General features: G+C 39.8%; 4 protein-coding genes across 5 annotated transcripts; all 4 read left to right on the top strand.

The window, feature by feature from the left end:
- The first annotated feature begins 11,798 nt into the window (after positions 1-11,798).
- Positions 11,799-13,180, top strand: LOC131002759 (uncharacterized). The gene is made up of 2 exons (XM_057929226.1): positions 11,799-11,815; positions 12,485-13,180. The coding sequence occupies exons 1-2, from the start codon at positions 11,799-11,801 to the stop codon at positions 12,672-12,674; spliced, it is 207 nt and encodes a 68-aa protein (XP_057785209.1). The 3' UTR covers positions 12,675-13,180.
- A 3,292-nt stretch (positions 13,181-16,472) lies between these two features.
- LOC131002784 (pentatricopeptide repeat-containing protein At1g74750-like) lies at positions 16,473-20,592 on the top strand. Of its 2 annotated transcripts, none has more exons than XM_057929255.1 (2): positions 16,473-16,708; positions 17,840-20,592. In XM_057929255.1, exon 2 carries the CDS (start codon positions 17,843-17,845, stop codon positions 20,417-20,419), a length of 2,577 nt encoding a protein of 858 aa, XP_057785238.1. In that variant the 5' UTR covers positions 16,473-16,708; positions 17,840-17,842; the 3' UTR covers positions 20,420-20,592. The 2 variants fall into 2 exon arrangements, with proteins under 2 accessions (XP_057785238.1, XP_057785237.1); XM_057929254.1 differs by lacking the exon at positions 16,473-16,708 and adding an exon at positions 16,791-16,843.
- A 27,557-nt stretch (positions 20,593-48,149) lies between these two features.
- On the top strand, positions 48,150-49,943 carry LOC131002758 (uncharacterized). The gene is made up of 3 exons (XM_057929225.1): positions 48,150-48,683; positions 48,966-49,349; positions 49,848-49,943. Exons 1-3 carry the CDS (start codon positions 48,150-48,152, stop codon positions 49,941-49,943), a joined length of 1,014 nt encoding a protein of 337 aa, XP_057785208.1.
- A 6,649-nt stretch (positions 49,944-56,592) lies between these two features.
- LOC131002782 (uncharacterized) lies at positions 56,593-68,613 on the top strand. The gene is made up of 15 exons (XM_057929253.1): positions 56,593-59,697; positions 59,783-59,911; positions 60,010-60,198; positions 60,294-60,337; positions 60,469-60,784; positions 60,950-61,034; positions 61,127-61,279; positions 63,441-63,536; positions 65,138-65,223; positions 65,346-65,561; positions 65,699-65,953; positions 66,081-66,228; positions 66,356-66,489; positions 67,744-67,830; positions 67,910-68,613. Exons 1-15 carry the CDS (start codon positions 56,989-56,991, stop codon positions 67,994-67,996), a joined length of 4,734 nt encoding a protein of 1,577 aa, XP_057785236.1. The 5' UTR covers positions 56,593-56,988; the 3' UTR covers positions 67,997-68,613.
- Positions 68,614-72,089: the final 3,476 nt, after the last annotated feature.

Genomic DNA, 72,089 nt, shown 5'->3' with positions numbered 1-72,089 from the left:
AAGCCTGCCAGAGGCATGCTGGGAGAATCAACACACCAGGGGAGCCCATGGGTGTCATGTACGCTGCCTGTCCGTTTGACAAATGGGGCATTGATATAGTCGGAAAGTTGCCTACAGCACCTGGAGGGAAATGCTTTCTCATCGTGGCAGTAGACTATTTTTCTAAGTGGGTCGAGGCCGAGGCTGTGGGCAAGATTGATGAAGTTACAGTGGAACGCTTTATTTGGAGGAACATTTGTTGCAGATTCGGGGTACCGAGAATCATTGTATCTGATAACGGGACTCAGTTCACAGGGCAAAGAATCGCGGATTTTTGCGACCGAATGGACATCACCCAACGTTTTGTCTCAGTGGCTCACCCACAGGCGAATGGCCAAGTGGAATTAGCTAACAGAACAATCTGTGAAGGGCTCAAGAAGAGGTTGAACCAGAGTCGAGGGAAATGGGTGGAAGAATTGGATACCGTCCTCTGGGCTTATCGCACTAGTCCAAAGACGGCAACAGGGGAGGCTCCTTTCACGCTGGTATATGGATCCAATGCGGTGATACCAGCAGAGGCTAGATTGGAATCATACCGCATCATCACTTATGATACGGAGCACAATGCCGACCTTCGAAGAACTGAGCTAGACCTTGTGGAAGCACAGCGGGAAGAAGCGCAAATCAGAGCAGCAAAATATAAAAGTGTCATCAAGGCAGGGTATGACAAAAGGGTCAGAGCGCGGAAGCTGGTCAAGGGTGATCTAGTCTTGAAAAGAGCCGATGCATTAAAGGCAGTGGGCAAGTTTGAAGCAAACTGGGAAGGACCGTTCATAATCACAGAGGTCTTGGGTGGGGGAGCGTACATATTATCGGATTCAGACGGCAGAGCTCTCCCCAGGCCATGGAATATAAACACACTCAAAAAGTTCTATGTATAACTGCTTCTTAGCAGGAGTAATCACTTGTAGACCGGATACTCTTTTTCCCCACAGGGGTTTTAACGAGGTCCGGGGCCATAATATCAATAAAACAGATATGTGGTTCTAGGGAATTCCCTTGTGCTGTTTCATTTATTTCAATTCTTGCTTTCTTACATTACATATGCTACTTAACATGTTCGTGCAGAGCACTGCACATGTCACCAGAGGGGGGAGTAGGGTGTATACCCGTAATCCCTAATTTTTAAATTCAAAATGCAAACTGCTTCTTAGCAGGACAAGGGAGAAACAAATACAAAAACTGCTTCTTAGCAGGTCAAAGGGAAAGCAAGCATCAGGAATTGACGTCTCTTCTTCCACGATCCAACACTTCGAGTTCTCTTTTGCTGCCGGGACATGCTCATTTCTCAGATCTACTTCAGCTCCACCACACGCCTGCAGAATATCCAGAAAAATAACAAGTCAAAATGCTACAGAGAAGGAATACAGAAAAGGAGTAAATCAACGTCCAGATCTGAGAAACACGGCAATAATGCTCTCAAGTACGGGAAGTCCGCTCATTACAACCACAAAGTTAGAGTTCTGCACCAGAAATACAGAGGAAAAGGCGGAGCCTTTAGGGATGTGAGTGTTCAGAGGGGAACTTCCCTTACCTGAGTGCTTTACAACCAAGATGGGGAAAGATACATAACAAGAGAGGCAAAAGGTTGGCAGATCTAGGGTTGGAAAGGAGAGCAGTTCGAGACGGAGGAAAAGAAATGAGGAATTATAACCTAGATCGCGAAGGGGGAAGGGTATATATAGAGGTGATACTGGGCTTAAGAAATGGGCTAAGAGATAATGGGCCCACGCGAGTTTATGGGCTGAAAACGGAGTAAGGAATAATTGGGCCAACATGTTCATAACAGAGTATTGCACATGTCACCAGAGGGGGGAGTAGGGTGTATACCCGTAGTCCCCAATTTTCAAATTCAAAAATGGCTTCTCAACAAGTCAAAGGAAAAACAGAGGGATCACGCTCCAGCAGAGCAGAGGGAGCACGCTCCACCAGAACAGAGGGAAGCGCTCGTAAGCCGCGAAAGTTGGTTGTGCCATCCGGGCCTTCCATGCTCCGCGCAGAGGGAGGGAAGCGCTCGTAAGCTGCGAAAGTTGGTTGTGCCATCCGGGCCTTCCATGCTCCGCGCAGAGGGAGGGAAGCGCTCGTAAGCCGCGAAAGTTGGTTGTGCCATCCGGGCCTTCCATGCTCCGCGCAGAGGGAGGGAAGCGCTCGTAAGCCGCGAAAGTTGGTCGTGCCATCCGGGCCTTCCATGCTCCGCGCAGAGGTGGCACTTAATCGTAAGCCGCGAAAGTTGGTTACACCCCCCGGGTCCTCCATGCTCCGCGCAGAGGTTGTCCTTAACCGTAAGCCACGAAAGTTGGTCGCACCCCCCGGGTTTTCCATGCTCCGTGCAGGGTGTTCTTTTAATCGTAAGCCGCGAAAGTTGGTCGTGCCATCCGGGCCTTCCATGCTCCGCACAGAGGTGGCACTTAATCGTAAGCCGCAAAAGTTGGTTACACCCCCCGGGTCCTCCATGCTCCGCGCAGAGGTTGTCCTTAACCGTAAGCCACGGAAGTTGGTCGCACCCCCCGGGTTTTCCATGTTCCGTGCAGGGGGTTACTATTCAATCGTAAGCCGCGAAAGTTGGTCGTGCCATCCGGGCCTTCCATGCTCCGCGCAGAGGTGGCACTTAATCGTAAGCCGCGAAAGTTGGTTACACCCCCCGGGTCCTCCATGCTCCGCGCAGAGGTTGTCCTTAACCGTAAGCCACGGAAGTTGGTCGCACCCCCCGGGTTTTCCATGTTCCGTGCAGGGGGTTACTATTCAATCGTAAGCCGCAAAAGTTGGTCGTGCCATCCGGGCCTTCCATGCTCCGCGCAGAGGTGGCACTTAATCGTAAGCCGCGAAAGTTGATTACACCCCCCGGGTCCTCCATGCTCCGCGCAGAGGTTGTCCTTAACCGTAAGCCACGGAAGTTGGTCGCACCCCCCGGGTTTTCCATGCTCCGTGCAGGGGATTACTATTTAATCGTAAGCCGTGAAAGTTGGTCGTGCCACCCGGGCCTTCCATGCTCCACGCAGAGGGTTACTATTTAATCGTAAGCCGTGAAAGTTGGTCGTGCCACCCGGGCCTTCCATGCTCCACGCAGAGGGTTACTATTTAATCGTAAGCCGCGAAAGTTGGTTGCACCCCCCGGGTCCTCCATGCTCCGCGCAGAGGGTTACTATTTAATCGTAAGCCGTGAAAGTTGGTCGTGCCACCCGGGCCTTCCATGCTCCACGCAGAGGGTTACTATTTAATCGTAAGCCGCGAAAGTTGGTTGCACCCCCCGGGTCCTCCATGTTCCGCGCAGAGGGTTACTATTTAATCGTAAGCCGCGAAAGTTGGTTGCACCCCCTGGGTCCTCCATGCTCCGCGCAGAGTGCTCAAGTCTGGATGGGAAGCAGCTTGGATGGGAAGCAGCTCGGGTGGGAAGCAACTTGGATGGGAATCGCGAAATCATTGACAGAGAAAGTAACCAAATACTCGTTAGAGGAGGCGGTGAAATCCCTATCATAAAGGTCAACCAAATCCTCGCAAGAGGAGGCGGTGAAGCTTTTATCCGAAGAAGTCAGCAAAATCCTCGCCAGAGGATTCACCAAGATCCTCGCTAGAGGAGTCATCAAAATCCTCGCCAGAGGAGTCAGCAAAATCCTCGCCAGAGGATTCAACAAAGTCCTCGCCAGAGGAGTCTGCCAAATCTTGGCCAGAGGAGTCATCAGAATCCTCGCCAGAGGAGTCCGCCAAACTCTTGACAGAAGAGTCAATCAAAATCCTCGCCAGAGGAGCCTTCCAAACTCTTGCCAGAGGAGTCAACCAAAATCCTCGCCAGAGGAGCCTTCCAAACTCCTGCCAGAAGAGTCAACCAAAATCCTCGCCAGAGGAGCCTTCCAAACTCTTGCCAGAAGAGTCAACCAAAATCCTCGCCAGAGGAGCCTTCCAAACTCTTGCCAGAAGAGTCAACCAAAATCCTCGCCAGAGGAACCTGCCAAACCGTTGCCAGAAGAGTCAACCAAAATCCTCGTCAGGAGAATCAACGAAATCCTCAAAGCAGAAATTAAAGAAATCTCGAAGGAGAAAATCAAAGAAACACCGACAACAAGCACGATGAGCTAAACCAAGCCAAGCACAAATTCAACATGAACGTGAAAGCAACAAAAAACACAAGTAATGAAAGGGAAAAAGCAGTGCAAGCAGGGAAGAAATTTCATATAAACACGCCGAGAAGGCAGAGTTGTACATCAAAAACGGGAAGTAAGTATTAAGTTTGTACAGACCAAAAAATTACAAAAATTTTATTAACTCAGGCAGGAGGAGCGGAAGCATCTTGAGCAATAGCAGAAGGGGCAGGAGCAGAGGCAGATGAAACCGGGGGATGAACACCACTCGCAGAGACTTGGCCAGAAACGGCTCCCTCTGTGAATACCGGCAGCATGCCTATTTCCTTCACCTCAGGGAGACGGACTCCCAAGTCCAACAACTTCACAGCTTCTTGTACAAACGTTTTCTCATCTCGATACAGGGTAAAAAGCTGATCCATTGCAGAGGAGGAGGAAGCGGAATCTTCAAAAACGGAGGCCGTCAAATCAGAGGGCAGAGGAGGGACCATACCATACTGAGAAAATCTTCGGGTGCTTTTGTTGGTGGGATCCCGCAGCCGATTCACAAAGCCCGTCAGGGAAGCAGAGAAAGCAGGCGCATACAATGGAGCGGAGGGCACTGAAGCAGACCCAATCCCAAAGGCGAAATAGGGAATGGCCCTCTCCAGCACTGGATACCACCATTCTGGCTTCCCCGGAGAATTCGCAGGGATCCCCATCAGCTTGTTTATTTCCTCATCTTTGAGGTTATCCATTAAGGCATGCAGGTCCAGGGTAGCAAGCTGTTCCGGGGTCGCCCCAGCCATCTCTAACGCCTTGGAAGCAGACTGCTGTATCACATAAGCGAAGAGGGGCCCAAAATCCTCCAGGTACTCGGGAGTCTTTTTGAAGGCCCCCAGAGTGCCCTCCAGCATCAACCCTAGAAAGTGTTGACCCTGCGGAGACAAGAAATACTCCAGGCGTTGATCTCGCGCCCCCAAGACATAAGCACGATTCTGCGCTTCCACAAGCGTTTTCTTCCAGCCCCGCCGGGTCTCCTTGTAGGCTTCTTCATATCCCGCTTTGAACCGGGCCAAGTTCTCATGGCTTTCCTTGGTCGTCCTGGTCAGTTCAGAAACCAGGGAGGACTTCTCCACCTCTACTTGGGACAACTGAGCCTTCAATTCAGCAATCTCCGCTTCAGCCTTACTAAGGCGCTCTACCACCCCGGCAACGTCATCATCACGCTTGGCGATGTCCGCCTGCTCCTTATCTCTTTCTTTTTCTGACATGTCATAGTCATGAATACACTTAACAGCTCTCCACATCCGAGCCTCTACCTGCAGGGAAGCAAAACGGGTTCCAACAAGGTGATCAAGAGTTTAATAATTTCATTCTTCCTCTAATAAAAGTATAAGATGCAGGGTACCTGAAGAGCCAGTTGGCACAGCTGAGTAGCCAAAGTCCCCCGTGGCAGCTGCTCCACTTTCTCTTGGTCCTTTGAGTGGACACGAGCTATCAAGGCATCAATCAACTCCTGCCCCGACAAACTCGAGATCGGCCCAGGAACGAGATCCTCTGATTCATCAGCAGGAGGTACAACAGCTTTGCCTTTGCCCTTTTCCCCGGCAGAAGGGAGGACTTTGGAACCACCATCAGACTTCTTCGCTGGCCCCTTCCCCTTTTCCACTGCAGAGGAAAGGACCTTCGAGCCACCAGCAGACTTCTTCGCTGGCTCGGAAGACTTGCCGGCCTTCTTCAGGCTCTCCTGTCTCTCTTTCTCACCGACGGAAATCAGAGAACCTCTCCTCCTCTTCTTTGAAAGCTCGGAGAGAGTGACACCAGGGACCGAATCAGGCGAGGGAACTTCATCGGTAATGTCCACAATCTGGACACCTTCTTCACCCCGGCACCAGATGTATCACCAGTACTGGGGTGGCCACGCTTGCGAACAAGGCTACCCGCATCAACCTCCTCAGCATCAAACGAGCGGGAGACTTCCACATTTCCCTCTGGGATCTCTACCATAAGGGGAATATTGGCCAGCTCGGTCCCGGTTGGTTGCTCTGAGGGGCCCATCCTGGAAGCAGAGCCCCCCGAGCCATGCTCTCCACTGGGAACAGGAGAAACAATAGTGGGCAAATTGTCCCCGCACTTCTTTCTCCAAGACATGTCTGCAAATCAAAATTCTACATCTTTAAAATCAGGGTAACAAAAGTTAATGTATTTTTTAATTCATATTCTTTACCTATTGATTTCTCTGGATATAGGGGAAATAGACCATTGTGTGCCAGAGCCGAATTGTTCTCAACAAGATATTTACAGTCTAAGGGCCGGGCCTTGTTCATAGCATTAAGATGGGCTATAATACTCAGATCACGGGTTGAGGGGGCATCGGGAGAGGCTGGTTTATAAGTAGTGCGAGGGTTATGCCACTCCAGCTCCAAAACGTGATAATCGCGCCAAGTGCCGAAGAGGGTGCGCACATAACAGTAATAGCTCAGAAAGCCCTTATCAAGGGAATTTAGAGAGGAAAGAAAGGTAGTAGGATATTTGGGAAGACCAGCAAAACTATACAGGGGACTGCCCTGCATGCGAAGAGATTGGGTCTGACAGAACAGTTTGGCAGTATCTCCAACACCGTGAGCCCGACATAGAATATGGAAGGCATATAACCTTCGGATAGCAGATGGGGTAACTTGAAAGAAAGGGATGCGAAAATGGTTACAAACATCAACCAGAAGGGTAGGAGGAGGGAGCCTTAGGCCAGCATCTATTTGGGCTTTCCAGATGACTATTACCCTAGGGTGGCGAAGGCTCTCGGGAGGTGTTGAATCTTTAGAGAAGGCCTCGAATTTCAAACCTTCGGGGCGACGGCATTTACGTTCCAATTTCTCAACTGCCGCGACGCTAAGGAGGGATTCAGGAACACGCTTTGGGGGTTGGGGGGTCTTCTTACCCCTTTTCTTAGGCCGAGAAGAGCTGGGGATAGTTTGGGAGTCATAAGAGGCAGAGGGGGAAGGTAGGTTATCAAGATCCTGAAGTTGGGGAGAGGAAGATGAAGAAGTTCGGGAAGAAGGGGAGGGCGAACGCGAGGGTTGAGGAACGGGAGTGGAAGCCATTATCAGAAATATCAATCCTAGGGTTTCTAACACGCTCAATCAGAGCACCAACAAACTTCAAAACTACTTACACTGATCACAAATAATGGGGAAGAAAAAGGATACGCAAATTACCTAGTGCAGAGAAAAACGGACGGTAAAAACCGGAGCGGAGGGATCGCGGGAAATACGCCGGAATAGGGAGAGAATCGCCGGAAAACACAGATAAAGGAGTGGGGAAAACTTGGAGAAGAAGAATAGTGAAAAACGAGAGTTCGAATCGACTAAGTAAAAATGTACGCGGGCAACTACCAATGCGCGGGATGAGCGACGCGTGGCATACGGAAATAAATCGACGGCTGAAAACCCTTACGGAGAGGCGAAAGGACGCAAAGGTTAAAAGATAACCTCGGGGTACGGGAAAAGCACTGTAGCTCGGACAGGCATTTAATGCGGGTGACGTCACCCACGCGGGCGAATCCTCTGACTAGTTGCACTAATCCAGAGTGAACTAGCCAGACCAGGGGGTGGGAGTAATAAAAACACTGGAGAATAATTTATAGGGTTTTATCCTTGCTTTCTTATAGTATTAAAATTCTCGTGTTTTCAAGACTTGCAGGGATCAGGGAACACGTCATAACACCAGTTTTAACAACACTTCAATGGTTGAACACGAAGAATACCCGGTTCAACCAGACTAGAGGGGGGAGTGGTTGATGAGGAGTGATATGTGCAGAGTAGAGAAATGATACAAATCAGAGGGATCATCTTCATCAGAAGAATCATACTGGTCAGAAGAATCATTCTTACCAGAGGGATTTCATACATCAGAGACAACTCATCCACCAGAGGAATGGCTCTTGCCAGAGGAATCGTATTCGTCAGAGAAATCACCCTCACCAGAGGAGCCACCTTCGCCAGAGCAGAGAAGTCACCCTCGCCAGAGGAGTCACCTTCGCCAGAGCAGAGAAGTCACCCTCGCCAGAGGAGTCACCTTCGCCAGAGGAGTCATCCTCGCCAGAGGAGTCACCTTCGCCAGAGGAGTCACCTTCGCCAGAGAAGCCACCTGCGCCAGAGAAGTCATCATCATCAGAGGAACCACCTCCGCCAGAGAAATGCTAGAAGGCGTGAAAAGATCTCCCGCGTAAAGGCGAAGTTACTGTTCTACCCTCCGACCACGCAAGGAGCATGCATAGACAATGATTTTACCTTTTTACCCTCAATTGTAATCTATAAATAGACCTCAGCTCGTGTATTACAATTACGCTATCATATACTTTCAAATACAACAGCTAATTTCCCTTTGAGCTCCTGTTTTCCGATCGCTTCATTTCACTCTTTCCGATCAACTTTACTAGGTATAGTCCACGCTTTACATCATATAGTTTAGGTGTTGGTTTCGTTAAACACCAGAATGAAAACCTCAGAGTAGAGTATATGTCTTCATACATATACTCGAATTACCGAACACTGATTATGCTTAAGGATATTATGTTATTATGTCAAACCAATATGTATTATTAACAATATACTCAAACTCATTGAGTACCCTTTGGATAATATTGCAAGGCCCCTCGTGGTCTTCTTTGACATTAGTCAAGTTAAATTATATTCCTTTATATAAAGTCGAGTCATCAAGAAGTTAAACACGCCCCCTTTCTAATCCCGCTCCTAATCCCCTCCCCTAGTCACGATTTCCTGGATTTGCTATCCTTAGCAAAATGCGGTCGTGACACACACACACTACATATGTATGACTTTTTTTTAAAGTTGTTTAATATTTGTAAACAAAGTATTGTTCGATTTAATTGTTTAAAAGATAAAAAATATTCCCTCCATCTCTTAAAAGCATGCGACAATGGCAGGTGGCATGAGTTTTAAGAAATACTACTCCATTCGTCCCACTAAAAGTGGTATGTATTCCATTCTGGGCCGTCCCACCATAAGTGACTTGCTTTCATAAATGACAAATTTTAACCCTTAAAAAGTGTAGCCCCTACCACTTTTAACCAATTTACACCTTCTTAATTTCTGTGCTGAAAAGTTTTGATCCATTTATAGTGGGACGGAGGGAGTATTAGATAAGAGTGTATTGTGAGTGGAAAATAAATCTCACTTTATAAAAAGTAAGGATAAAAAATAAAGAGATTATGGTGGAGTAATGTCCAAAAATAGAAAGCGCATGTTTTTGTTAGACTGCTCAAAATGGTAAAAAGTTCATGTTTTTAAGAGACAAAGTGAGTATATAATTTATTAAAATAGGCTTAAATAGCAAATACAACCTCAAGGTTGAACCGAATTTTGCAATAACATCCCCAACGAATCGTAAGTGGCATGGAACACCTTAATGTTACATTTTAAAAAAAAATTCGACCAATTTTGTGACGTCCGTCCAATTTTTTTTAAAAATAAAAATGGGCCCCACTTTCTATGTTGTTGACTAGGTCAGGGTTGAGACCTGTGTTCTGTATCGTGTGTGAGTAATGAGGTCAAGATGGCGGCAGCCACAATGGCTCGTCGCTGGCGACGGAGCGGCGACAGTGAACTTGCCGTTGTCTCCGATCTACCAGAGAATCAAAGAAAGAGGGAGGAGAGAGTTATGATTGTATATATATATATATGTGTGTGTGTGTGTATATATAATTTACGGAATTAAAAAGAGAAAAAAGAACTAGGGTTACCTGGAGCAGACAGACGGCAGTCAGCAGTGGAGCCGTGGTGGCTCATCCTCGTCGTAGTCAATTGGCGTGGCGGCGACGAAGCCACCATTCTCTCCGTTCAGCCAATTCAATAAAGGAAAAACGAAGATTTTCAGATTTTAAAATAAGAAAAAGAAAGAGGGTGAATAAAGAAAAGAGAAAGAAGGTGGTTAGGGCGTACCTGGCGAGGCGGCGGTGGCGGTGCCTCCAACAGTTCCACCAGGGAAAGAGTGGCAGACGGCGCGGTGGTGGCTGTGCCGCCCTGTTTTCCGAGCAAGATAGAAAAATAGGTCAAAAGGGAGAGAGATATCAGGACAGATGAGAGAGAGATCAGAGAAGAGAACTGAGGGAGAGGAGAGAGAGAGTCGGTGCCCCATCGACGACGGCGACAGAGTGCTAAGAGAGAGAGGCAGTGCGTTTGCGTGTTAGTGTGTGTGGCTGAGTGTGTGTGAGTGAGTGTGTTTTAATATGTGTGCTATTAGGTTAATGAGGAGGTGGGGCCCATTTTAATTTAAAATTAAAAAAAAAAGGTTAACGGAACGATTAACGGACGTTACAAAACTTGTTTATTTTAAATTTATTTTTCCATATGAAGGAGCTTGTAGTAATTCTATCATCTCACCTTCGTTATCTCCATCATGCAGCCTTGTAAACTTAAAAAAGTATTATTTAGGGTAGTTGGTGAGAGTTCATTAAATGAATTCTGAATTGCAGTATCTAAAATATCCACATTTATACTAGCTGATAGAATTTGTAAACTTTGAATGACTCTAAACTAACCCAAGTCATTGATGTTGGTGTCTAGGCTGTTTGGTGGTTGATACATCAGCTTGATGTTAAATCCATCTCATGTTGCAGCAGCCCTAAAGTATGGGTCATTGTTCTTTATATGAGGCTTTGCATTATCTTGGTGAATCAATATAATTTTACTAGCAAATGGAGGCCATTTAGCCTTAATTGCCGGTATAATATGTGTTGAATTAACACAAAGAAATGCATTAAGTGAAGTACACATTAAATTTAGAATGCCTAAAACTCTTCAATAACATTCAACATATGAAAGTCTATCATCTTAGCTTTACATTGCATACATAATTGACTATCCATAATCCATCCATACTTTGGTGTTGAGGCGGTCTTTAATCACTTCTTTAATGATAGACATTGATTTTTACTCAAGTGTTTCTGGTTGTCTGATTTTAATTGACCTCTTGGCTGGAACCAGTTCAGTGAAAGGGAATATTCCTATTTTTCCATCAAAACACACACTCCCATCTGAGGAAAATAAATTAATGCATACACACTGCACACATAAACATAATTTTGGTTATGAATTTTTTACTCTTACAAGTCTTGTGCGGCTCTGCTTCTTGTGAAGTCAAGTAGAATCTGTGGTTGGTCTTTGTGATGCCATACCATTTTCCGTCTATATGAACCGTGGTGTGCATACTTTTGAACATTAGTTCCAATCATAGCCTTAACAACTTATTTGTGGTTGTAAATCAGGTTTAATAGCATTTGTATGAGCTTTGATCATGCCTTAAGTGATCAATTCATAATTTCCAAGCCTATATATATATATATATATATATATATATGTGTGTGTGTGTGTGTGTGTGTGTGTGTGTGTTTTACTCATGTGATACTGATACATACAACAAGAATACACATACATTTTAATTTCTTTATTTAATATTATAAATTTTCAAAAAAATAAAAAATAAACATACATTTTACCACAATTTTGCGTGAGACATCTCCATGAAAGAGAAATCGGATAATGGGCGAACTTGTGGCCTAAGGGGACAAGTTTAAATTTGGATTTGTAGCATAGACTCGTATGATACAATTTATCTAGTTTAAATAATTTTTCGTTTATTGCACACGTTATACATCTTGGGAAAGCAAATAGTTGTTGGCAAATGGCAACAGAAAAATGGCAAATGACAACAACAAAATTAATTATTGAATTGAAACACAAATTTAGACGACATTTTGTAATTAGGGTGATGAACGGATTAAGTATAGGATAATCGAACTCGAAATACCAGTATTCATATCGAATATAGCCAATTTCTAGTACTTGAACTCGAGCAGTTACACAAATAGTCAAAATACTGCAAAAAATATAAAATAAAAATAAAGAATCGAGAACCCATTATTTTTTGGGTTGAAATTTTAGACTATGATCCACTAGGCTATGACCACTTATACTTATAATATATCAACATAACAATATATGCTATATAATTAAACTCATAATTTTTTAAAATAGATAATTAAATATATGGGTAATTGCCCCTAAATATATAAATTTTCACCAAATTCTGGAATTGCACAACACCTTTAAAATCAGCTTGACAATACATAATCTTTGTATATTTTTTGATTTTTTCCATGACACCTAAAATCCCCAAATTTGAAAATGATGTGAACGCCGGAATTACATGTAGACTCGCGTGAGTTCGGTTCAAAACGACGTCATCCTTAATTAAAGGACAACGTCGTTGTTTTCTTTAATTTCTCAAATTTAATTTTCCAAAATTTCCCCCTTTTCAGCTGTAATCCCTAACTTTTCCCTTTTCGTCTAAAATCCCGACTAACAAAGGCCTCCACCATCTTCTTCCTTGAATCAATCAGTAAAGCAGTTGAGTACAATACCACTACCGCCTGGCGATGAAGTGGCACCCAAGCTCGTTCGACTTCTCTACTTTGTCGGCGCCGGAATTGTTTGCACTGTCGCGATTAACAAATGGAAAGAATATGAAAAGAAATCCATGATTCAGAAGGAGCAATAAATGAATGAATCCTCTCCGGAAAATTCGTCGACTGTAGTACACAGGGCTGTTGAATGAACTTCAATTTTCTCTCCTTCTTTTCAATAACTGGAAATTATACCATAGCCCCATATTAATCTGAAGTTGAGGGAAGAGACATGAGAGAGCGGTACGCATCTTCTACTTTCTAATTAGCTCAACCAAGTGAACCCCTAAAATGGTAGCTCCCTCCTTCCAATTTAAGCAGAACAAATACTCGTTGTTTCAATGATGAAGAAGAAGGCAAAATCAAACAAATAAATGAAGAAGAGGGCAAAATTCGACGATAAAGAGAAAAACCAGAAAAATAAGGTGAAATTTTAGAAAAAACGACGTTTTCCGTAAGTACGGACATCGTCGTTTTGAATGGTCGTCCAGCGAGTCCACGTGGGCGTTCCAGCGTCCACGTCATTTTCAAATTGGATTTTAGGTGTCATGGAAAAAATCAGAAAATATACAAAGGTTATGTATTGTCAGGCTGATTTTAAAGGTGGTGTGCAATTCCAGAATTTGGTGAAAGTTTATGTATTTAGGGGCAATTGCCCCTTAATATATAAAAACTTAATACATTATTATATAATTAATCGAATATTATGAGTATACTTTTCGATTAACAGTACTCGATAATTCAATATTAAACCTCCTTCCACTAAATGATAAATACAACTAATAAATACTCCCTCCGCCCCAATAATGAAGACACACTTCATTTGGGCACGGAGATTAAGGAGAGATAGTTTAGGTGCTAAAGTATTGTGGCCCACATCTAATTAAACTTGTTTAATTCTTCTTTTTCTCTCTTAGTTCCACCATTGTTGTAACCTCATTTTACTATCTTTTCTCCTCCGGCGGAATCGCCGACGACCACGACCGCCGACCACCGTCGAAACAGCAAGAGTAAAATTGAAATCTGCCATTCCCATTCCTCACATTCCTATTCCCAAATTTGAACCATGAAAACCGAATCGAATCTAGAAATTTGAAGGAGGGTGGTGGCCTCACTGCTGCGGCGGCCGAAGAAGAAGAAGAGAAGAGGATGTGCGGCGGTTTCAGACCCGCACGTATCTCGAGCGACGCCTCCGCCTCCACCTCCCCAGAACCATATCCACCACTATCTTCCTCTCTCAAATCGAACCTAGAAATTGAGGGTGGTGGTTTGGCGGATCTGGGTTTTTGGGGGAAGGAGACCGGAGACCGGAGCCGCTGCTGTTCGGCGGGGCTAGGGCTCGGCCCTCTGCCCCCGTCAGTGTGTGCGCGAGCGATCAGAGTCTCACCGGAGGGGCGAGGGGTGTTCGGTGGTCGGAGGGGCGAGGGGTGCTCGACGGTGGCCGTGGGTCGCCGGCGGCGACTCCGCCGAGAAGGGGGAGGAGATGGGCGGCGGGTTGGCAGGGCCGGCCCTTATTAACATTTGGTGGGGCAATGGCCTAGGGCCCCCAATTTTTGGGGCCCCAAAATTTAGGCCCACTTATATTATATACCCTACAAAAAAAAAAAAAAAAAAAAAATTTACTTACCTACTTTCTAATGGTATAGCCGACAGCAGCAGCAATCAATTCATAAAAAAAAATTTAGGCCCACTTAAGCTCTCCCACGCTCTCTCTCAACGGCTCTCTCTCTCTCTCACGCTTTCTGATTCTCTCTATCTCAGAACTCTCATCTCTCTGCTCTCTGACTCTCACGGCTCTCCCTCTCTTTCCATCTCTCAACTCTCTCCTCCATCTCTCACTCTCAACTTGACAAATTGAACATCTCATCTGCTGTGTTCTGCGGCTGCCAGCGCCTGGAAGCGGGGAAGGGTCCGACGCCGAAGGGAGTTCTGTTCTTCTCCTCAAGTGGTCGCCGGACGTCGGTGCTCCGACCTGCTGCTGCGTCGTCGGCTCCCGGTCGCCGGTCGGGTTCAGTTCTACAGCAGAAATAAGCCGGTGTGTTGTTCCAATTTTAAATTTAATTGCTTTGAGGTTTATGGTATTTTTGGTGGATTTGTGTTTGATTGTGAAATTGTGATTAGAATTTATTTGTTACAGTGGATATTGCTAATTGTTATTGTCTTATTGAGGTTGAAATTTATTGTGGTTATTATGTTGCCTAGAATATTGTTGACTATACCAGTTACTGTAGCTTCAGCAGAAAGAAGTTTTTCAAAATTAAAATTGATAAAATCATATTTACGTTCTACTATATCTCAAGAAAGGTTGAATGGATTAGCGGTTTTATGCATTGAACATGAGGTATTAGAAAAGCTTGATCTTGAAGAAATTATTGATGATTTTGCTTCTCAAAATGCTAGAAGATCTAAGTTATTTTTGTAATTATCTCATCATTGTTTTCTAGTTTATTGCCTAGGGGCCCCTTTTTTTCCTTTTCGCCTAGGGCCCCCGGAATGTCAGGGCCGGCCCTGCGGGTTGGGAGTGGAGAGAAATGAGGGAGGCGGCTGAAATGTGTAGATTTAGGGTTTTGTACTAATTTATACCATAATTAAGGTTCAATTAATTAGTTATAATTAAGTCCTAAATATTTCCTTATTTGGAAGTGTATCTTTATTATTGGGACGTCCCAATAAGGAAAGTGTGTCTTCAATAATGGGACGGAGGGAGTACTTGAACACCAAACAATATCCGATCAATTTACAAGTTAATCGAATATCAAAGTAGTACTATTTTATGACCCTTATTTGCAACCACATCAATGAAATAGAGTATAACAAGTAATTATGTAAGATGTGATGTCAAGATGGTGGCTAGCATGAACACTTGCATCTATTATTTTGATTTGATAATAGTTAGCAAATTTCTCAAAAAAACTCGAATTTTCGATACCTCACGTATGTATATTTATTTACTTTTATTCTCGTAGTGGTCAATTAATTATAAGAATCAAAACTATCCGTGAATCTTTTATTTCTCGGATTTCAAGAGGTGGATTGCCCTGCAAGAAATCTATTTTCCTAAAAAATACAACAAATCACGTACTCCATCCGTCCCACTATTTTAGTCCCTTATTCCATTTTAAGATGTCCCAAAAAGATAGTCCACTTTTTTAATTAATACTATATAAAAATATTGTTTTTACTAAATTAATCTTATTTAATGCTTCACTTAAATGTGAAAATGATGTGTGAAAATAATAAATAAGGGTACAAAAAATAAAAATATAAAAATTAAATGCATTTTCTTAATAGGTGTGAAAAGTGGGAGGGGACTAAAATGGTGGGACGGAGGGAGTATTTACTATTTAATTGTAGCATCTTTACTAATGTAACTAGAATTGTGTATATGCATCAAAATTTTGAATTATCTTTTTGGATTACCAAATGTTAATCTATTTTTGTAAAATATTTGTTTCTTCTAATTAATTTATTTTTGTTAGGATTAGTGATAAAAAAATCTAGAATCTCCGTAAAATATGTATTCGAGCATATACACAGTCAACCGCATCTCACGCGCACAGCATAGTCAAACGACCGCACATTATAAAATCCCCATAGATTACAAAAGTCAAAATCCTAAAATTAAGCCAAAATAAAATAAAATAAATAAAATAGAAACCGAATTACTAAAGGGAAAAAAATTTGATAGCCTAGAACGCTCCTGCTGCGAACAAAACGTGAAGGCGATGACGTGGCACCATAGAAAATCATAGAACTCTTTCCAAACTCATTAAAAATATCTGCCAAATCAAATAGACAAATAAATGAAGAGTATCCTTTCAATTCTCTTTTTTTTATATACTTATTTTTTTTACTTCGTAAAAAGGGGTGAATAAATAAATGAAAACAAAATAAAAAGGTGACAGTCACAGAGGCTCCCAAGTTGCTTGGAAACTCAATAGGTCACAAAAGCCATGAGAAAAAACTCAAGCAGCCGCCTTATTTAACCCTTCTTCTGTTTCATACTTTCTTTTCTTTAATTCTTTTTCTTGATTAAAATGTTTGATTCTTGATTTATTCCCCTCCTCCTCCTCTATTAGTGTTGAGTGGTGGGTTGATTCTTCTGGGCTCTAAAGAACACTGTTGTTAGGTGAGTTTTTATTTTTATTTTTTCTCATTCATTGACTTTCTTGCTTTATTTGTATTTTGTAATGTTAAAGTTTGCATCTCTGAGTTTGTAAGTGGGTGTTTCTTGGTTTTAATGGTGGGTTGCTCATGGTGTGAGGTATTCCTTGGTTCTTTTGGATGTCGTGTAATGCTGGTTTATGTTGGTTTGGATTCTCCTGTGTTATTCAGTGATTATGTTTTTCTCATTGTGATTTTGGAAGTTTCCATTTTTGTTAGATTTTAGTGATTTAGGATGAGGCGTACTCTTTATTTGATTAGATTTGGTAGAGATTGTAACTTGTGTGATTACTAATGCGTCTTTTTTTTGAGGTTTTGGAATTGGTTTGTGTGAAAGATGGTTTGTTCAAACATTTTTTTTCTGGTTACTGTAGCTAAATCGTCTTCAAATTTAGCTCTTTTGCATTATTTGTATTTTGTGAAGTGCCAGTTTCCAAAGCTTTCACTTTGGCCTATTTGGTTGTTGTTTCTTGGGTGGGAATGATTCAATTTATTTTCAGTGAGTTTTTTACACCAGTTTAAATCAAACTGGAAATTTCATAATTAACTTCAAATTTTAGCATGGAATATTTACTGTCTCAGTTGTCCATACTGCTCTTATCTTCTTTGGCTGTCTAATTGTGGTTTTGAGATTGGATTAAGATGAAAGGCAAGAGATTACTAGAATAAGTGTGTTGTTTTCCCAACTTGCTCTCTCTATAGTTGCTTGATTTGTAAACTTTTTAATATCAAAGTAATCTGATTATGGGATGCATATTAGTACAGTGAATCATCTTACAGCATGTAAAAGCTTCCAATCCTTTTCCTTGGCTTCTTGTCTACGAAGGCAACGCAAGTTTAACAACTTCTGAATTAGTTTAATGTTTGACCAAAGAGTTGGTTAACGTGATTTCAGTTCCTTTCAAGATTTAACTTTCTGCCTAACCCTCCTCTTGGTAGTAGAGGTTCTGTTGTGTCATCTACAGGGCTTCTCTTCTCATTTTAGTGCTTTTGATAAACATTTTCTGGAGGATTTTGATGCATTTTCACTTATATTTGTTTCTTCCTATGAGTATTTGATTTGAGATTAATGGTGTATTTTGCCCTTATTCCGCAGAAAATGATCCGAGCAAAGCATCTCGGTAACTTTTCCCAGACTGCCAGATCCCTTTTCCTAGGTGGACAAAGATGTAGTGCGGCAGATGGGAGTTCATGCACTTGCTCGGATGATGAGACTTGTATTTCTAGAAGGCCTCTGAGAGCAAATGTGCAACACTTGCAAGCACCATCCTCGTTGTTGTCAAAAGCTTCAGTAGCAGTAGGTTCACTGACTTCAGTCGATTCAGTAAAAGAAGTGAATGCTAAAAAAAAGGACAATGGCTCTCTGTCGAAAGGAGTTGCTGCGTCCCACGCATCTGAAAGAGAAATCTCTGTTAGTTATGCAGACGACATTGATGCAAATGACATGCTCCATTCATCACCTCCTATAGCTGAACAGTTTGTTAAGGCAGGTATGGCAGCCGTAGGTCTTCTATCCGACATAGTAAACTATAGAATCCCGATGACAGATGGGAGTGCAACAGTCACCCCACCTTCTAACTCTGTGTTTGAACGCACCAAGCAAGTTTCTAGTATCAGACCTCCTAATATCAAAACTTCCAGAAAAGAGAGAGTAACCGTAAAGCCCTCTGCTGCACCAGTGTATGGTTCGAAATTTACAAGCGTCCCTGATGGTGCTAAAGGCCGAGCTGATAAAGCAGGAGTAGAGGAGGGGGTAGCCAACGAGTCAAATAATGCATCCAGAAATTTTGTAGAGAGTCATGGACTCTCCTCAGACCCCCGTGATAGGAAAAGGCCAATTCCTCAAAAATCAAGATCTTATTCAAGCCAATTCACGCCAAACACTCAACAGTCAGAGGGGAAGTTTGGTGATAACAACTTGGACGGGTTCACTAGGGCGATGAGACAGACAAAAGTTATGATGGGAGCAGCACCAGGCGCTAGGCAGTTTTCTGTTGTTGAAAGTGTGTGCCGCATTTTGCACCAGTCGAAATGGAGCCCTGCTACAGAAGACGCTCTCGAAAAGCTCAACTGTACAGTGGATCCTTACCAGGCGAATCAAATACTTAAGCAGCTTCAAGATTATAGAGTGGCTCTTGGGTTTTTCTACTGGCTAAAACAGAGACCTGGATTCAAGCACGACGGGCACACATATACCACTATGGTCGGTATCCTTGGCCGTGCCAGAGAGTTTGGTGCCATCAACAAATTGCTTGGCCAGATGATCAGCGACGGATGCAAGCCAAATATTGTTACATATAATCGTCTCATTCACAGTTATGGCAGAGCTAATTACTTGAATGAAGCCATGGGTGTTTTCAATCAGATGCAGAAGGTGGGCTGTGAACCTGATCGTGTAACTTATTGTACGCTCATCGACATCCATGCAAAATCCGGTTATCTCGATGTTGCAATTAATTTGTACCAGCGGATGCAAGAAGCTGGACTCTCTCCCGATACATTTACTTACAGCGTAATCATTAATTGCCTAGGGAAAGCTGGCCATTTGACTGCCGCCCACAAACTATTCTGTGAGATGGTTAATCAGGGCTGTGTGCCTAACCTGGTGACCTATAATATCATGATTGCTTTACACGCGAAAGCTAGGAATTACCAGAGTTCGTTACAGCTTTATCGCGACATGCAGAGTGCTGGCTTTGAGCCCGACAAAGTGACTTACAGTATCATTATGGAGGTTCTTGGCCATTGTGGCCATCTGGATGAAGCTGAGGCAGTTTTTGCAGAGATGAAAAGAAAGAACTGGATCCCTGATGAGCCCGTCTACGGCCTTCTTGTCGACTTGTGGGGAAAATCTGGCAACGTCGAGAAGGCTTGGGAGTGGTACAGAGCCATGCTTACTGCAGGCTTATGCCCTAATGTTCCAACTTGCAATTCTCTTCTCAGTGCTTTCCTCAGGGTACACCGCCTCCGCGATGCATACGACTTGCTCCAGAGCATGGTGAGTTTGGGTCTGAATCCTTCTCTGCAGACCTACACTCTGCTCCTCAGTTGTTGCACGGATGCCCAAACTCCATACGACATGGCGTTCTGCTGTGACCTCATGACCGCGTCCGGCCACCCGGCACACACATTCTTGCTTTCCTTGCCTGCTCCGGGGCCGGATGGGCAGAATGTCCGCGACCATGTCAGCAACTTCCTCGACATGATGCATAGCGAAGACAGGGAGAGTAAACGGGGCCTTGTGGATGCTGTGATAGATTTCTTTCACAAGACGGGGCTAAAGGAGGAAGCTGGCTCCGTGTGGGAGGTTGCAGCGCAGAAGAATGTCTATCCAGATGCGCTAAGGCAGAAGAGTTCTTGTTATTGGCTCATAAACCTCCATGTGATGTCTGATGGAACTGCTGTGACTGCACTATCGAGAACCCTAGCTTGGTTTCGCAAGGAGATGCTCGCCTCTGGGGTCTGCCCTAGCCGGATTGATATTGTGACCGGTTGGGGGAGACGGAGCAGGGTCACCGGGACCTCGATGGTGAGGCAGGCGGTTCAAGAACTGCTCAACATGTTCAGGTTTCCATTCTTTACTGAAAATGGGAACTCCGGGTGCTTTGTTGGGTGTGGAGAGCCTCTCAACCGGTGGCTGCTGCAGTCTTATGTCGAACGAATGCATCTGTTGTAGCGCAGCAGGGCTCGCGGCATTTTTTGGTGTTCGGAGAGAGACGAGGTTGTCCTCGGGCATTAGCGTGTAGTGATCGTTGCTATGTGTAGGTGAAATGAATGGTTTTTATTTGGCCTAGTTACACCTGAATCTTTGCCAACTTTGTGTTGATATTGTATTTACGTTGTAGTTCATCCTTGTTTCTGTGTTGCTTTTTGGTTAGCTTTCTTTCAGGTCTTTGATTGATTGCTGCAACTTCTTGTAACTTTTCTTCCTCAGCTTCAAATCTTATCTAGATTGATCCTCAGTTGCCATCTTTCTGGCTGTTCACATAGCTGTTTTCCCTCTCTCTCACACACAGAAACAAAGATCATGCTAATGAGAGAGACAGAGGAGCAGCAAACATAATTGACAAATATTGCTTTTTATTTTTTCAAAATTGTCTCAATTTATAGATAATTACAAAAATACCAAAAATTTGTTTTTGTTCCCAAAGATTTCTTGCACCTATAGTTTGATGTGATCGTGAGAGCTTCAATGTATCATGCTGACGTGGATACATGAAATTACGTGGGTTCCCGAACAAAATTAGAAAAAATGAAATGCCAGAATGCAACTCTGATGATACGCATCAAACTTCTAGCGATATTTGCCAAACGTAATCTATATATATATATATATATAGGGTTGGGTTCCGGTGGATCCCTATGCTTATAATAGATCCGTAAATCCAAATCTAGACCACACATTTATGACATGTGGCGCATCAAGATGGTGACACGTGGCAAGGCATTTCAAGGCCAAATCTGGAGAGGGGTAAAATTGGAATGTAATTTTCGAAATTCAAAAAAAAAAAAAAATTATATTTTCTCAAAATAGGTATATTTTAGATGCATAAAGTTTCATACGAGAATGCATGAACTTTCATATAGAAATGCATAAAGTTTCATATAAATATGCATAAGATTTCACCCCACCCCAACCCCACCCCCCACACCCCAGAACCCCACCCCACCCCAGAACCCCACCCCCACCCACCCCCTACCCCCCCACCCCCCCACCCACCCCCCCCACCCCCCAAAAAAATTTTTTTTTTTTATTTTTTTAAAAACTGATTTTCTGACCACTGACCCACCCCTACCCCCACCCCCACCCCCACCCCCCCACCCACCCACCCACCCACCCCCCAATTTTTTTCTCAAAAACTGATTTTCGGACCACTGACCCCCCCCACCCACCCACCCCCCCACCCCCCCCCCCCCCAATTTTTTTTTTTTTTTAAAATCAGTTTTTAAAAAAATAAAAAAATAAAAAAAAAATTTGGGGGGGGGGGTGGGGGGTGGGTCGGTGGGGGGTGGGGGTGGGGGTGGGCCAGCAATTAGAAAATCAGTTTTTGAAAAAAAAAAAAAAATTTTTTTGGAGGGGGGGGTGGGGGTGGGGGTGGGGGGGGTGGGTGGGGTGGGGGGGCAGGGGGCAGGGGCAGGGGTGGGGTGGCGAAACTACCAGATTTATTAAAATGAAATGCATTTTTTGTATAATTTAATGCATTTTTATGTGAAAACTTTATGCATTTTTGTTTGATTTTATATGCATGTGAAACATGCATATTTTTGGGGGGTGGTAATGGGGAGGGTTGGGGGGTGGTGTGGGCTGGATTGGGGGGTGGTATGGGGTGGGGTGGTGAAAATACCAAAACTGGAAAAATTAAATGCATTTTTCTGTTCAAAGTTATGCATTTCATGTGAAAACTTTATGCATCTTTGTGTGAAACTATATGCATCTAAAATTTTTTTGGGGGGGGGATGGGGGGTGGGGGGTGGGTCGGTGGGGGGTGGGGGTGGGGGTGGGCCAGCAATTAGAAAATCAGTTTTTGAAAAAAAAAAAAAAAATTTTTTGGGGGGGGGGTGGGGGTGGGGGGTGGGTGGGGTGGGGGGGGCAGGGGGCAGGGGGCAGGGGTGGGGTGGCGAAACTACCAGATTTATTAAAATGAAATGCATTTTTTGTATAATTTAATGCATTTTTATGTGAAAACTTTATGCATTTTTGTTTGATTTTATATGCATGTGAAACATGCATATTTTTGGGGGGTGGTAATGGGGAGGGTTGGGGGGTGGTGTGGGCTGGATTGGGGGGGGGGTATGGGGTGGGGTGGTGAAAATACCAAAACTGGAAAAATTAAATGCATTTTTCTGTTCAAAGTTATGCATTTCATGTGAAAACTTTATGCATCTTTGTGTGAAACTATATGCATCTAAAATATATCTATTTTGAGAAAATCTAAAAATATATATATATTTTTTTAATTATTAAATCCGAAAATTACATTCCAATTTTACCCCTCCAGATTTTGCCTTGGAATCCTTGCCACGTGTCACCATCTTGATGCGCCACATGTCATAAATGTGTGGTCAAGATTTGGATCTAGGGATCTATTATAAGCATTGGGATCTATATGATCCCATTCCTATATATATATATATATATATATATATATATATATATATATATATATATATATAAACAAAATAAATTTTATCCTAGATGGCGTCGTATAATCATTTTATTAATTCTCATTCATTCTTACTTTTTCTTCTTAACTTTTAATTAATTTCCATATCTAATTTATTTTTAATCATATATTTAATGCACGATGACTATGCTAGAACTCCACTTGATCTTAAACTCTTAAGTACAAATTATGTTTTAAACTCTAAATAAGTTAGGATATTTATGATTTATTTTGTTTTGTTTTTTCGTTAATTTTTAGTACTAATCTAGAACTCCACTTGATCTTAAACTCTAAACAAATTATGATTTTAAACTCTAAATAAATTAGGATATTTATGATTTATTTTGTTTTGTTTTTTCGTTAATTTTTAGTACTAATCCATCTATTGAGTAATATATACACGCTTTCCTTTTGCAGCTAATTTTTTTGGGACAGTTTCGTATAATATCACCAACTATGACGAAATCCCAATTTTCCCACGAATTCCAAATTTTCCAAAATTTACCACGAAATGAATTTTTGGTCCAAATTTCCCACGATCTCAAATTACTGAAATTCAAAATTGACCCCTTCAAAAAATTTTATTGCGCAAAGCCCCAACTATTTTACAAAAGGTACCAAAAACCCCAGATTGAAAATCAAAATTTTCTTATAATTATGCTTAAATGGTATATGTTCGCTATTATTTTCACCACGCCGCAAGTATACGGTGTAGTTGCAATATAAGGGAAGCAAGGTCGTATCCCACAAGGATTGGTGAATTCAAACTTCTAAATACTATTAATAAGTTGTTTTCAATCTATTTAGACAACCAAAGTTGAAGAGATATTGAGAACTAAAACAAAGCTAAATAAAGCAAGTAAATAAAATAACAACAAGATAAACTTAGTTAATAAATTGGGGAATGACTCGAAGGAAAGTTATCCTAGGGACTAGATTTCGATGGATCGTAATGAACTTCAATCTAAAGCAATATTAATCTTGATATGGCCTACTTATCTAGGGCGATCTCCCCACTAGTTTTAGCCCCCTCCCGGACGACTAAAACAGTAGATTACGGGTCATAATTGCCGTCCCCGGTCAATTTCTAACCTATAACTCCCAAGAGCACAAAAGATCAACAAGCCCTCACCCACCTCTCAACCTCCCGGTTTATTGAGATGATATGTATCAAACTCCTAATCTATTGTAATTATCCTCTCCCGATTCAAATCACAAATTAGAAATGCACAAAAGGTGGCCAACCAATCATACAAGAGATAAATCTAGGACTTGAAAAGACAACAATAAGCACAATCAAGATATATATTGAACAAAGAAATCAATCCATTACAAATCCATCTAATCTAATCCCTAAGATAAGAGATTTTAGCCAAGCATATTCATAATAAAAGCAAATCTCAAGTCATAAGAAAACATAAATAAAGATATAGAGAGATAGAGATTCATAGACAAATCCTAAATTCTTGATCTTCAATCATGTAGTCTTGATGAGCTCCTTTCCAAGTCTTCCCCTTCTTTATTTGATTTTGGTGTTGTTTTTGTGTGTGGAAGAGAGAAAAAATGGTAGAGAATGGAGGCTAGGGTTTGGAATTGGAGAGAATTGGGGAAGATGGAGTGGGTGTGTGATGTTGGGGATGATGAATAATGTGAGGAAAAGGGGGAGAAATGGGTTAAAAACGCGTTTGGGGGAGCCCCCGCCCTTTTCCCGCGGTCACGGCCCGCGTCCGCGGCCTTCAAACGTGGGGGAGAGTCAGGGGACCCGCGGTCCCACCCCGCGGCCGCGGGTGGTGACCGCGGGCTACTGGGCGTATTGCGCAGGCCGCTCGTTTTGCTCCGTTCTCCCTCGTCCGGACTCGGATTTGGTCGCCGTTTGCGCTCACGGATTCCTCTCGAGACGTACTTCAATCTCATATCTTCAAAATCCTCCAATTAATCCTTGATTTTTCCTGAAATTACTCCAAAACTACACAAAGACATCAAATCTTCATAAAACTCAACATTCGGGCACAAACAAGCATTCACAAGCAAAACATGAAGGGAAATGACAACAAAACATGTGGAATTGAGGTACGAAAACCATGTTTGTCAACCCCCCCAAACTTAAAGTGTTGTTTGTCCCCAAACGACGAAGAGAAGAGAAATAAAAGATAACAAACATGTGAGAATGAATTGGTGTCATTTCAAGGGCTTCAATTTTTTCAAAATATTTCACTAGTGTATCACAAGTAGATATGCATTTCAAGAAGTCACAAGTGATAGTAAGTTCAACATTATAGCCTCCAAGCTTGAATCCTCACAAGGTGAATGTTTCAATGATGCACTCGACTCTCAAGTGTTTAGAATGGACGTGTTTACACTCAATTCGAAACAATGCATGCAATCTACCATAGGCTTGCCGTTTGTCCTAACTCTCTATGCTTCAATGTGTTATAAATAGAGATCAAAAAGGGCTTTCATTGGGTTGTAATGAGGGCTCTTTGGTAAGGTGAGTAGTTTTTTTAGGCAAAGTGACTCATCCCACAATCCATCAATCACAATGAACAAATCAACTTCACCATTTCTCTTATCAATCAAAAACCAAAATCCCTACATTTCATCTTTTCATCCTTAGTGATATCTATCATGGCTATGATTCAAAAGGCAAATCACTCCCCTTTATGCTCTTTTATTCACATTCATTTTCATTTCTTTTTCTTTTTGAGCTCATAGGGGATTAGTGATTTTCACACAATCAAAGCTTGATAAGCAATTTCAATCATTTCCCAAACTTTTTTTCTTCATCAAAGCAACCACTAACACTCTAAGTTCTACCCCTTTATCATTGGTTCATTCAAAGAAAGGCTACAAGGCACAAAAGGGGTAAACTAGGATCATATGAGAATTTGGCACAATTGGGGTCAAGTGGCTAACAAAGATGGCCTTAAATCACTTCAATATTAACAACACATCTACTTTTATTTTCAAGAGAGGACTCATGGCAAGTTCTAGAGACCAACATACATGCTCAATCGATTTACACTCAAGAACAAAATGAGATTGTGATAATATGACAATCAATGGCTCAAATCTTACAAGCTCATTATCAAGTTCTTGGAGGCAAAACATTTAACTCACTTGTCACAAGTTCAAACTTTTCATGCATAATCCACAAGTGATACACACAATTTCTTTTCAAAAGCAACATTCATATCATAAGCCCAACACACATTTCATCCAACTCATGTTTTTCAACAATCAAGCTCAAAAACAAAAGACAAGGAAAAGCTCAAAAACAGAGACAAAATCTCATTATTCGAAAACTAAACTAACTAAATAAATAAACAACGGATAAACGAGATAAGTAACCCATCTTCACCCTCCCCCCAAACTTATTTCACACAAAGGAGAAATAAGTTTGGATGAAGGAGAAAATGGTTACTTGTCTCGTACTCACAAACGAGGTGGAGGCTTAGGTGGTGGCCATTTCTCATCAAATTTGCATGCTCCATCCACCGCGACCCAAAAATATGGTGGCTTTGCAATTCTTGAGACATCCCGGGCGTCATGATAATCTCGTTCACCATCTAGAGTACCACCACACTCAAACAATTCCTTATTAGACAAATCAAAGTGAAAATCAAAAGATGAAGATAAATAAAAGTGAAAGAAGCAAGCCTTCATAGAATCGCCTGTGGCGAGGTAAGGATCGACAAAATTTTTGACTTTGCTTTCTTTAAAGCTTGTGAAATCTTCATCTTTTTGAAATTGTAGAGGTTGTGTCGGAAAAGTTGGGCTCTCGACTTCAAGGGGTTTGGAGAATTGATCCTCATCTTCTTCATACTCTTCTTCAACTTCTTGAGGCTCTTCACTTAGCATTGGCATTGGTTCCTCATACAAGGTTCCATTTTGAAGGCTAATGGCCATGCAAAAATCATCAATTCGCTTTTGATTTTCCATAGTGGTAGCCAAAGACCTTCTTTGCTCTTCTAGCATAACCTCCGATTTTGCTAGACTTTTTTCTATCCAAGCTTGTGTAGCTATGAAGCATTGAAGGAGATCGTCTTTTGAATTTGATTTCTCCTCTTGATAGTATCGATTTCCCCCTTGGAAGCCTTCTTGAGTGGAATAAGAAATTTCATAATTCCAACTATTGAAATGGTCCTCATACTCCAATGGTGATTGCCACTCCATGGCATTGCACCCCATGTCATAAAAGTCACCATAGGAAGGTGTTGGTTGGAAGGCTTTTTGGATCATTGGTTGCCTACAATTTCTTTTGGCTTCCAAAACACGCAACTTAAGTTGCATCAACGCCAATTGTAGTTGGAGTTGCTCAACCAACTCATTCCTTCCATCATCCATTTTTGGTGCCGCTTTTACGGTTGTGGAGCAATTTTCTCTAACAAAAATAAATAAACATATAAATAAACAAACATAAAAACAATATCTAAATTAGATAAAAACAACTTTTCACAATATCAAAAGTAAAAACTCAACCAATCCCCGGCAACGGCGCCAAAAACTTGTTCGCTATTATTTTCACCACGCCGCAAGTATACGGTGTAGTTGCAATATAAGGAAAGCAAGGTCGTATCCCACAAGGATTGGTGAATTCAAACTTCTAAATACTATTAATAAGTTGTTTTCAATCTATTTAGACAACCAAAGTTGAAGAGATATTGAGAACTAAAACAAAGCTAAATAAAGCAAGTAAATAAAATAACAACAAGATAAACTTAGTTAATAAATTGGGGAATGACTCGAAGGAAAGTTATCCTAGGGACTAGATTTCGATGGATCGTAATGAACTTCAATCTAAAGCAATATTAATCTTGATATGGCCTACTTATCTAGGGCGATCTCCCCACTAGTTTTAGCCCCCTCCCGGACGACTAAAACAGTAGATTACGGGTCATAATTGCCGTCCCCGGTCAATTTCTAACCTATAACTCCCAAGAGCACAAAAGATCAACAAGCCCTCACCCACCTCTCAACCTCCCGGTTTATTGAGATGATATGTATCAAACTCCTAATCTATTGTAATTATCCTCTCCCGATTCAAATCACAAATTAGAAATGCACAAAAGGTGGCCAACCAATCATACAAGAGATAAATCTAGGACTTGAAAAGACAACAATAAGCACAATCAAGATATATATTGAACAAAGAAATCAATCCATTACAAATCCATCTAATCTAATCCCTAAGATAAGAGATTTTAGCCAAGCATATTCATAATAAAAGCAAATCTCAAGTCATAAGAAAACATAAATAAAGATATAGAGAGATAGAGATTCATAGACAAATCCTAAATTCTTGATCTTCAATCATGTAGTCTTGATGAGCTCCTTTCCAAGTCTTCCCCTTCTTTATTTGATTTTGGTGTTGTTTTTGTGTGTGGAAGAGAGAAAAAATGGTAGAGAATGGAGGCTAGGGTTTGGAATTGGAGAGAATTGGGGAAGATGGAGTGGGTGTGTGATGTTGGGGATGATGAATAATGTGAGGAAAAGGGGGAGAAATGGGTTAAAAACGCGTTTGGGGGAGCCCCGCCCTTTTCCCGCGGTCACGGCCCGCGTCCGCGGCCTTCAAACGTGGGGGAGAGTCAGGGGACCCGCGGTCCCACCCCGCGGCCGCGGGTGGTGACCGCGGGCTACTGGGCGTATTGCGCAGGCCGCTCGTTTTGCTCCGTTCTCCCTCGTCCGGACTCGGATTTGGTCGCCGTTTGCGCTCACGGATTCCTCTCGAGACGTACTTCAATCTCATATCTTCAAAATCCTCCAATTAATCCTTGATTTTTCCTGAAATTACTCCAAAACTACACAAAGACATCAAATCTTCATAAAACTCAACATTCGGGCACAAACAAGCATTCACAAGCAAAACATGAAGGGAAATGACAACAAAACATGTGGAATTGAGGTACGAAAACCATGTTTGTCAGTATATCGGCTGGAAACTTTCCTCGTGCCCGATAGATTACTTTGTAATCTGGGTCTGGACTGTGAGACAACGCCACGTACTTTTAAGCAAAAAACAGTTAATATGATCCTTGTTGAAAATGGTATCAGAGCGGGTTTTTATAGAGGAATTATATAATTTTTAGTTTATTTTATTATTAACCCATGTGGGAGGAGACTCCACTGAAAATTTATGGATCCGGACGAGTGTCCGAGATGTGTACCATACAGGAATTCTCTCCAATATTTGGAGAGTGAAATTACCTGTCTACTAGACGGACTCAACTGGAACAATCGAGCCCTCGTTACCAACGTACGACGAGGAGAAGATGTCGAGATTATTCGTGATATTATCACGAGTATCCAATTCTACCATGAGAACCTCATGGGACTCGCCGCCACCAGAACGGCGATTGAACGAACCAGAGACGAGGCCCATCAGTCACACGATTGATGGAACAAAAAGACAAGGCGGGAGTAGTCTATCCAGGCTACCAAAAGATCGAGCCAAGCTCTTCCGACAACGTCAACTTGCGGGAGATCCAAAAGACGGTGGAATATTATGGCGTCAAGCTGTATGAACTACCGATGGAGATAAGCAGAATATCACTCAAACAAGAGGAAATCCTTACCCTCTTGCGTGATATCCAGAAAAGAATGGAGGAGATCGAAAGGCGAAAACCATGTTCCGGAAAAATTCGGAATCAATGGTCCAAAGACCCGATGTCTACCTCTCTATTCGATGCAAAGCCCAAGGAGTTGCAGCCGGAGGACATAATCCGAATCATGAAAGGCAAATATCATGAATAGCCTTGACAGAATCGGATTAGAAGATCTACAAGAGTTAGCAGAATCTTTTGCTAACCTCAATATGGTTGATCTAAAGATGAACCAAGGAGATGAGGGGCCCAAAATTGAGCCTCAAGAAGAAGAATCGTCAGGAAAAGGGTCAGCCCGAGACGATGCAAGCCAGTTCCAACGAACCCGACGACGGAGGCCTCAGATGCAGAATACTCCTGTTGGAAAGGTCACACTGGAACCAGTCCATCCATATGGATTGATCCTCAACCTCGACGAAGCCAGCTTCAAAGAATGGGAGGGTCTCATAGACGAATGGGCTTCATCACTGAAAGTCGTAATCGCTACAATTGATTACGACAAAAAGGAATTTGCCAGAGTCTTCGAAGCCAGTTTGGCAGGCATGGCAAAACAATACTGGGACAAACTTGAGATTCCAGTAAGGGAAGAAATGTTTAGTAGTACATCCATGTATGACATCATCAAGGAGATTACTAAGCAGATTAAAATCCATTTCTTGGGAATGGGTTTTTTCGAAGGATCCGCGGAGGAGAAGCGCAAGAAATATCAACAAGCACTTCACAATCTGAGATTGTTGGTGCTGGAGCCAAAAGCTCTCGATGAATTTCTGCGCCTTTATACCCTATATGTTCATATGGGGGAAGTGGAAGACCAGACGGCCATGGACCTCTTTTTCCCAAAGTTTCCAAGTCCATGGAGAGAGATGCTCATCAAGGAGTATGTTTCACCCGGAAAATATCCCCTCGATAGTGCTTCAAGGAGGATGTCTTATGTCCACAAGAAGCTGTCCGAATGGTGCCAGAAGGCAGCGGACCAGAGGAATCTCAAGAGATTGAGGAGACTCAATAAGAAATCTCCATTGATGTGCGACAACATTGATCTTCCAACAGAGATTGGTGCTGAGTTGCTATATCAAAAGAGGAGTCGAAAGAAACATAGGTATCAACCCTATGAAAGAAAGTCCAGAAGAAGTTCTTGGAAGCCAAGAACCATGTGGACCAGACAGAAGGCACGCTCCTACAAGTCAGGCCAACGGAGCGGACCATCCAGAAACCGATTCTCAAATCAAAAGAGAATCCCGGCGAGAAAAACTTTCAGGCGTACTCAGGCCAAAGCAAATGAAAGTTTCAAGGATTGCAACTGCTGGACGTGCGGTGCAAAGGGGCATATCTCTACAAATTGCCCAGACAACAAGATGAGGAAATTCGAATCCACACCGGATATCGAAGACGCCATTTACCACCAGGATTTGATACCCGTGTATCAGTTCGAAAATATATCCTCTGATGAGAGTATATATGAGCAAGAAGAGGTCTTTAGTTCTGAGGATTCGGAGATGACCGATGGATCAACCGGAGACGAGTCAGACTAAAGAGGAGCGAGAGGTTCACCACACCCAGAAGGAGGACCAGAATGGTTTTACTAGCCATTTCCTGATCCCACAAGAAGAAGTGGTGAAGAAGCTCGTAAGAAAACTCAAGAGGGAGACCGAAGAGGTTCAAACCTATCAAGGGTTTTCCAATGGAAGATTGAATCGAGTTCTTAATAGCTTGATTCCAACCAAAAGGAAGCATCATGTCTATTTTGGCGTTACGAGCCAAGAAACGGCGCTTCCAATTGAGATCACAAGCAACCAGGTGGAAATTCAGCTGGTTCCAGCCAAAGATATTAGGCAGGATCTCAAGAAAATGAAGCCAGAAGTCGCAAGTACGATGAAATGGATTCATATTGGAGCAATTCAATTGGTACTCAAATCTTCCCTTTTCCCAGGGACAGATCAACCAATTGACGTGGCACTCTGCGATAAAAGGGTCAGAGATGCCAGAGAATCAGTTATTGGAGCTTTTTCGGGCAATCTCTATGCCAAGAAGATTATAACCGAGTTCTACCCACAGATCGCTTATAATCTACAGGATTCATCCTTCAGCCGAGCCCTGACTCTCTATCAGGACTACAAAAAGAAGGAGTACATGACAGATGGAAATAGGCCATACTCACTGACTTATCAAGTTTCGTATGCCTTATCAAATTCCCATCATACGGAGTTATTTCTGGGAAAAGAATTTATTGAAATTCCAGAAATATTCAAAGAAGTCGCCAAGGCAGCTCTTCCAAACCGAGTGGAAATTCCCCAAGTTAGGGAAATCGACATCGATGTGGGAGACAAACCGGTGCTTAGCCATACCCAGAGTCTCAGACTGGGGGCACCAAGGCTATCATTCCAAGGAAATAGGCTAACTTCAGGGCCTATTTCAAGAAGTTTCTCTCATTCATACGAGAGAAAGGCAATCCAGGAAACACCTGCTCCGGACATAAGAATCAAGTTCAAATGTCCCGAAGGATGGAGATGGGTTTCCACAAGATTTGATACAACAAGCATGGAAAACAAGTTTCCTTGTAGTATGTTGTATTATTTGGCGAATCCAGGCGATAACCGATACATCGGAACTCTGGAGGTTGGAGGTTTTGAAATTCAGACCGAAGGCCAAGCCGGACAAGAAACGGATGTCCTGATCTTAGGACGAAATTTCCTTGACAAATATAAACCATGGTCATGGAAATCAGGAAGAATGGAGATTACAATTGGACGCCAAAGAGTGATGATCCAATGACAAGTCCATTCTCGATATACATCTCTGTAGGGATGTTGTATGAGAAATTCAAAGCAGAATACTTTGCTGCTTACGTGGATTCAGGAGCAGGAATCTGTACAGCAAAACGAGGAGTCTTTCCAACAGAAGTGGAAGAAGATCTACCTCGAATTGCAGGAAGGGATTTCTCCAAGAAGATTTTACTCTTATCAAAGGGAGTAAAACAGACGGAAATATTGATCGGCGGAGCAGGACAGACACCTTGGTACAAGGTCAAAACTCCACCAATTTATTTCCATGATACCGGAGCAGATATATTATTCGGAAATAATTTTCTGCAAAGCTTCAAGCGGTACATACAGGACAATGAAGCCAGGAGGCTAGTGTTCACAACCAATTGTGATCACAAAATCATTGTGCAAAGGCTCAAGGGAGATTTTCATCGTTCGATGCCAATCAACTTTCGCAGCAAGCGTGGTGATGATGGCAGACTCCGGAGACCCCAAATGAAGGATCAAAGGAGATTCGGAGAAGTTTTGCTCAAATGCAGAACTGAGGGATTCCCAAATCTCTCCGAGGAAGAAATTCAAATCCTCAAAGTATCCCTGATATCACACAAAGATATCAAGGAAGAAGAACAGGTGTCCATAGCCGACGTCAAAAGGAGAATCCAGAAGTGTTACCACGAGGATCCTTTGGCATGGTGGGACAAGAACCAGCTCAGAACAACCTTGAAAGTTAAAACTGGAAAGGAGCATGAGTTCGTAAGGTTCAGACCTATCCTGATGAACCCTCAAGATCAACAGGATATGATGAGTATAATCAAGGAACACCTTGATTTAAAGCTGATCGAAGAAGGAAGATCACCCTACAGCAGTCCTGGATTTCTGGTGAGAAATCATGGGGAGATCAAGCGAGGAAAACCAAGACTGGTCATTAATTACAAAGGGATTAATGACATTCTTGAGTTTGACGGATATTTCATCCCAAGCAGAGAACACCTCATTAACTGCATCCGAAGTGCAAGGGTATTCTCAAAGTTCGATTGCAAGTCAGGGTTTTACCAGATTCGCATGGAGGAAAGGAGTAAGAAGTTCACAGCCTTCTCAACTCCACAAGGACATTATGTCTGGAATGTCATGCCAATGGGGTTAGCCAACGCGCCTCAGATATTCCAAAGGAAAATGGATAATCTCTTCAAAGATTATTCTTCGTTTATGTTTGTTTACATTGATGACATCCTTATTGCATCAAAAAACATTCATGAACATGTCAGGCATCTGGAGATCTTTGCGGATGTTTGTCAACAAGAAGGACTAGTGCTGTCAGAAAAGAAGGCAGTCATAGCCACCCAGAAGATGGAATTTCTGGGAATCGAGATCGATGAATCCGGGATAATTCTACAAGATCATATTGTTGAAAAGGTCCAGGGATTTCCGGAGGATCTCAAGGAAAAGAAGCAGCTCCAAAGTTTTCTCGGAGTTGTTAACTTTGCAGGAATGTTTATCAAAAATCTTGCAGAGTATCGGAAAGTCTTCAGTCCATTACTGAAGAAAGATGTTCCATTCATATGGAAAGAGGAGCATCGGGAGGGTATGAAGAAGTTAAAGGAGATTTGTAAAAATCTCCCAAAACTTTCAATACCACAAGATGAGGATGACCTTGTCCTCTACACCGACGCGAGTGATTTCTGGTGGGCAGCCGTGCTTACAAAGATCACTCCTTATGGAGAAGAACCTTGCAGATACTGTAGCGGTCTTTTCTCCGACGACGAAGCTGTGCGATGGCACATCAACGAGAAGGAATTCTTTGCAGTGCGAAAGGCGTTTAAAAAATGGCCGCTTTTCTTACTTGCTAAGAAATTTGTTTTGAAAGTAGATAACACTAACGTTAAAGCTTTCTTAACAAAAAAGATTGAATCTAAGCCTGAAAAATCTAGACTGCTTAGATGGCAAGCCGAATGTCAATATTATGATTATGATATTGTCGTTTTGAAATCTGATCAGAATGTTCTTGCAGATTTCCTTACAAGGGATGGAGCTCCCTGAAGTGGAGGCCATCGAAACAATACAGGGGCAGCTCTTCGAAAGCCTAGAGCTGCTACAACAAGAATGGCAGAAGTGTGTTTTACACACTAAACAAGCGGGAAAGATACAAGCGGCTGATGAAGCCCAAGTATCCAACCAAATAGATGTTTGCTTCATGAAGATGTTCAATCTTCAGGAGGTACTCAGCAAGCCGCTCTTGCGCGTTGTCCGTGAAAATCGGGCTAAAGCAATACTTTCCGTACAGGGCGGATTACCTGTAGCAGGGGATTCAAGTACCCCTAGCACAAGTCCTGAGAGAATGGCTTTACAGCCGGACGCTCGAGGAAAAGATGTTGTTAAGGGGTCACACCCTGAATCAACATGTCAACCCTCCACCTCTGGGTAAAAGAGGGAGAGATCAATCTTAGGCCGATGACTGGCCAACTTAAGGTTGATACTAATTTTGTTGATATTTCTCCTTCTTGGCAGATTTATCAAGACAGATGGGAGAAACTCATCACGAGAAAGGGCATTAATCCGGGAAATTGCCGGGTTGATGTTGCAGGGAAATACCCTAGGATCTGGACAACTCCGGGAGCTAATCCAGACCACATCAAGGAATGGTATGAGTTTGGGGCTTTGGCCTCAGTTTATACCACTGCTCCAGCCTTCAACGAAATCAAGGGTCTACCCAGGTGGATCCAGAAAACGGTGTTTGAAGCCTGGGAGAACAACGAGTCCCTTAAACGGGGGGACGTTCTGGAACTGTACTTCTTCAGCGCAGCACCAGAACCTGTCGGAAAAGGAGTCTATGAAGCTTTCCATTTCATCAAGCTTCGGAGACCGGATACAGGAGCCTTGAACCGAATCAAAGTTCCTGAATTTCAAGTCCCAATCGCCTCAACATTCACGGAGGAACAAATCTCCACGAGACGAGCATGGGGACTATGGGTCTGTCTCACAGAGATGGACAAAATGAAGTCCAGATTCAAGTTCTTTCAAAGTTCTGATCTGGGAACGTTCCTGGTTAACACAATGACAGGAACAACAACCCAGTTTGCCGAAAAATCTTTCGAGAATAAGAGGCAAACAATATGGGACAACAAGATTGCGGGGAGCAAAGAGACTCGTCGCAAATTCTGCAACATGGCTCATCTGGGCCAGTGGATCGAGAAAATCTGCGATCAATGTTCGTCGCAGAAGGAGCCAGAATTCGGCAAAGGTTTCTTCCCGAAACCCGACAGAAGGAGGTTCCGGTCTGATGAACACGACAAGCATCAGACTCCAAAGGGGAGGACCCCGCGGGCACCAAAAAAGTAAGGTGGCCGACAAAGCAAAGTGAATCATGTGATTCACAGCAAGGATCGCACCCACAAAAACGACAAAAGTGGGTGGAATGACAGGAGGACCACTCAACGCTCCAGGACAAAGGTGAGTGGAAAGAAAGCAGCCGGCCCCTACCAGCATTATCACAAAGCGATAAAGCGGGCCCAGCACATGTGACAACACCAACAAGTGTCGGCAATAATGGCCAACAAAAGAAGGTGGCTGTCAATTTCAAGCAAGCTGGCCACGAAGAAAGCATCCGAGGCCAACTACCAAGCAATTATAGAAGGTATCAGACCTCTATAAAACCACAAGTGCTGGAGAGAAGAAGATCATCCGAAAAACACAATACATTTTCACACACCACTTCCTCTCTCTAGAAATTATCTTTGTAATTTTATTTTAAAAAGTTTTTCATTTTAGTTTAGTTTATTTTTATTTTATGTACACAAGTATTGGCTACTATGAGTAGCTAAACAAGTTGTCTCCTCCCTTGGGGAGAATTTTATGAAATAAATTAATTATTATATAATTCCTCTATAAACGCTTAGTTTTATCCAACTATTCCGGGTTGAGTAAAAATATTTTCTTTATTTTTTCCAACAAAAATATTTAGTCGACACTTAGTGAAGGAGAAGGGTTGCAACCATCTCTTGCGAGTGCGTGGTTGGTACGTGCCGGGTGGGCAGACGGGCCGTAAAACGCAACAAGACTGACTCCTGAAGAAGACCAGTCGACAAAGGTATAATGTTGGTTTAAATTTAAGATTTATTTTGAAGTGTGACGGAAGCATGTTGGGCCTATTTTATGTTTTACTGTTATTTTAATTATAAGAACACTCATTGGGGTATTTTTATTGAAAAGAATAAGTTGTGGGGGTTGCTGCAATATTTTGCATAATTGTGGGGTTATTTTGATATTATCATAAAGTTGGTTATGGGAAAAATGGATGACTTTTTTATTTTATGGTAAAAAATGGAATTTTAAGAATTTATGGGAAAAATGGAATTTCATTATAGTTGATGATATTACATGCAATTATCCCAATTTTTTTTAGCTACTCACATAGATTGCTAATTGATTATAAAATAATTAATTATTAACTCCTAAAAATGGCAGAAAAGCAAAAAAATAAAATAAAAAAATAGTTTACTAAGAAATAAAAAGTAAGATGGAGGAATTAGTCATCTCGGTATATTTCTCATTTCCCCTTAATGAATGAATGTTATGACTTATGAGAAACATAATCGGTTTCAATCCATATTATATAAATATCGATTTGTGTAACATTTTTTCGATTAAAGTTGGGTTGTGCAAGTCTGTGCCTTGATGTTTGATTCCCTTTTGGAATGCTTCGTGATAAGAAAATAATGTGACAAATTATATTCTGGCTCTTTGTAATGAGGCTATTCGTTCGAATGTCATCAATCCAAAATATGAAATAAAAATGTAGTGGTAAGAATTTTGCACTTATCGGTGCAAAAAGATAAATTGGGAAAGGAAGCATTGGAAATGATTGTGATTTATTGAAGTGTCCCATATTGGATTGGAGATAGTGGCATGAGCCACTTTATATGGTGAGGCAACCCTCTCCCTTATAAGGCCTTTTAAGGGAGGAATGAGCCCAATATCCATTTCTAACATGATTGATGAATGGGTAAGTCTTAGGCTCTTAGCACAATTTTATTGAATAAATAGTTTTGTAAAATTATTAATTTTCAATTTATATAATCTAATAAATATATATATAATTTTTTTTGTAGGACAACAAAATCCAAGCATCCGTCTCAGTAGGATCCAAGAAAAAGTTTCATGAGTTTCTTAAAGAGGAATAAATAACAGTTATTAAAAATTTTCAAGTACTGAAAAACAAGCCTAACTTCCAGCATGCAAAAATCAATCATTAGTGAAAAATCGATTTTAGCCTTAGAACCATTGTTTCTGAATCAATTGAACGCCCAAATATTACTGAAAATGGATTTGATTTCATCCATTTTAGAAATATCCACTCACATGATCCCAAATTGGTATTGTGTATAAGTTTAATATATTATAGAAAAAATATAGTATATTTTATTCTATAATTTCCTATTATTATTGATGAATTTGGATTTAAATTACATTTATTTGCGGATATTCTTGGGGAGGTAAAAATCGAAAATATTAGTATAGATTGTGTAAAAATGAAGCATGGCAAAGCTAAGAAGTGTGACATAACATTGACTGATGCAAAATAAAATTTTAAATTCTTCGTTGAATAATGATTAATATTTTTCATTTTATTTTTAATTATGATATAAATTATATATGTAACAGTGGCTCGCGCGAGTAATTTGTGTATTGTGAGAATCATATGCCGATAAACTCAAAATGTTTATGGAAAGCAGATCAAGCGAGGATAAAGAACCAGTAATGATAGCTTTACAATTTGCTATCTTATCAAAATCCAGAGTTCATATGTTATTAATCATTTGCACTATTCATTTATTAATATTCAACTAAATTAACTTTACAAAGATTTTCTCATAATTTAAATTTTATCTTAGGTGTAACCAAAGTTTCCACAATGAAGCACACAACCATATTTTTTATAAGCCTTAATATTCAAGAAGTTAAAGATTTTATATTAAGGTTTGTATAAATATATATTTACAAATACATTTGGATATAAGATTTGTTCATGTATCATCCTTAATATGCACCACACATACTTTCTCTTTCTCATAATTTGTTACATCAAGTGTTGATCACCGGTTTTTCACATATTCTTCATATTTAAAATAATTTCAAGCCTGGTCTTAGTGAAGATTCAAATAATAACAGCATAGCTGATATTTCCAACGTTAGTCGAGAAGTAAAAACTAAAGAATGATTGAAACCTGCTTTAGTGAAAACAATTAAGGAGATAAAAACTTTGAGGTAATTTTAATTTTGCTATACACATTTTAAAATATTTTCAAAATTAGAAAATAATTATCTTCCAATTTGTAGAGTGGAAACTATGGAAATGACAACTATGAGGTTCGAAAATCGCGCCTATACCGTTAAAGATGTTACAGACAATATTGTCAGACAAAGTTTTCTTCAATCTCCAATGTTGATCAAAGAAAGGGTTTACCTAAGTTCAAACATTTACAAAGAAGAGGGACAAGTGAACCTCGATGAACATGTATTCTCGGTTGAATATCCTAATACGATCAAATGTTCAGAATTGTCGAGTCCTAAAATTAAATTGAGAAAGGGATGAATAATCATGCTTCTCAGAAATATTGATCCATCTACTGAGCTTTGCAATAGCACTAGGTTGATAGTAACTCAACTTGGGAAACGCGTAATTGAAGGCAAACTCATTTCAGGAAAAAATGCGGGCAAGAAGTTTTCTATAGCTAGAATGATTATGAGTCCATCAAATTTCACTAAATTTTCAATTCCATTTCAGAGAAGGCAATTCTCTGTAAGTGTTTGTTTTGATATGACAATAAATAAAATACAAGGACAATCTCTTTAAATGTAGGATTACACCTACCAGAACTTATTTTTAGTCATAGACAACTCTAGGTGGCAATCTCAAGAGTCACTAGAAAAAATGGTCTAAATATTTTAGTATGTGATGAGAGTGGTCATAAGCAAGATGCAACAATTATCGTTGTGTATGATGAAATTTTCGATAGATTATGAGGTAATTGCATATTTAATAATTTATTCAAATTTTTAAAGTTTAAGTCATTTATGATAATATTTAATTTATTTTTTTCTTATTTTTTCAATTAATGGTTCCAGCTACAGACGTCTAATATAGATATATATTTCAAATAACTGTTTCAACTTCTCTTTTAATATTTTGTGGATCGAAACTCTGCTTAGATATAAATTTCATAAGACATTTAAATTAACTGTAAAACAATTTCATTAAATTCTCAATTTTAGTGAAAATAAATTTATTAAACATAAAATGCATTAAATAATTTTATAAATTTATATTTTAATAGATCCCCGTCGAATTTCGACGGGTTACTTACTAGTTTAAACTCAAAAAGTAAAACAACATAGCTTTAAATAAGTAAATAAAAACAACAAACTGGGAAACGAGAAGCAGGTCTCTCTCGTTTGGATGATTAAATGAAAATCTCTTAGTTGGTTTTGGGTTTTGGAGTAATATGGAGGTATATGTAATAAAGGCTGAAATACAGATCAATTATCCAAAAAACAAATTGGGCAGTAGGTGTTGAGGGCGAGTGGGGTAGAGTTTGCAACATCGTTAATATATATAGCCCGGGGACTACTAACGGAAAGATGGAGTTTTGGAGTAACCTGTTACAGAGAATCATTGGCAGTGGATCAGATTGTTGGGGGCTTATTGGTGATTTTAACGAAGTTCGAAATATTTATGAAAAAAAAGGGAGGTCTACCTACTTCAGCACATCAGGATCCAAAAAGTTTGTGGGAATCCCTGTTTTGTTACACTTGTTCCCAAGAAAAATAGTCCCCTTCATGTCAAGGATTTTCGCCCAATATCCTTGATTGGATGCTCTTACGAAATTCTCGTGAAAGTCTTGGCAAAAATCATTTGCAAGGTTGTTTCAGAGAATCAAAGTGCGTTCGTTAGTGATAGACATATCCTCGACAATATCTTGATCCTTAATGAGTTTGTGGACTACTTAAAGAGAGAAGGGTCTTCTAGTTAGGTTTTCAAAGTTAATTTTGGAAAAGCGTATGATTCGGTTTTATGGGAATTCATCGACGAGATGATGGAAGGAATGGGATTTTGCTGGAAATGGAGATCTTGGATTATGGCTTGTTTATCCTCTACTACTATGTCTGTTCTTGTTAACGGTAGTCCATGAGGTGAGTTCCCACTCCAAAGAGGTATCAGACAGGGAGACCCCTCATCTCTTTTTCTCTTTCTCATTACTGCTGAAGGTTTCAACTGTCTTATGAATAAGGCGATCTCTCTTAAACCTCTTTGAGGGAGTCGCTTAGGTTACGACAAAGTTCTGGTGAGCTATTTGCAATACGCTGACGACGCGGTTATTATTGGCAAAGGCTCAGTTACTAATGCTATGCTTATCAAAGGAATTCTTCGACTTTTTGAAATCTCTTATGGGCTCCACATGAACGTTTCTAAGAGTTATATTCATGGAATTAATATAGGCAGCCTGGAGCTCTCTAGACTTGCTGATATTATTGGTTGTAAAACGGGAAATCATGTGCCTTTTTGTTACTTGGAACTCCCAATTGGTGCGAATCAAAGGAAGAAAGAGACTTGGTAGATTTTGATTGACAGATTTCGGAAAAAGCTTTCAAGTTGGGAGAAGATGAACCTTTCTTTTGGAGGTAGAATCATCATCTTAAACTCGGTTTTGTCAGCTCTTCCGCTCTACAACCTATCATTCTTTAAAACTCCTACGTGTGTTATCAAATCCCTAACTAAGTTGCAACGCAAGTTTCTATGGTTGTGGAAAGAAAACAACCAAAAAGTTTGTAGGAGTAAAGTTGATGGTGGTCTGGGGGCTAGAGATGTTAAAATATTTAACCTAGCACTTCTTTGCAAATGGTTCTAGAGATATATCAGTAACCACAACGCACTGTGGGTGAGGATTCTGAGGTCTAAGTATGGGGGATTTGCTGATAATTGCAGTGCTCGCTGTAGTCCTAGCAAGGAGTCGTTTTGGTGGAGGTAATTTTTTTTGTAGAAATATTTCTTTTTCTCTTGATAATGGGAACTCTACCCTCTTCTGGGAAGATCCATGGGTGGAAGGGGTATTTCCTTAAAGTCTAAGGTTGGAGAGATGGGTTTTTTCAGAAATGGCTCTTAGGTGTGGGTCTTAGATCAAGTGGAGAAGAGTCTTTAACAACTTTGATTTTGTTGAGTTTCTGGGTTTTTAGCTCTTGTTGCGCAGGTATTCAGTCTCTCACTCAAAGGAAGACTCTTTGTGATGAACGATTCTTTTTCTGGAAAATTCTCAACTAAGGAGATGTATTCCCTGCTGCACAAAAATTCTTTGGTTGAAATCAACGTATCCACTTCTTTCAGCAAGATTTGGCTTAAGTACGTCCCGTGTAAAGTGTCTTTTTTATTTGGAAAGCTCTCCAAGATAGAATTTCTACGAGAGGTAATTTGAGGAAGAGGAATATTGCTAGCTATTGAGAACAACAATTTCAGATGCCCTTTCTGTCTTGCCCAAGAAGAGTCTTCTGAACATCTCCTCTCGTCTTGCTCGTTATCCAATTGTGTTTGGGAGAGTATTTGTTTATGGTTGAAGATTTCTCGCCCTTCTTCAGCTTCTCTAATGGATCACTTTTTTTAGTTTGTGAGCTTGGGCAAAAACAAAGCTCAAAAGGTTATTTTTAACATCACTTGGCAGTGTGTATGTTGGAAGCTATGGAAAGTTAGGAACGAGAGAATCTTCAAAGGGATGAGCTCGAATGCTGCGAAAGTTGTGGATGGGAGTATTATTTGCGTTTGGAGATGGGTCAAAGCGATGCTTTCTAGTAAATTTTGCTTTTCTACTTATGAGTGGTTCTTTGATCCTATTTGTTGTATTTACCTTCTAGTATTCCTTAGATTGGGGTGGCATTTATCCTGCTTTTCTGATTCCTGTTTTGTTTGGTGCTCTGAATACCCATGGTACTCTCTTAATGAAATAATTTTTTATCGACTTTTCAAAAAAAAAAAAAAAATACAAATTGGGCTAATTTTGGGCTTGGTGGATTACTATTGGGCCTGAATCTGTATCCATAATATATAAACTACATCCCTTAAATAAAATATAAAATAACAATATATTAACAAGTCTTTTTTCCCAATATTCGACATTGTTAAAAAAAAATAGAATAACGCTGATGCCATCTCTTAATTACTCATCTCTGGTGGAAGAGACACCACCTAGGTGTGGTAAACGATGGCAATGGTGAATTTACGATTTTTAAATTTGGAGTGCGATAAATAATTATATGATCATAAATGTAAAAAATATTTAATTGTAAAAATAAATATCTTCAAATATTGTTTAATTTTTAAGCTGAGCTTATATATATTTTTTGAGATTATCTTTTTAATTGGGGTTTCAAAAATCTAAAATAATTTACATATGAGTTAATACTACTATTTTCGTTGGGGGGGGATGCAGCTGCAACCCCATCCCCAAGTTAGATCCGCCACTTTAAACGGTTCGATTCGATTAAAATCGAATCGAAAATTTTGATTACTCGTAATCAAAATCATGCAATTTCAGTAATTGTAACCGCACTCGAATAACGGTTATCGAGTTGGTTAATCGATTAACCTTATTAACTGACTTTCATCCCTTAAAAATATGTATTAATTGAAATTTTGATTACCCGTAACCGAAATCATCCAATTTCAGTAACCGTAATCGCACTCGAACAATGATTATCAAATCGATTAACCATATTAACCAAATTTGAATCCAAAAAATATGTATTAACCGAATTTCATCCCAAAAAAATTATGAATTCTATTGCCAAAAGTTAAATTCTAGGCAATAGGAAAGGTGACCAAGCTCTTATCCATCACACCAACTAATCTTTCGTGTTTAAATATAACACAAAATTACTTTATATAAACTTATAATGCAAACCCCCTCCCCCTCCAAAAAAAACAACTTCGGAAAATTATAGAAAATGAATTAACAAAAAGTAAAAAAACAAACCTGCTGGTACTGTCGATTAATAAGAATATAGTAAAAAATAAATAGAATATAGTAATAGAATAGGTATGTTTTAAAAAAATATTTTTTTTATGTATTTTCAAAATAATCTTTTAGTCAGTGTAATTTTATAATCTAAAAATCGAGCCCATTTTACTGCCTCAAAATCTTTTCATGATGATAAAATTGTAAAATTAATAACATTTTTTTAATCAAATACTAGATTGTGTACGATGTAAAATATATTGTTACATACTTTTTTAGATTTACAAACTCGTGTAATAGTCGCAAAAAGTGTGTAACAATGTATTTTATACCGTTACACACTTTTTTCACAATTGTGCACTTTTCCGAAAACAGTGTGTAATAATCACGATTTTGGAGACAACAACCCCATGGAGATCGAGGCGACGGTGGCGCTAGAGAATCGAGAGAGGGGGGGGGGGGGAAAGAGAGAGAGAGAGGGGGGCGGTGAAGAATCAAAAGAGAGCCCGGAAGTTTGTGGCAACGAGAGAGAAAGAGAGTTGTCGTTGAAGGCGTGATGAAGCGAAGGTCTCATATTTGGGTGGTGGTGGAGGCATAAGTCGTCGACGGTGTGAAAATAGGTGGCGGCAGCGGCGGCAGGATGGTGTAGGAATATAAGGAATCATATTGAATCATATTAGATTCATATTTGTAAAAATAGTTGCATATTCAAATCGATATTAAAATATCTTTTGAACTTTATTTGCTATTTGTATTAGTTCAACACTGATTCGCGAATATTCAAATCGAATCAAATATTTATTTCAATTTTTTACAAGTGTATTTTAAATAATATAAATCAAATATTTGATTTGAAATTTTCTACTTTCGATTCAACTTCCTACTATTTGATTCGAATCGTATATATTCAATTCACAATTTTAAAGGAGAAAAAATCTAAAATATATTTAAAGTAATATGGAGCTTACACACTATACATTTATATAAACAAAACTCAATAAATTAAAGAGAATACATGAGTAAGACAACAACAGTTGACAACATGCAGGCAACCACAAGGCGTGGAGAAATAAGAGTTTTGCTGAAATATAAATTTTATTAAAAAACGAAGAAAACCTAAACCCATGAGAGCACAAGCGCAACTGAGGGTCGGGCCTCAAAAGAGAGCCCATCTAAGAAAGACAAAAACAAAACAGTAAAAGAACTGGCGGCTGATTTACATGCATTTTTCACTCCTTTATCGCGTTATTCTTTAGTGTTTTGGGCGTCTCTTATTGAGTTGTTGAGTTGTCTATGGTTTAAATTGCATATTTTTTGTGGAATAGACTACTCGTCCGTGCTCGTGTTGTTTTTACAGGTTTTGGACTCGAATTGGGATGATTTTGAGGATATAGAGAGAAGTACATGAAGAGACGAGTCCGTAGGCGCAAATGATTTATGCTTAATTGTTCTAATTTTGGGGGTTTACGTATGCATGTTTTAAGTTAAATCTTCTGGAAATTGATGCGTTTTATGGTTTGTTTTATGCTTTGCAGGAGATTTAGGTTTTACAGATGGAAGAGCGTAATTTTGGAGATTTTGGATGAAAATGGCGTTTTTAGGTGCACTCTGGTGTACAGAGCTGAAAAGCCCGCGCCAGAGCTGAAAAGCGCGTGTTCAGAGCTAAAAGCCCGCTGCAGAGCAGAGCAGAGAAGCTTGCCAGAGCAGAGCTGCGAGGATAGCTCTGTAGTAGAGCAGAGCTGACTTGCAGAGTCAGAGCCGAAATCTCCAGAGCTAAACTTCTCGAGCAGAGCTGAAATCTCCAGAGCAGAACAACCGTGTCAGAGCAGAGCTAAATCAGCAGAGCTGAACTTGACAGAGCTGACTTACGCGCCAGAGCTAACTTTACAGAGCAGAGCTAAGGATCGACAGAGTCAACATGTCAGAGCTGACTTTTCAGAGCTCGCTATACCAGAGCTGACTTTTAGCTCTGAACTTTGCAGAGCTAACAATGTAGAGCTGACTTTTAGCTCTGCATTACTCGCCAGAGCTCGCTGATTCCAGACCGTACTTTCAGCTCTGCTTTACCTCTCCAGAGTTCGCTAATGTTGCCAGAGCTACGATTTTCGCTAGAGTGGAGATAATTTACAGAGCACGCTGCCAGCTGGATTACCTTTGAGTTCACAATTCTATTACCTTTAGAGTCCAGCTTTGCAAGGCCGATTTTGATGCTAATTAGGGTTGAAATAAGTCTATAAATAGGGCCATACTTTTCATTATAAAATATCTATCGACACATTCCCCTTGCCCTAATCTTTAGTTACCGCTAGGCAGCCAAAGTTTAGGTTTATTGCTTTCTTAGTTTTAGTTTCGATTTCTGTTTTAGTTAGTTTAGTATAGTTCTTTTAATTCATGTTTTAGATTAGTTCTTCGTTTAGAGTTGTAATTACGTGACAGATTACTTCTCGAGACGGTTTTATGGTATTTCTTTAATCAAGTTTATTTATTTGTTTTTACTTGCTTTCTTTAAATTCTGCAATTTAAATTATGCACTTTAAATTATGCAATTTCGTTTCTGCCTAGTTTGATTAGATTAGAAGCCTTTAATTTACAAGTACTTAAATTCCTAGTTAGTATTTAAATTCCAAGTTCTTTTACTTTAATCGCGTTTAAATCTTGCCTAGGGTTTTATAGTTTAATTCGCCTAGATAATTTTAAGATTAAGTTTTTAGTTAAGTTTAAATTCACGTTAAGTTTACTTTTCCAAGCTTTAGTTTAATAATTCCTAGTTTACTGTTTTTGTGTGACATAATTAATTGCCCTTAAAGATCTTCCTTGAGAGATGACACTGGGTCAACTTACCATCGCTAGGATGTCCTTGTTCTATTGCAAGTCAACTTAGAGGTGTTTCTAGTTGAGTCAGTAAACGTAGGGCAAATCGGACACCGGACGAGGAAGAACGAGCGCCGGGAAGTTCGTGGGTCAGAGCGCACGCGTCAGAGGTCGCGCGGTCCAGGCATGTGGCCGCACGCCACGGCCGCGCCACGGTCGCGAGGTCACGCTGCCCAGCCATGCGGCCGCGCGAGCCGGCTGCGCGAGTCGCCGTATTTCCGCCCAATTTTCAGATTTTTAGAAGTATACGCGATTTTGGGTTATTTTGAGTCCTACTTGACCTAGGGCATATAAATACTCACCAAGAACTCATTCTCCGGACCTTTTCATCACCTTTTATCATATTTTTACATCTTTTGGAGAGCTTTGAAGAGACGGAGAACATCATTGAAGCAAGAACAGAAGAATCTCAACTTTAGTACAGTTTTTATTATTGAATGTTTATTTGTTTATTTGAGATATTGATTTTTAGTCATATGTCTATGTATGGCTAAAAATCCCTTTTTCCCTGGGTTTAGGAAGTAGACATAATTTGAATTTTTGACTGTTTGATTCAATTAATTGAGATTATTATTCCTTTTTATGTTCTTGTTATAATTGTTTGCTTTATTGCTTGATCAACAATTTAGCATAATCATAGGTTTTAATTTGAGATCGGGAGATGATGATTATTACCTGAACTAAGAACATAGAACACATTTATTTTAATTCTAAAGGGAATTGATAATTGTGAGGGCATTAATCCTAGGAACTTTTAGGAGTTACATGTTAGAAGTGTGATCCAAGGATGGTAGCCTTGCATGTAATCAACGGTTTGTATGCCACAGGAGTGGGTATGAACTAGCTTAGAGATTGTCTTAGGAATCATCTTATTAATTGAATTGAACATGTTAGTTAGGAGAATCTGTTGAAACCTTTGCCTTGGGAAATCTTCTCTTATCTGTTACTCCGCATTTTCATAGTTTGATTTATTTTCTTTCTAGTGTTTATTTACTTAATTTATTTTCAGAACCGAAACTCTTAATTTCGTTTGTCTAGATAGAGTAGAATAATTTAGGATAGGAATCGGTTAATTCAGTCTCTGTGGATTTGACCTTGTCACTGCTATACACAATTGCACCCGTACACTTGCGGCGTGTCAAATAAAATAGCGAACAAGTTTTTGGCGCCGTTGCTGGGGACTGATTTTTATCAGTACCATCTGTTAATTGTTTGATACTAATCTGAATTTTTTATTTCTGTTTATTTAAATTCTGTTCTTTGTCTTTCCTGCGGTTCTGATTCTTGTGCTTGGAGTTTTCTAGGTAGTGCATGAACACGCGATCTCGGAATCTACCTCTTGAAGATTTTGATCCAGAGATTGAAGCTACGCTCCACCTTAACAACAGCAAGAAAAGTAAAGCCACACTAAACACAATGGCTGCTACTGCAGAAGAAGTTCGTGCGTTGAGAGAACAGCTGCAGGCGTTGTTGGATGCTCAGAAAAATGCTGGCGAGCAGAAACAGGCCCCAATCAATGAGGCGTTCACTCCGCAATATCATTTTCACGAGCCTCCAAGAGTCAACGCAAACAATTTTGAGCTCAAGACTGGTTTAATCACGATGGTGCAGCAAAACCAGTATGGAAGCAAAGCTGTGGATGATCCCAATGCGCATCTGGCGTAATTCTTGGAGCTGTGCAGTACTGTCAAGATGAACGGAGTCTCTGATGACGTTATACGACTCCGCCTTTTTCCCTTTTAACTCAGGGATAAGGCAAAGTTGTGGTATCAAACTCTGCAGCTCGGAGCCAATCCAACATGGGGGGACATGGCAGATCTTTTCCTACGGAAGTTCCATCCTCCTAAGCTTACATTGAAGTTGAAGATGAATATTCTTCAATTTCAGCAATTTGATGGAGAGACTTTGGCTGAAACATGGGAAAGATACCAGGAGAAGTTGAGGAAATACCCGTCCCATGGCTTTGATGAGGGGACTCTGGTGGTCATGTTTTACAATGCATGTGGAGAGCGTATGAGGATGTTCAGGGATACAGCAGCTGGAGGGTCCCTGGTAAAGAAAGGGAGCTCAAAAGCAATGGAGATCATTGAAAGTATGGCCGTTACAAGTTACCAATGGCCATCCGAGAGAGTGCAGTTGAAGAAGATTGCTGCTGCGTCTAGCTCAGATCCCATGGCATTGATTTCGACTCAGCTGGCAGAGATGAACTCGAGAATTGCAGCGTTAACTTTGGGCAATCCTGAGCCGGCTGTGGAAATCCCAACAAGCGTAGAAGACGCCAACTACATCAATGGCAGAAACTATGGAAACTTTCAACATGGGCAACAAGGTGGATATAATAGTGGACAGCGGTTTCATCATGGAGGGCGTCCACACCCAAATTTGGCTTATGGGAATCTCAACAATGTAATTCAACCTCCACTAAGCTTCTCGGTAACCAATGGAGTGATAAATGAAGAGAAGAAGCCGAATATAGATGAGTTGCTAATGAAGTTCATGTCCAAATCCGACGAGATGATGGAAAAGTTAGAGTCCAATGCCACTACTGTGGGGACTCAAATGAAGATGTTTGAGACCCAATTGGGTCAAATAGCCACCGCCGTCAACAAACTCCAACAGTCGGGTACTTTCATAAACAATGCCAAGGTGAACCCAAAGGAGCAGTGCATGGCCATTGGATTGAAGAGTGAAGCCACCTCTGAAGGCAACCATGGATCTCGTGAGATGGAAAAATGAGAGCTCTCGTGGATAGTCCATGAGGAAAGCCGACGACTTCCACCTCATCTGCGTCTTCCTGGGTGGATGCCGTTTCTCCACCGTCATTATAAGATCGTAGATTTGCCGAGTGGGACTACACAAGAAGGGCCCAAGACGGCAGAGTATGAGAGTGCACCGCCGTCTGAGGAGGTCACTGTTGAGGTTTCTGGCAAAAAGAAGGATGAAAAACAGAAAGCTACTTCGCTAGCAACTGTGACCATACCATTCCCTCAGCGCCATAAGAAAGAGAGGATGAAAGAGCGGCTCTCTAAGTTTTTAGAGATCTTTAAGAAGGTTAACATCAACGTTCCGTTGGTGGAGATGTTACTAGAGATGCCGCAGTATGCCAAATTCCTCAAGGACATAGTCTCGCGAAAGAAGAAGTTGGGGGAGTTTGAGACCATGAGGCTCAATGAAGAATGTAGCGCGATTCTGCAGAGGAAGCTTCCAGCGAAGGTCAAAGATCCGGGCAGTTTCACACTTTCCTGCATTATTGGAGGCCAGCATTTCGGGAGGTCACTTTGCGACTTGGGGGCAAGCATCAATCTCATGCCGTTATCTATTTTCAAGCAGCTTGCAATTGGGGAGTTGAAGCCGACATCTATGAGGCTGCAGATGGCAGACAGGTCGGTCACTTATCCTCGTGGAATTGTGGAGAATGTGCTCGTGAAGGTGGGTGATTTTATTTTCCCTGCCGATTTTGTGGTTTTAGACATTGAGGACGACAACAAAATTTCACTGATTTTGGGGCGCCCATTCCTTGCAACGGGAAGAGCTTTGATTGATGTGGAGAAAGAAGAGCTCACGTTGAGAGTCCATGAGGAAAGCCAAACGTTCTTTATCTATGAACCGTGCCGCATCCACAAGGACGAAGTGCCCAAGAAAGCTAAAGATCCGGGCAACGTAAATGTTGATGTTTTTAATACATTTGATACGAATTCTTTTTCTTGGCAGAACCCAGGTGATCAGAAGTTTTTGGATGGAGACTTGGATGAAAAGCATGGAGCAGGGAGCAGCTGGTCGCAACACTGCTTGTACCAGCCTCCTTGAAGAGTTTGATGTTATGTCGAGCTAACGACGTTAAAAATAGCGCTTATTGGGAGGCAACCCAATTTTTGGTTAGTTCGTTTCTTTTCGTTTGTTAGTTTGTTTTTGTGCACCACAAATCCTTTTCAAACTTATTCTCCTTGGTGGTGAATAAGTTTGGGGGGATATGTCTTCGTGGGTGCACTTTTTGTTTTGGTTGTTTTTGTTCTGTCGTTGAGTTTTCTTAGTCTTGCTTTGGTGGGTCTCTCTGTGATGTTACCTTGATGATGATGTGAGTAGTGTAGAGATTGGTTGGATAACTGGTTCATGATTATTTCTGTTTAAAACTTATGAAATTGCATGCGTTTGTGTTGATATTATTGAGATTGAGCATGAGTGATGAACGATAAGCGTGGTCTCTATGTGTTTGCAATCAATGAAATAAGTTGTGAGGATTTGAGCCTTGACTGTCATTATTTTACAGTCTTATTCTTGAGTGATTGTTCGAGCATGCATGTTTCTCACTAGTACTTGTCTTGGTCTCTCCCTCGAGGTCACATAGTGTGCTAATAACTTTGAGATGATAGAAGGCCATCTTTGCTAGCATATTTATCCGATATTCGTCCGATGACTTTATATGATCCTAGTTCACCCCCTTTGAGCCTTATTTTTTCATATTCTTTGATTTAGCTATGGGTGGGAGCTTGGAGATCATTTGATAGGAGATAATTGGGTTGAGGAGATGAATGATCATGAGTTATGTTTTGTGGTTTTAAATTGAAAATCCTAGTACCCTACAAGTTGTTGAAAAAAAGAAAAAAAAAAAGAATGGTGGAGAAAAGAAAAGAAAATAAAAGAAAAAAAGAGAAAAGAATTGAAAAAAATGGGTAAATAGGATGCTTTAGAGAGACATAATGTCATGAGAAATAATTGTTGAGTTGTGATGGTTCTTGCCTTGAAAAAATTTGGTTTTGTGAGAGGTGGAGGATAGAATTTAGTAAGAATGCTATGAGGTTGGTGATTGAGCTACATTGAGCCGTATCTTTTAGTCACTTGGCCAAATACATCCTACCCTACCAAAGAGCCTACATTACAACCCTCAATAAAGACCTTTTTGATCTTGATTATAGGAGCACACATTAAGTGGTGGAGAGGTGAGACGATTGACAAGCTTAGGGTTTATCATTTAGGTTATCAGTTTTCAGTGTAAGTCAGAATGAGTGCGCAGATAAGGACTGAAATACTGAAGGCAATAAACAACACAAATTTTTTTACGTGGTTCGAAATACTGATTCCTGCCTCCACGGTCAGTAGATCACACTAACAATCTATTAAGCTTGTGCTTTTACGGGTGCACAACAAACCTTATAACTGAAACACTCGTTTCAGTGCCAACACATGTTGGACTTCTCTTCCTTAGCTTACTAGTGCTAAGTAAACCACAAGTTTAGCTTGCGGGTGCTAAACAACCTAGTGTTCAGACAACTGTCTCAAACACACTCTCAAACTCTCTTTTGAAAAGGGTTCGAATTTCCAACTAGGATTACTGAGAACATGATCTCAGTAATCAATTTCTAAGCTTAGGGTAAAGATAGTATTTGCCTAGAAAAGCTAAGAGAATGTTTGTTATCAGTTAAGACTGATAGTTTACAACAATAGAGATTCTCTTCTTCGATTCAAACTTTGTGCAGTGAAAATGCTGGCTCTTGAGTTCGACAGAGTTTCAGCTTGTGCGTTGAATCGGTGAAGAATGAGGTTAATCCTTGAGCTCTATTTATAGGCAGCGTCTTAAGAAAGATCCGTTGGAGAAGGTCAGTTTTCAATTTTCTACTGTTGTAACTCAAATTTGAATTTGGGCTAAGGTCCTCAGTCTTCGTTATCTCCAACAAGAATAAGGTATAGTCATTTGTTTCATGGGAGAGGGTGCTACAGATAAAGCAGCACGTAAAAGGAAACTCCGTATTATGAAGGGCGATTCTACAGATCTGCGTATTAAATGCAGTTGTCCTTGTTGACTTTTCACGTGGCTTCATTTGAAATGAGTGAGACAACCTTAAACTGAGAATTAGTTTGGGACTGAGAATTAGTCCGAAGTTTCGATTTGATACTTTACTTCAGTATCAGTCTTGATTCATCTGACGTGGAACGTATTAGTGTTTTCCTTACACTAATACTTTAGTATACACGTCCTTCAGTATAAGTCAGCAGTCTTGTGTTCCTTAGTCTTCAGTCTTCAGTGCTTCAGTTTTCAGAACTTCAGTCTTCAGTCTAGCTAATAAAATGAACTCTAACACTTGAGTTCAGAAGAACTCTAGTCTAGTGAAGAATAAACTAAGTGTTTTGGCATCATCAAAACGAGGATAGGATATTTCTATTATTTTCCCAACAAGCAACATTGTAAATTCGTAAAGCCCAAGTACACTGCATGGTACTATACCTGTCACTGTTAATATTATTACAATTACTTTTACTTAATAACTAACAGCTTTTGTCTTTATTTTCGACAGAGCTGACTAGTTTATGGTGCTTTCACCTCTGGCGACTTCGATATCTCGAAATGTAATTACTAATCTCTGTTGTGACAACTCTAATTGCATAATCCAATAAAACTTTCTACTTTGGCCTTTGATCATTTTGGCTGCCTTTCTCGCCTCTGCTCTACACTTCATTTTACTTCATCTCACCTCTACTCTAACCAGAGTTGTCATGGTATACCTTGAGCTGACTTTCTTCATATAATTTTACTTATTATATAAATATGTTATTTTAATCGAATATAATTGCAATTAATCGACGAATCAGCGCTGATGCATGGTTTATTATCATCATCATCATCATCATCATCATCATCATCATCATCATCATCATCATCATCATCATCATCATCATCATCATCATCATTATTATTATTAGGGTTAAGTACCAAATTCTCCCTATCGATAGCGTCCCTATTGCGTACAGGACCCTATAGTCAGGGTCAAAGCTGCCCACTACCTAAACGTGGCAAAATCGCACCAAATTCACCCCCGTCACTTAACGGACGTTAACACTGTTAGTTGTTCTTTTTTTTAAACAACCGCCTATCTGATCCGTCTCTCCCTCTCTCAAGCTCTGCCGCCACGGCTCCTTCTCCAGCGAAAAGCCATCTGCCGACCTCCATCTCCGTCGCCTCCTCCACTACCATCGTCACCACCACCACCACGTCTTCCTCCGTCTCCACAAGTTCAGGAACCAAAAGTTCAACACCAAATAGTTTCTACCACCATCCCTCTCTCCCCCACCTTTGCCCTAAATTCCAGCGGCAGGAGCTCCGCCGATGAAGACGGCAGAATCCACAGAAACCTAGATCTGCAGAGAAAGAGCCCATTCCGTATCTTGGCAGCCCATTTTCCCCACTTACGACCGATGCCTCCGAGGGGCAGGTCGATGCCGATGAGAATGAAGGGGTGGCGGACATCATTGTGAGCGCTGAGGGTGCTGAGATTGGTGTCGGAGCCGACGAATTTATAATTCACTTTGATGACACTAGTGGCTCCACCGCCGCTTCCGCAGACTGAATTTAGAGAGAGAAAATTGAGGAGCGGCGGGAGAAGGAGGAGTAGTAGAGAGAGGAAGTGTGGCTCCATTTTTTGTTTATCACCTTTTCCGACAGACAGCCGATGCTGATTGGCTTCGCCGGAGGAAGCCGCAGCGGCGGATTCTGCCGAAGATGGGGAAGTGTCGATGGGTGTGAGGTGGCGAGGCGCCAGATTTGAAAATAAAGGAGAGAGAAAGAGATGAGTGAGTCCCGGGGCGCACCTGATTTTTTTTTAAAGATTTTTTCTAACGGTGTTACTGTCCGTTAAAAAGGCGGGGGGGGGGGGGAATTGGTGCGATTTTGCCACGTTGAGGTAGTGGGCAGCTTTGACCCTGACTATAAGGGGCTATACGCGATAGAGACGCCATCGATAGGGGGAATCTGGTACTTAACCCTTATTATTAAATATTTTTTTCGTCTATTTTACTTTATATCTATTTTTTTTTTTTAGTTTTTAAACATAAATATGTATTTATATATGTATATTTATAATTGAATATTTTTAATACTAAATCGAATATCATGATTTTTGAATCGTATTTGATAACTAATCAAATCAAAAAATTATTTGTATTTGGATTTGTATTCAATTCATAAAATTTTATATTGGAATATTAAAAATTCGAATCACGTACCGAATCAAACTAAAATTATTTCAATCAATGATATCTTTAGAATAGGGTGGGTGGTGGGGGATCTAGAAATGGGAAGGGTGAACCATAGGTTAGTTTTTTCAAGAAAAAGAAATATTTTTAATTATTAAAGGTAATTTGTTTTTAACGTCACTGTGATAAGGTTTTTCATATCAAAATCGAATCCTGAATTGATTGATGCCAACGTTAAAAAAAGGGTTAAGTACCAAATCCCCCCCAACGTTGGGGTCCCTATCACGTATAAGACCCTATAGTCAGGGTAAGCGATGTTTACTACCTCAACGTGGCTAAACCTAAGCAAATCTCCCCCCCCCCCGCGTTTTAACAGCCCCAAACGCCGTTATTTAATTTTTTTATATTTTAATGAAGGTGGGCCCCATTTCACACACTTCACTACCACCAACCATCTCCCCCCATCCCCACCGCCGCCGCCCCCAGACATGTTCTTCCCCAACCTCCGCTGCCGCTTCCCCCGCCACCGCCAGCCATGCCTTTCACCGCCGCTCATCGGACTCTTCACAATTCGAGAGAAAAACAAACCATGAGAACAGATTCACCCAAAGACTCACGTTTCAATAAAATTCGAAAACAACTCAAGATTCAATTTTTTTTTTAATCTGAAATTCCTTTACTTATCTTGGTTTGGGTTGTTGAGAGTCGAAGGGTGGGGAGGGTTCCTTTTCGTTTCTGGGGCTGCATGTCCGACTGGGAGAGGCGGCGGCACAAGGCGGCGGCGACTGGGGCTGGGCGAAGGCGAGGCGGCACAGACGCCGGTGAAGCGGTGCAGGCATTCGAGGAGCAAGGGCAACAGCCTCTCCTTGACTGCTGTTGCCGAGACCGTGAGGAGAAGAGAGAGATCGAGACACCGCCGAACGGGACGGCGCGACCGAAGTTCAGACGCCGCCGATCGCGAAAGAGGACGAAAATGACAGCGGCGGCGGTCCTCCATGGCCGCTCATCGACTGATATGTGCTGGAGAGAGAGAAGGGCTGAGCTGGCGGTGGCGGGGGAAGCGGCAGTGGAGGTTGGGGATTTGCTTAGGATTTGCGGAGGTTGGGGATTTGCTGGAGAGAGAAAATGGGGCCACATTCATTAAAATAATAATAAAAAATTAAATAACAGCGTTTGGGGCCGTTAAAACGCGGGGGAGGGGGGAATTTGCTTAGGTTTAGCCACGTTGAGGTAGTAAACAACGCTTACCCTGACTATAGGGTCCTATACGCGATAAGGGCCCCAACGTTGGGGGGGATTTGGTACTTAACCCTAAAAAAATTGTCGAAAAAAAACTCAAATTAACCAATACAAAATAAAGACCACTAGCTTTTTCGTTGGAAATTATTTTAATTATAAAAAATATAGTTTGAGGCTATAGGAATAAAATATTTTTTTTAATTTTAAATAAAAGACTATAATAAGTATATATTGATTATGATATATTTCGGGGCTATAGAGACAAAATAATATTTTTTATAATTTTAAATAGAAGACTATGATAAATAAATGGTGATTATCATCACCTCGAAGATCAAGTTATGATCATTTAAAAATTCCGAGTGTAATCCCCTCATGAAAAAGAAGAAGAGTATCATGAAATCGAGTTGAATCAAATAGCATTATACTCAAATTTGATTTATTTAATATCAAGTTGAGTTTATTGAATATTTTGAGGCTCACGAGCTCAACCAAAGATATACAAACTTTCTAAATTTATACTTATATTCAAAATATTGATAGTATTTTTTTCTTTTGAATATAAATTATTTTATTCAAAATAATAAATATATTAATTATTTTTTATAAGAAACATCGTTAATTAGATATTTAATACAATTATCATTAATTTTTAAAAGATAAACATAAATTGTATCATTAATTTTCAAGCTGAAATCACTTAACGAGCTTATTCACGAATTAACGAGCCGATTACTACTATACTCAAGTTTGATTTATTTATCGAACTTCACTAAATAAATTTGAACGAACTTTTTTTTGAGCCGGGCTCGAATTATTTGTGAGCGACTTGGTTTGTTTACTATTTCATTTAAAGTTGAAAATTGATTTTAAAGACATATTTTAATTAAATTGGTTAATTTTCTTTTATACGTTAACTGTTTTTTCCCTGTTGAAGTCAAGTTAAAATAAAATGATTTACAACAGTCAATTAATTTTCTTTAGGAATAACAATCAATTAATTAGATGAGAGTTAATTAATTGGATGAGAAAAAGAGTTTGAGAAAGTTGTGTAATTGGATGAGAAAAAGAGTTTGAGAAAGTTGTACATGAGAAAAATATATTTTATTTACAAAATGAGAAAAAGAGAGAAAAAACTAAAATTTTAAACAATATCCACAATAATAGCATACATTTTCGACTGTTCTTTTGATTTGAGTGGATTGTACATTTTCTTTAATTTCAATTTTACTCGTTTAATTAAATTTATTTACATACTATACCATATTGTATGCTCAAATAAAAATTCACACCAAAGTCAGTGTTTGGTGTTCATCTTCAACCCCAACTGGTTTGGTGTGTTCTTATTTCACACACAACACACACTATCCATCCCTACTCACACACACGCACATCTATATGTATATATCTCCATGTATCTCTGGTACGCGCGCCTCCCCTTAAATCGCTCTGCTTCTAGATTTCTCTTCGTGTGTGTGTGAGCCGCTCTGCGTGTGTGTGTGCTGAATAGTTGTTGCTTTTATACAGTATATAGATAGATAGATACAGAAACCATATATATATATATATATATATATATATGTAGATTCAGTAGGCGCATGACTAGGATTTGATGCATGCAATTGATTAACCGCCGGAAAATTCTCATATGGGGCACAAGAAGCGGAACGCCGCTCCTCGCTCCAAAAAACCTTCGCAGCTGCCGGCGGCGGCGGCGGATATCGCATCTTCCAACGGCGCCGCTGCTATCGTCGATTGCTCCCTTTCAGGCCTCGACCAATCCGCGGAATCCATCAACGGAACATCTGTTAAATCAGAGGCCACGATTCCAGAAAGCAATAACAATGTAGTTACGTCTGCATCATATGCTTCGGTAAAGCTCGAGTGCGAACGGGCTCTCACGGCGTTGCGCCGGGGGAACCATACAAAAGCCCTAAGGTTGATGAAGGATTTGTGCTGTAAACACGAGAATTCGCCGCACTCGGCCTTGATTCACCGCGTTCAGGGGACTGTGTGCGTGAAGGTGTCTTCGATTATCGACGACTCCAACGTTAAACAGCGGCATGTGAGGAATGCGATCGAGAGTGCGAGGAGGGCGGTGAGCCTGTCCCCTAGTTCGGTTGAGTTTGCGCATTTTTATGCGAATTTGTTGTATGAGGCGGCTAATGATGCCAAGGAGTATGAGGAGGTGATGCAGGAATGTGAGAGGGCTTTGGCAATTGAAAACCCTGTCGATCCTGCTAAGGAGAATTTGCAGGAGGAGAGTCAGCAGAAAATATCTACAGCCGAGGCTCGGGTTTCTCATGTCCAGGGCGAGCTCAAAGCATTGATACAGAAGGCGAATATTGCGTCTATATCGAGTTGGATGAAAAATCTGGGAAATGGAGACGATAAGCTTCAGTTTATTCCACTCAGGAGGGCTCCTGAAGATCCGATGGAGTTGAGATTAGTTCAGGTAAGAAGGCCAAATGAGATTAAAAAGGTTGCCAAGACCGAAGATGAGCGTAGGAAAGACATTGAGGTGAAGGTGGCTGCAGCTCGGATTATACAGCAGAAGTCAGAGTCTCCCCATTTGGGAAATAATGATGGGGATAAGAATACTAATAATAGCAAGGATTCGGGTCTGGGATCAGGCCAGAGAGTAGGGGAGAGGAGGAAAAGTGGGAATATGAGGAAAACGACATCATCAGATGACAGGATGGATTTGGTCAAATCGTATTGGAACACTCTGAGTTCAGAGGGGAAGAAAAATTTGCTGACAATTAAGATTTCGGATCTAAGGGCACATTTTAATTCATTTAAGGATAGTGCATTTAGTGAAGTACTTAATGAAGCTCTATCTTTTGGGGAAGCTAATAAAGTTTGGAAGTTTTGGACCTGCTGTCGCTGCAATGAGATTTTTGCAGACGCTAGTTCATTCATGCACCATGTTGTGCAGGAGCACTTGGGAAGTTTGTTGCCGAAAATGCAGTCAATTCTACCCGAAAATGTGGAGGATGATTGGGTTGAAATGCTTCTTAACTGTTCCTGGAAACCAGTGGAATTGACTGTAGCTATTCGAATGCTTGAAAAACAATCAAAATCTGATACACATGATTTGTTTGATGAATCAAGCCATAGACACAATGCAAATGATTCAAAAGACTGTTTTCTTGACACTTACTGCAATGAAAATGAAAGGGACTCATCACCTGGAAAGAAGAAATCTAGTGAGGATTGCAATGGCAGTAAGCAGGATATCAGGAAGTTTGAAGATGTTGAGTGGATGGACTGTAATGATCTTCGAAGTAGTAAGGAAAATTCACTCTTTGACTGGCCTTTATCTGATGACCTCGAGCGCACAAAGCTTCTTGAACGAATCCATTCTCTTTTCGAGGCACTTATTAAACACAAATGCCTGGCATCAAGTCATCTTAGCAAGGTTATACACTTTGCTTTGGAGGAGCTGCAGAGTATAGCTTGTGGTTCTCAACTTGACTTCAAAGTGAACCAAACACCATTGTGCATCTGTTTTCTGGGTGCTCCTGAGCTTAAAAAAATCCTAAAATTTTTGCAGGAAATTTATCAGACTTGTGGATTAAATAGATACTCTGATAAAACCAACATGGCAGATGATTCCAGTGGTCCAGTGCAGGGTGATATTATGGAGAAGATAATACTTACACAAGATGCTTCCCTTTTGGTGATTGATGAGCAATGTCTTCCCTGCAAGATCCCTTGTTTATCCTTTAGCAATGTTGTTAATGGTGTTTCGGGTGCACCTATTTCGTCCCATGTCAGCTATGAGAATGGTGTTATACTCGATTCTGATGCATTATTGTCCTGGATATTTGCATTTGCCTCAGCCAGCGAACAGTTGGCATACTGGAAACGTGTGACAGCGGAAAAAGCTCAGCAAGGTCTAGAAATACTCCAGTTGCTAGAGAAGGAGTCTTACCATCTCCAGGGCTTGTGCGAGAGAAAATGTGAGCATTTAAACTACGAGGAGGCATTGCAGGCTTTGGAAGACCTGTGTTTGGAAGAAGGAAAGAAAAGAGAAAATGCAGTGGGTTTTGTTTGTCAAAGTTATGAATATGTCCTTAAGAAAAGGCGCGAAGAACTCATCGAAAATGACTGTGAAATTACACTTATCAGCAATCGATTTGAGTTAGATGCTATTGCTAATGTTCTCAAGGATGCAGAGTCCCTAAATATGAACCAATTTGGTTTTGAGGAAGCTTACAGTGGCATTACATCTCATCCCAGTGACCTAGAATCTGGTGAAGAATATGATTGGAGAATGAAGGACCATCTTCATCAGGTGGATTCTTGCGTAGAAGCTGCAATACAGAGACAGAAAGAACACGTATCTACTGAGGTTTAGTCCCTAATTCTGTTATTTTAGTTGGCTTTCTATCCAGTATTTTCTTCGCAGATTTATCTCACATATATCAATGAATCAGATCAGCAAAATAGATGCAAGAATCATGAGAATAGTTTCAGGGATGCAGCAACTTGAAGTTAAGCTTGAGGCTGCATCTTACCATGATTTCAGATCAATCTTATTACCTTTAGTCAAATCATTTGTGCGGGTTAGTATCCTTTGAAATGCCTTTTGTGAAAAGTCCTTCAATTATTTTCATGTCACTCGGATATGAATTGGAGGTTCATTATTTCTGTATTTTTGCAGGCACACGTGGAGGATCTGGCTGAGAAAGATGCTACAAAAAAATCTGATGCTGCGAGGGAGGCATTTTTAGCTGAACTTGCTCAGGATGCCAAGAAGGGTGGTGCATTAATTAATTGTTCAAAACATGTGCATGAGAGGACGAGGGATAGGAAAAAAAGTAGGGAGAACCTAAAAAACAAGGATCAAAAGGTCTGAAACTTGAGATCGTATTAATAGCCTTTTTCACCTCACATGAGAACAGTAAGAAAGATGCTGACAAATTTTTGTTGTCCCTTATTCTTCAGGCTATCAGTAATGGTAACTTCCTAGATCAGACTGATAAAGAGATGTATGTATCTGTTTTACTCATAAAGTATATATATGCAAATGCAAGTATATCAATGCTAATGCTGCACATATTTTTTTGAAGTACTTTGTGTGAGATTCATTGCTTAATACCACGTCTACATTTGGTTTTAGTTTATTTCCAAGTGATCAGGAAGTGGAAGACCCAAGTCTTGGTATTGCTTTTTCTGGACGAGTTGATGCCTTAAAAGTACATGATGAAGAGTACCAACAAATAATTGAACTTGAAGCTGAAGAAAGAAAGCTTGAAGAAACTTTGGAATATCAAAGACGCGTAGAAAATGAGGCCAAACAGAAGCATCTCGCTGAGCAGCATAAAAGAACTTTGAACACAACCAATGGGAAGACAGATTCATTTGAGATGCTAGAGGCCTATTGGAAACATAGTGATGATGACAAATATGCCAATGAGCAGCAGACAAATAGAAAGGTGAACGTACTATTCTGAGATTTCCATGTCTGAAATCACGTTAGGATTCTATACTGTTGATAATTCACTGGAAGAAGAAATGTCTTTAAATTGTTTGGAAGTTTTGTTTCTAGAAACCAAAATTAAAACTTGTTTCTGATATCTGTGACATCATTTTTTCTACAGGGTCTCGTAATGCAGGAGGGTGGATTTTCCAATTATATGGAGGGAACAGCGACAAATAATGCAAATGAGCCTTTGTTGAGAAATGGTAGCAATCTTTATCATGTTACAGACTTATATTTTCACATGTCTTCTGGCTGACTTAATTTCATGCATGCTATCACTTTATCCTTTTTCCAGGCTCACCAAATGAAGGTATTCCACAGGATGGTGGCAATTATATTGAACAACGCTCGGGAAGGAGAGGTAGACGACACAAGGGTCCAACCAAATTTGTAGATGGCAATGATCTTGGTCTACCTAGAGTTGGGGGAAACTCCCAAGGAAATGGAGGTATGTAATTTGTTAAAAATATTGTCTATAATTAAGTTGAAATGTTAATCAATCTTTTCTTTTTTTCAGTATGCTAGAGTTTGATTTATAGAGCTCACGTATTGTTATTGTTTTTACTTTTTACGCACATCCCAAGTTGTTTAACATTAGTGCCTCTCAATAAAAAGTTGACCTAGGTCTTTTGTAATACACACACACACACACACATTGGGAGTAGCTCAAATAAAAACTCTGTGATAACTCTTGCACTTAACAAATAAAGTAACTGCACTGAACTCTACACTCAGCAAATGTGAATAACGTATAGGATTTTAGTGCACTTACTATGTGTGTGTGTGTGTGTGTGTATAGGGAGAAGATCAAATGAGAATGGACAAATGTGGTGAGAAATGAGAATGAATGCATAAGCCAATATATATGTTGCATAATGTGCTTGCTTGTAATGACTGCATAACGGAATTCAATTAATTAGATAAAATTTTCGCTCCCTCCAAGATTCGAACCCGTGTAAAATTTGTGCAGTATTATACTGCAACTTATGCAACACTACATAGTACATAGTGATTTATGCAGTATTCTTATTTCTTACGGAAGATAGCATTCTTAGTATTAACCCACCCCTATATATATAGAGAGAGAGAGGGGGGGGGGAGGTTCCATTGAGAATTGAGAATGTTTGAGAACACGCACGAATAAGTCAATAATTTCTATGAATAAATCAATGTAACGCGTGAACAGGCATTCTCATCTGGGTTCAAACCCTGGAGGGTGCGAGATTTTGTTTGTAGATTTTATTGATTTATTCGTTATTCTCATTTCTCACAGAAAATAAAAATCTCATTGGAACCGCACCCTATATATATATTTATATATATTAAAGAGGACAATAATGGTTCCCCATTTACCCTCATGATGGCTCGAAACCCTAACCTAATGATTGGAGGGGAAGCATCTTATCAACTAAGTTGCACGTCATTGTCTTGTTACTTTATAGGTTTAGTGCAAGAGTTCTCATAGTTCTCATAATAAGAAGTTTTTATTTGAAACACACTTTAGTGGTCTTTGTAATATAGAATTGCTCAGAAGATGGATTCTTGAAAGATAATTTGCAAATCTATATTCATGTTTTAGTGATGTTAATTGAAGCATGCAAGTTCAATATATATTGTCACTCTTAATGGGTGATTACATTACCCCCTTGAAACTTCTACACTCGCTAAAATGAATTCTTATTCTTTTTTTTAATGTATTAGATAAAGAGGCCATTAGATGGTATATGATATTCTATTCTTCATCTATTTACATTACATGTAACTTGACATATTTGTTTTATCAGGGTGATAATTTATATTAAAATATTTGTATTAATGAATATACTTGTAATAATGTTTATTTATAGTTAATCTATCTGTGCTACTCTTATTATACTAAGATGATGTTATATTATCTATCTGTAGTTATAAACATTCTTTAATGTTGTCTAACCAAGTAAATTCTGATCATGTTATCTATCTGTAGCACACATTACTAGAACTGTAGATTGAATAATGTGTATATAATATCTCAATCTTATGAATGGTTATGGAAAGATGTATAAAACTGTGGACTTGTTTCTTCTTATTGTTATGAAAACCGACGGATAATTTCTAAAGTGAGAGAGATATGCCTTTTCCTGAACTAGAAAGTGTTTTGATTTTATTTCATCTTAATCTTGCATATTTTTACAATGGGAGGGCATTATGATACCGCTTGTTATTGGAAATGCTTTATAGTAAAAATGTCCATCATAGTACATTGTCAAATTTGCATTTATTGCGATAGTCTTTCACTTGTTGTCTGCATTATGATTCTATGGAATATCATGAAGCGGTTGTCTTGTGTTTTTTTATTTACTCATAATTTGGCATTATAACTGTCAATGGGGAACCATTATTGGTCCTCTTTTAAAAAGAAAAAAAAAAAAAAGGAACCCTCATGGTTTCGGTTTAAATTTTTTGTGAAATTTCCAGAATATTGTAAAATCTACTAACTGATGATTCGGCAGTCAGTGCATCAACAACTTTGCTATTACCATTATTTTTGTTTTTAGGATATATATTCTGTAGTTAATGTATTTCTTCATTTGACGAGGTTTATCTCTTACCATGGTTGAAATATTTAGATAATGGAGAAAATACATTGAGACAGCATCTTGTAGAAGAGGACGATGAAGAAAGGTTTCAAGCTGACCTTAAGAAAGCTGTACGCGAAAGCCTTGGTATCTGTCCTATTTGCCTTTCTCCTGTTTATCTTCTTTTTATGTTTGTTTCTACTGTTCACAGCAATGTAATCTTAATTTATATACACCTTCGGTCCCAAATTTATTGCTCCTATTCCTCTTTGATATGTTTGAAAATAAGGCCCCATGTCCCTTGAGGAAAGAAGCAATCCTCCATCACTAAACCAACTTTGAATTTATTAGAATCTTCCTATGTTTTATTGTAAAATAAAATGTTTAACTTACACAAAAAGGTTTACCGGATTGGGCAATTTTAATTTATTTATTTGGTTTCACATGCTGCTATAGATTTTGAGTCGTATCTTTAGTTAGGATGACATCACTGTTTGGGGCATTATGGGTTCCCTTTGTAATGACTTAACTCGTCATTTTCTTAAGTAGCAATAAATTGCACACCTGTTCTTTGAAGCAAAAAATAGTAAATGGTTAGAATATGCATAGTTACAAAATAAAACAAAAACTACATGATGATTAACTAACAAATATTATGCACTTTTCTTAAAGCCAAAAAATTATAAACTGTTATAATATGCAAAATTACACTGATAAATTAAACCTATCCTGAGATAACATAATTATAGTCAAAATACTTTAAGATTGTCCCTGTGGGATGCCTAAGCAGTGGATGTCTCTTGTGTAGAAGGAAGAGGTATTGGATTCAGTCCCCACTACTCTCCCCTCCCTCAACTCAAAATGAATACTTTAAGATTTAACTGTTGATCTCAAAAGTTAAGCACATAAATAGTTATATGCACAATTGAACTTTATACCTCTCAAGTTTCATCCATAAACCTTAAGATAATAGACAATAAATAAAAATTTAGGGGGCGTTTACTTTGCATGATTGATTATATACATGATTGAGTATTTTTATCCTCGAGAGTAGGATATATCCAATCCCACCTTTTCTATGGGATAAGAATCAAGCAAAACTAGCTTGAATGATAGTAATAATCAAGGGCCTTGGGATATCCTAAGGTTTCAATCCATCAAAGTAAGCAAAGGGCCTTACTATTTTTATCTATCAAGGCTAATCCTAATCCTTCAAAGTAAACGCCCCCTTAGGGAATTAACACTCATGATTATTTATATGAAGAACATAAATGACAGTTTTTATAGGGCAGTCAAGTAACATTCAAAACCAATTAAACATTAAGAATAATTAAATGAAAACATGTAGCTAATGCTAAGATACTTAACAAAATAGAAAAACAAATATCATTTCAATTTTTTTACTGAACTTTTTAAAGCCAATGTATTGCTGAATATTACTTGCATTCTGGTTGATGAGTGCAATGATGTATTCCCGTTTTGGTCTGTTTTATTCCCAAATAAAACCTGAGAAACATATTATTGATAGTTCCAAACAACACTCCTGAGTATTTTGTTATTATGTTTTAAAGAAAACTAGATCGGTTGTTTTTCATTTGTTTATTTCTATATCTTGTTCATAGAGTTATCTGTATGTCTATTTTGGTTGGAAGCTTTCTATGCATCAATATTACATGTGATCAAATTCTGCCAGACGATGAGATTTTAGGACCTGGTGACTTGTATTTAATGTGATGCATCCTTGACAGATGGTGAAAATGGGAAAGAGACATATGGAACAGGGTTAAAGAATGAAGTTGGCGAATATAACTGTTTTCTCAATGTTATAATTCAGGTTGGTAATGGAAGTGTGCTGTTATTTTGTTTCATTGATTAATTCCACTTGCGCATTTGTTTTTAGTCTTCATGGTACTAATTTTTGTTGGGACTAAATACTTATTCTTTTTCGTCATTCAGTCATTATGGCACCTAAGTCGGTTTCGAGATGAATTTTTGGGGAAAGCATCATCTAAACATGTTCATGTTGGTGATCCTTGTGTTATATGTGCATTGTATGATATCTTTATTGCTCTGAGCATGGCATCTACGGATAACAAGAGAGAAGCTGTTGCACCTACCTCTTTGAGAGTTGCTCTCAGTAACTTGTATCCTGACAGTAATTTCTTCCAGGAGGTAACTCTAATTTTACTGCTATTCCGGCTGTTTCAGTTTGTGGTTTTTAGTACAATGTTTACCTAAGATTTTTTTTAACATTTGTATGAGGTCATATGCTCTTTCCAAATATGTGATCAAAGTGTGCTGACCTACAGGGTCAGATGAATGATGCTTCAGAAGTGCTGGGGGTAATATTTAACTGTCTCCACCAAGCTTTTACTCCTGCATGTGATGTATCGGATACAGAACCAGTGGATGGCAAGTGCCGAGGCCCCTGTATCGCACATTTAATTTTTGGAATGGACATATTAGAGAGAATGAACTGTTACAACTGTAGCTTGGAGTCCAGATACTTGAAATACACATCTTTCTTCCATAATATAAATGCCAGTTCTCTGAGAACAATGAAGGTATGTTTTTTGATCAAAGTCTCCATGATAATGCTTAGTTAGTCTAGTCGTTGCAAAATTTGAAATTTTTAAGAGATTCTTCTTTATGAAATGTCTAATCCAAGCAATTCCTTTCATTATTATTCAGGTTATGTACCCTGAGGATTCCTTTGATGAGCTTTTGAACCTGGTTGAAAGGAATCACCAGTTACCTTGTGACCCCGAGGCTGGTGGCTGTGGGAAGCCTAACTATATCCACCACCTTCTCTCCAGTCCACCACATGTCTTCACAACAGGTGGCTTTCTCATTTTTTATATCACTTTTTCTATTCTTCCTTTCTTTTAGCCTTTCTTAAACTATTATGTATACATGCAGTATTTAGCTCTCGTTATAGATCTTAATTCATTTGCTATGCCTTGTAGTCCTGGGATGGCAGAATACATGTGAGAATGTCGAAGATATAAAGGCAACTTTAGTGGCTTTATCCACTGAGATTGATATCAGTATCCTTTATCGAGGTCTTGATCCACAGAACAGACATCGCTTGGTTTCAGTGGTATGTTGCTAAATCTTCCTGAAATTTTAAGATTAATACCATACTTTTCATCTGGTAACCTTGTGACATCTTATATCTTGCAAGATGTCCATTGAACATATTCTCGAGGAATCAGATGCTAAAAAAATAGAACATCAGAATATATTGAGCTATTAGGTAACCAAAATGGAAACAGAGACTGGAATTATTATAAGTTAGACCTCTGGTTACAGTACCATAATTTGTTTTATAGCTTCATCAGTTGCTTATTTTGGTTTTTCCTGACTATAAGTTACAACTTTATGGATTTCAAATGTGAAGAACAGTTATTACAACCCAACCTGGAGAAGCTAATTCTTGGTTTATTACTGATTTTACTTCAATCCTACAGATGTCATGTCTTGATGTAGTGGTGTGATTGTCAAATTAGGCTTTTTTGGAGGAAAGATTATACCAGATTCTTTCTTAGATCTGTATGATTTGATTTCTCTTGAAGAAAAGAATCAAGTTTGTTCTATATGTTTTCTACTTACAAAGCTTAGATTGGAACCTGATCCTCTAGAAAATTATCGATTATTTCCTTGAGTTAGTGCTATGCTTCTTTACTTGCGACCTTCCTTCACCAATACTAACACCAAGAAGCAGCTATCCCTTTATTCCCACTATGAGGTGAATTATATGGGTCATATCTCACCATTGTTTTGGCAAAATACTTGTCGACGTTTATTTGTAATTACAACAGTTTTTTGCTAATAGTTTCTCCCAGGACTTCTCGGGTCTTCCCTTTCACTTCTTAATTTGAGTTAATGATTGTTCTATTTTCTACGCGTCTACTAACTGTAGCAACTATTTAATACTATAATTGAATGGTGATATTTGTTTGTCCTGCACTCCTGCTCCCTGTCTTCGGTTGGGATCAAAAGCAGTCTTTCTAAATTATTTATATTTTAACAGAGTAATTGTTTATACTCTTTACTGATTGTTTTAGTTGTATCTGTATACAAGTGTGCAAATATGTCTTTGTGCACCTGATCTCATCTTTATCCAAAGATCTTGCTGTCTAATATACAGCCTTCTTTGGAGCCAGCATCCACAGACAATAGTTTGTCAAACTTCTATCTTGTAGAGCAATAAATATCTGCAGTTGTGTACATCATGCAGTCCTATACACTGAGACAAATAGTGATACACTAAACAATTTATCTCTTATCAATCTGTCTTGAGTACATTGTTTACGCTTTCTATTCAAATATTTCCAACTTGTGTCCCTGTTAGGTTTGCTATTACGGGCAGCACTATCACTGTTTTGCTTACAGTCGTGATCACGATCACTGGATAATGTATGATGACAATACCGTGAAGGTACAATATCTTAACTGTTACCTCAGTTTCCTTACGTTGGCTTTCTTCAGGATGTATTTGATCTATTTTTCTTGACTAGGTTATTGGTTGCTGGAATGATGTTGCTGCAATGTGTGAAAGAGGACATCTACAACCCCAAGTCCTCTTGTTTGAAGCTGTAAACTAGCGATTCAGTATGCTAATTTTGACTCCTTGAAGAGGTGATTTCATGGATCTGGTGATGCATTCCAATGTCTACTATGAGTCTTTCTAACTTGTTGATGAGAAGCCTGAACTGTATTATAATGTGAAGTGATCTATTATATGATTCGAAAAAAGATGAAAAAAGGGATCATTAGGTTAAACTAGGAAGTTTCAGAAAAACGTTGACATACCCTTACGGAAATAAGAACTAGGTTTTGGTGCAAGTTGCAGATGAGGACACCATCTCCATCAAGTATTTTTCCAATTTTGATATCTTTTCTTCTGGTTTGGGTCACCATCTGTCAATTTACAAAACTTGTACAAGAATCTCCTATACTTAGATTCTCTAGTTGTTATCGAATACAAGAAAACTGTGTATAGATCAGATCCCCGATCCCTAGGATACTTGTCGTGAATAGAAATTCTCCCTTGTCCTTTCTCCAGGGAATTTTTTTGGTGTTGGAACACTATTAATAACTCTTCTATGCTATGAGGACTAAAGATCTTAGGCAGAATTGAACAGTAAAGATATAGTGTCGTCCTTTTTTACTCTTTTTAACTCGTATACTTGCTATTCATATATGTTCTTGCTTTAATACATATCATATTTGTATCTACTTTGCTAAGAAAGGATAAATGAGCAACTTTACATTTCATCATCGTATGTGCTATTGTTGTGAGTAGATTTTCTAGGAAGTCGGGAGTAAGGGGCGATGGACGGTTCTCTTGTCTTTCCCTTTCTCTATGTTATTATGTGTATGCTCACTGTTGGCAATTTGTGATATAAAACGGAGTTTCTGATTACACTGTTGTAGTGATGGTTTGTGTTGACATATACTTTTATAATGTTATGTGAGTATCACTCACGTTTAGTCCACATTAGTATTTTTTTTTTGTTTTATACATTTATTATTACTAGTTTCACTAAAAATTGAGGATTCAAATCAAGAAAATTAGAAACTTAGTAATATGCTGTGATGTACGTCCATTTACTTTGTATTCAATTGGAATTCAAAAAGTTAAAAATAGGGAAATTCTTATCAATATGCGTTCCTTTTCATTTTTAAAAAGGGTAATTGCGCCAAAACTTATGAACTTTGACCCGATATTTAAACTTTTCATGAATTTTAATTTTTGCCTTCAATTTCTTGAATTTAAATGATTGTTCAATTTTTTCACTTTTTTGAGAAACCCCCAAATTACAAGTTGACATAACAGTTATTAAATCACCTGATAAATGACATGGCAATGTCGAATGGAAAGCAAAACGACGTCGTTTGAGTCAAGTTGCCGCCTTCCCAGACTCCGGTGGCTTCGCCGCCTTCACAATACTCTCACGGCTCCCTCCCCTCTCTCTCTCTCCACCTCGTCAACTCCCACTCCCTTTTCTCTATTAAATTTTCGGCCAACATCCTGCAAACACTCGAGAGTTTTCTTCAATCAACTTCTCCTATCATCATCTCCATGCTGTTTTTGAAGCGGTTTGAGTCGCTGCCCGTCCGAACCTAGCTAAAACAGCTTCAGATCTTGAAATCTGGAAATCTGCAGTCTTCTAAATTTCTCAATGTGATTTCAGGCCTAATTTCATAGCCTGTTTTCGAAGCGATTTTAGTCGCAACTCGTTCGAACCTAGCAGCAACAGCTTCAGATCTGAAAATCTGCAGTTTTCTAAATTTCAGTCGCCGCCCGTACTAAATTGAGGTTTCTTCTTAAAAATGCCTACTCCGAGGGATGAATTTATTAGAACTTGAGTTTTGAGGTGGTTGATGGAGCTGTCGGCGGCAGTAGTGAGGACGCCAATGGACTTGGAGGAGGGGGAAGGGAAAGGGATGGATTATATATATATGAGTAGGCATGTCAGTTTTCAAGTGTCAATTTTTTAATTCAAGTAAGTGCCATGTCAGTTTGATACTACCACGTCCATGTCAGCTCGATATTCATCGGAGTTCAAAAGTGTAGAAAATTTGAACGATGCTTTAAATTGAGAGAATTGATGATTAAAAATAAAAGTTGATGAAAAGTTTGAAAAAGGGGCCAAAGTTCATGAGTTTTTGGCGTAATTAACCATTTTTAAAATTGAATTGAAATCCAAAAAATAAGAAAATAATTATAAACAAAATAAAATTGTTTTATTATATATAATCACTTCTAAAGATTAAATAATATTCATATAAAAATACATGATAAGGAACAAATATTTATTTATTTTTTATTACACAAATATATAATGGAAAATTATTATTAAATATTTTCATTTTTGGTTATTAACAAATATTTTTATTTATTATCAACAAATATTTACATCCTTTATTAAAAAAGCATAAATATTCATTATTTTTGTTTTTATTAAAAAAATATTATGGATCAATATTGGCATGCCCCAATTTTCGGGAGAATATGAAATGAACTATGTGACGGAACTACTAAGCTTTACTTGAATTAAATGGATAATATACGCATAGAGTCGGGGCATCATTTAATTAATTGAAAAATACGTTGTATTTAAAAGATAACAAGCACAATGTTATAGTAATATAATATTCTGCCTAAAATGATTAAAAAATTGAAGGTTTGAGACCAAAACAACATTTCATACTAGGCCTATAATATATGCGGGATGGCAATCACTAGGGAAAACGATAGAAAATGAAATTCAGATTGTTTAATCTGAAAGTATCAACATAGTTAGGTATCAGATTATATTAACAAAGTGAATTTATTTCAGTGAAAGTAAAACATGGCGTTCTTCAATATCATAGCAACAACCTTTCCTCAGCCTCGCACGTCACCACTAGCGGATCAATATGCAAAAGGTTTTGAAAATATTTGCAGGACTGAGTACTAGTGTACTCAGTGGGTTGAGCCATTTAAAAATATTTTGAAAGCCATTTATTGAAAAGATAATTCATGCTTTAAACAGTATAACACATAATATTTTTAAAACAATTCATTCCATACATACTAAAACAATCTAAGTTCATATTTTCTTAACTCATCTATTGGACGATATCTACAACTGGTTGTCATCGAATCTCTCGATACAATATATTCTGGTGTACATACACAATCCTGGTTGGTAGAGCCAACAGTTTTGGTTGGCGGAGTCAACAATGCTATGGTTAGCGAAGCCAACAATGTTTTGGTAAAAACAATAATAAAAAAATTGTAAGCATGAACCATCAACTTTACTTTCATAAGACTGGGCTTACTAGCTCAAACATACATTTCATAAAGCCTCGCATTATTTGGAGACAAACCAAACAATTTGACTGAGGTGGAAACTAAATATCCTCTTCTATAGGATCTACTCCCTCCGTCCCATTAATGTTGTCCCCTTTCTTTTGGGCACGGAGATTAAGGAGTGTAAAATTATTGTTGTAAAAAAGAAGGTTCCACATGTTTAACAAAAGTAAGTATAGCTTAATTCACTCTTTCAACCACCGCCTACAACCTATCGTCTCACTCTCAATTCCCAGAGCCGCCGCATCACACTGGAACTCCGGCGAGTCGCCGGTCTTCTCGGCCTCGGCACTGCTGAGGGCCGGCGAGATTATCTTCCTATTTCCCAATTCGTGTGAAGAAGACACAAGGCTCAAAACTCACTCACAATTTCGTGCCCTAGCTCCTCCTCCAGTGAATCGCCGTCGCTGCGGGCAGTGGAGGGCCGGCACCTCCTTCTCTCTCTTCTCTTCTCCTTCCTCGGCTGAGAGCCCCAATCGGTCCCTTGCACTGCCATACTAAACCATGTCTCTTCCAATTCCTTATATTAGAAAAAGGTAAGGAAGTGGGTCGTCCACCAATACATCCGCCCTAAATCTGTGCAAATAGCCTCAATTCACAGATCTTCGTCCTCAGATGTATTAGGCGAGCCCTAATTTCTGGAGAAAAAAAAAACAGAGAAGAGAGAAGGTGGATTTACAGAGGGGAGGCTTAGATCTTTGCAAATGGGTGCGGTGCCGGAGGAAGGATGGGGAAGGAGACGGCGCCGGAGAAACGATGGGGAAGGAGGCTGCGCCGGAGAAACGATGGGGGAAGGAAGGAGAGGTGGCGCCAGAGGAACGATGGGTGCGGCGCCG

The sequence above is a fragment of the Salvia miltiorrhiza genome, unplaced genomic scaffold (assembly GCF_028751815.1).
Source record: "Salvia miltiorrhiza cultivar Shanhuang (shh) unplaced genomic scaffold, IMPLAD_Smil_shh fragScaff_scaffold_19_1, whole genome shotgun sequence".
Taxonomy (NCBI): Eukaryota; Viridiplantae; Streptophyta; class Magnoliopsida; order Lamiales; family Lamiaceae; genus Salvia; species Salvia miltiorrhiza.
The sequence above is the reverse complement of the archived record's forward strand: the minus strand, read 5'-3'. Positions and strand labels throughout refer to the sequence as shown.

Coding starts and splice junctions, on each gene's coding strand:
- LOC131002784 (XM_057929254.1), top strand. CDS start 16,820: ATGGTGGGTTGCTCATGGTGTGAG. Junction 16,844..17,839: donor TGGGTTGCTCATGGTGTGAG/GTATTCCTTGGT, acceptor CTTATTCCGCAG/AAAATGATCCGAGCAAAGCA.
- LOC131002758 (XM_057929225.1), top strand. CDS start 48,150: ATGAGGATGTTCAGGGATACAGCAGCTGGAGGGTCCCTGGTAAAGAAA. Junction 48,684..48,965: donor TAGAGTCCAATGCCACTACT/GTGGGGACTCAA, acceptor CGTCATTATAAG/ATCGTAGATTTGCCGAGTGG. Junction 49,350..49,847: donor AGAGGAAGCTTCCAGCGAAG/GTCAAAGATCCG, acceptor TTTTCTTGGCAG/AACCCAGGTGATCAGAAGTT.
- LOC131002782 (XM_057929253.1), top strand. CDS start 56,989: ATGGGGCACAAGAAGCGGAACGCCGCTCCTCGCTCCAAAAAACCTTCG. Junction 59,698..59,782: donor AAGAACACGTATCTACTGAG/GTTTAGTCCCTA, acceptor TCAATGAATCAG/ATCAGCAAAATAGATGCAAG. Junction 65,562..65,698: donor ACAGTAATTTCTTCCAGGAG/GTAACTCTAATT, acceptor GCTGACCTACAG/GGTCAGATGAATGATGCTTC.